The sequence below is a fragment of the Pseudorca crassidens genome, chromosome 19 (genome assembly GCF_039906515.1).
Source record: "Pseudorca crassidens isolate mPseCra1 chromosome 19, mPseCra1.hap1, whole genome shotgun sequence".
NCBI classification, from domain to species: domain Eukaryota; kingdom Metazoa; phylum Chordata; class Mammalia; order Artiodactyla; family Delphinidae; genus Pseudorca; species Pseudorca crassidens.
The window spans coordinates 37,591,652-37,662,518 of NC_090314.1; the positions used below are offsets into that span (position 1 = coordinate 37,591,652).

At 52.6% G+C, this 70,867-nt stretch overlaps 1 long non-coding RNA gene across 1 annotated transcript; it reads left to right on the forward strand.

Moving 5' to 3' along the window:
- The first annotated feature begins 2,236 nt into the window (after positions 1-2,236).
- LOC137211927 (uncharacterized) lies at positions 2,237-58,799 on the forward strand. The gene is made up of 3 exons (XR_010937280.1): positions 2,237-2,391; positions 55,751-55,932; positions 58,713-58,799. It is a non-coding gene; the product is annotated as an uncharacterized lncRNA (long non-coding RNA).
- Positions 58,800-70,867: the final 12,068 nt, after the last annotated feature.

Genomic DNA, 70,867 nt, shown 5'->3' on the forward strand with positions numbered 1-70,867 from the left:
CAGACCTTGGTCCGGTGCTGCCTTGGGCACTTGCAGCCTGGGTGGCTGTGGACAATTTCTTTAACTTCTCTGATCCTCACTTTCCTCAGCTGAGCAAGGGGCCATTGCCTCTCTTGCAGGGTTTTCTGCAGAATGACGATAAGTGCCTGGAGGCTGGCTGGTGCTCCGTAATTGCCTTTCACCACCCTCCAAAGCCAATGACCTTGAGTGGGCTGTACGACCACCACCCTCCGGTGCTGCTTCCCACTGTTCTTGGCCTTGGCCAGCCCCTCTGACCTGGGAGGACCTCGGCCCCTCATTCCTTCTGAGGCTGGGAATCCACACTCCTGGATCCAGATCCAGAACCCAGCCTGGCCATTGGAGACGCCCAAGCCGGCCCGGGGGCCCACTCAGCCTGGTTGGGTGGGGCTGGATGGCAGCCTCATCTCCCCTCTGTTGGTCCTCTGTCAATGCCTGTCCTGATGGCTACTGGCCCTGGAGCCTCCTCAGGGCTGGTTGCCTGGTCCCTCCCAGCCCTGCAAGCTGTGCCTGGGCCCATCTCCTTGTATGTTGTACCCAGAGAGCCCCCATGTAACCCCCAGCCCAGCACCCGCCATTGGGGCAAAAAATCAAATCTCATTAAAGGCCATTGATTTTCCTGCAAATTTGCTGCTAGTACACTTTGAGGATTCTTAAGCGGGTGAGAGGACTGGAGAGCTGTCCGCCAGAGCCCCCAGCCCGCTTTTGCCCTTCAGCACAGCGAGGTTCTGGATATGCCACTGATTTCTGGGGAGGGAGTCATTTCTCTGTCTGGCTGCCCCCATCTTCCTACAAGGCTGGGGCAGAGGGGTGTGTGTTTCTGTTTGTGTATGTCCGTCTTTGTGTGTCAGTGTGTGATGTTGGGTGTCTGTGTGTGTCCCTGGGTGTCGGTGGTGTGTGTCTGTGCATCTTTGTGTCCATTTGTCTCTGTATCTGTGTATATATCTGTGTGTGTGTGTGTGTGTGTGTGTGTGTGTGGCTGCAGCAGGGGATATGAGCTTGGCTGGCAGTTGAACTCCTGATGCTCTGCTGCCCATGAACCAGGCAGCCTGGGGAAGGGACTTGACTTGGGGTAAACCCAGGATATGGATCTAGGTCCTCCAAGGGGCCAAGGGCCGGGAGGGCTCTGAATCGGGCATAGGCTTCCCTGTCCTCTCCTACCCACCCCTGCTGCCCCTTTGTCATCTTGGAAATGGGACACCTTGCTGGCTTTGTTGGGGTGTTAGATTTGCGGTTTGGGGGGCTGGTAGAAAAGATTCACAGCCTGATGTTAGAGGGCGGTGCATGAATTCTTCCCTCCCCTCCCTTCCCCCTGAACTAAGAGCCCCAGGTAAATGTTTAGAGTTGAATGGACATATATGCACCTGGTGAGTCTGGAGAGAGTGGATTAGGAGAGAAGGTTGGGCAGGGAGGGTGCCAGGGAGAGGGTGGGCACAGAGGGCATTTCTGTCTGCCGGGGCCATGTTCCTAGCGCAACATCCAACGTCAAGGATGGCCTCAATGGGGGTAAAGGTCACCCAGGGGCCCTTTGGCCTTCGTGGGGTGAAGTGGCTTATGGCCTGACTGTAGGCTGGGCCATTGGCCTCTAGCCCACCTGCTAGGGGCAGAAGTCAGCCGTGGTGCTGGACTGGCCTTCTAAGCCCTGGGACAAAGCTGAGAAGCCCCAGCGAGCAGCCTCGATGGGGCCTCCTAAGCATTTGGGGGTGGAACGTGCCCTGGGTGTGTGCCCTCAATGAAGCCTCGCCCGCCACCTCTGCCCCAGCCCTGCACAGGCATGTCACGTGAATTCGCAGATGTGCATGTGTGTTCTCACCACGGCCTCTGCCGGGAGAGCTGGGAGCGGCTCTCCAGGTTCCGGGGACAGGCCAGATTTATGGTGCTGGGAGAAATATTTAGGCCCAAGACAGTTTGGTTGTGTTAATTATGGAAATCTAAAGATAATCTATATTTAATGCTGAATTTTGTCAAATTTGCTAAAGAATTAGGGGAGCATGTGCAAACAGTGACACTTCGATGAAGAACAAGGTGCAATTAAACTCTGAAATTTACAGTGGAATAATTGGAGAGCATGACAAATATAGTTATCAGTAGCAACTAATTAGGGGTGTGCTCGAGGTTTCTGGGCTTGATTAATCTCACCTAGATGCTAATAAGTTATGCTGGGCAGCTGATTCCCTTTGTCGCCTCCTACTTTCCACCCTGTCTCCAGAGCACTTGGGGGGCGGGAATGTGTTCTCCACCCCTGGAACAGCCTGGCCTGAAGGGGACAATGGGGACACTGGAGCTCCTCTGCTGAGACCTCTCTCCTCAGCTAAGGACGACCTGAACGCTCTGAGCCTCCCCTGCTCAGGCATCCTTGGGTCTCACTGGTTGGTAAGTTCTTCTTGGTGTCTCACTTGAGGCTTGTTGAGATTGAGGGAGTGGGAAGGGGTGCTGAGCCCCCCCTCCCCCCAGATAGATTCCATGTGCACCCTCCTCCTTCCCTCCCAGGTGTCTGCTAATCTTCCTTGCCGCTGACTGTGGCCAAGGCTTAGATCCACTGATTAAAATTTAGGCCCGAGCTGGCGCTCTTACCCGGCTGGAGTGTGGCCAGCGCCCTGGGCATTGCTGCCAGGCTCAGCTATGAACTAGAATTGTCTGCTTCCTCTCTGCCTCTCTCCTTGCCTCTGAGTCTGTTTCCTGCCCAGATGCCTCTCTGAGACCTGCTGTCCTTGTCCCCCTTCGGGGGCCCACCCTTTCCTCAGAAGTTCTCCTGTCTGCCAGGTCCCCCACTCGGGGTCCCCCAGGGCTGGTGGGGCATGGACCCCACCCTGGGCGGCCCCTCTGCTGTTTCCTGCCTTTATCAATGTCATCTGGCACAGGACAGGGACTCCGATCGTAGCCTCAGACGAGGTTGGCGCATCTAAACCGGGAAGTTGGGGGAACTGTGACATTCTTTGTGAATGTCTTCGATACGCCAGAACTCAGCATGAATGTGTGTGAGCGTGTGTCCATGGGAGGCTGGGATCCTGACGTGGCTGGTGGAGGGACTGGGGGGTGTGCAGGAGGGGGACAGGGGTCTTGAGAATGCCTCCCCGTGGTAGCTGGGCCAGAGTGGTCCTCCTTCCGGGAGTAGGGGGCCTTGCTTCCTTGAGGCCTTGGTTTCTCTTCCTGCTTGTGGTCTGAGGAGTTTTGAGGTCAGACCCACCTGGGCTTGTGTCCCGGCCCTGGGGGTCCTGGGCTGTTCCTAACTAGGACAGGTCTTGGTTTCCTTCTTTGGAGCAGAGATAATTACTTCAGGGCACTTGCCCCACGGTCACGAGGACCTGGGGTAAAAGGTAAGGAGCTGAGCAGACCCTCAGTAAAGGGGGCTCCCTCCCTGCCCCCCTTCATCTTTCAGGGGACTTACATAGCTCTTCAGTCAATGTTGGGGCCCTGGCTGAAGGAGGCCAGAGTGGGAAGCAGATCCTGGAGCTTCACCCTCCCCAGCACCTGCCTCCAGGCAGGAAACCCACGCAGCTTGAGGCCCGTGTGCAGTGGTTAAAAAAGGGCTTGTAAGGTCTCCAGTCAGGCCATGAGGTGTTAACTTTTGTTAATGGAAGGAGGTGGCTCCCAGAGCCTTCTTGCCTCCACTTCCTGTCCAAATGATAAGCCTAAAATGCAAATCAGATCTTTCCTGTCCTGGCTCAGAAACCTTCAATGGCGCCTCCTTGCCTCCAGGAGAAAGTGCAGACTTCCTAGCCTCAAGGTCAAAGCTATCCACAATCTGCCCCAGGCTGGTTCCCACGTCCTCTTGGGCCCCTTGAAGTCCCTTTGCTCTACCCCTTCCCCCTACCCAAACCCTCTCCCCCAAGCCCCTGTGGCACCTGACAGTCTGAAGGCTTTTACTGCGGGCGGTTTCCACTACCTGAAATGTCTTCCTTCCTGCTCCCATCCCCGGGTCCACCTTCTGGGAGACCCAGCTCGAGTCTCACTGCCCCTGGCCCCCACAAATCCTGCCCAGATGCTCCCTTTGAACCTGTCTGTCCCTTCCCCACCCCCATCTGAATTCCTTCTGGTTGCAGAGTTGTCCCTTGTAGCTGTGTCAGACTCCTCCACCAGGGGGCAATAGACGCCGTGGGCACAAGCCAAATGGACCCCCGCCCCCACCCATGCCACTCCCGCCCTGGCTGTACCCCTCCTTGGGCCTACCTCTGCTGTGCTGTCTCCTGGACTTCAGGGCTGGAGGATTTGGGGGCAGGGCGTGTTTTGTGCCCTTCTCTGCAGAGCTAACACCCTTTGAGAGTTGGATGAAAATGACAGAACTAGCTTCTTAATTTGTACACTGGGACAAGTTTACCAGGCACCACTGACGTCCTGGGTCCCCAGGGCAGGCCTTTGTTGGCCCATTTTACAGATGGGGAAACATGTCTTGGTCATTGCTTAATCTTTCAGAGTCTGACAAGTCACAGATGCAGAACGCTTTGGATAAACCGAGGCTCAGAGCAAATTTGCTGAGAGTAACGTGACCTGTGAGGGGGGAACTGGAACTCAAACCCAGACGTCTTCGATTTCTAGTTTAGCAACTTTTCCCCCACACCAGTTTTTCTGATCATTCAAGACTCTGGTCCAATCCCTCCCTGTCAATGTCACAGCCCCTGTCTCTGAGGCAACTGCAAATGGTGCCTCAGTCTTCTGACTCCAGCCCCCAAATCCTCAAGTGCTGTGTGTCTTTGGACAAGTCACTAGCCTCTCTGATCCACAGCGATCTGTGAAATGGTCAGGAGATGCTTAGTCACTTCTTTGCAAGGTTATTATGGGATGCAAAGAGATGATGGACGCAGAGGCCCCTCTCCCCTAGGATGGACCCCCCGCGAACCTGCACTGGGATGTTCTCCCAGGGACTCTTGGTTTGTCACTGGAGCTGGGAGGGGGAAGAGCAAACACCTGCAGGTCTCGTTCAGCCCTTCTCTGGGGGGAGAAGAGAGGTCTGGGGGCATCCTTCCTCAGGAACCTCCAGCCCTTGCAGCTGCTGGAAGGGATAGGGCTCCGTTGACCTCACTTAGGATGATTACCTTTCAGCAAATAAAATAATTGTGTTAATAAAGAGGCTGTTCGCCCCCTTGTCCCCCACCCTGCTTTGGCCCATTCCCCATTCCCAGCCTGGGGGAAAGAGAGGCCTCCCGGACCCAGTTACCCTTGGCCTGTGGGACACCTTATTTGTAGATAAGTTGTTGGCCCAGACCCTGACTTGGTTTTAATTTTTCCTGTTTTAAGCATCTCTCACCCTCCCTAGCTTGCCCTCAGCCTCCTTGCCCCGATGTCTCTGTTGCAGAATTGAGATGACACTGCTCTTTCTGTTTTCCTTCGACATAGCTTTGAACACCAACCGGCCCTCCCAACTATCAGCATAATAAATGCTACTTAGGGAGGGCCTGCTGGGTGTTACACACTTTACAAGTACCTCCAAATATGTCCTCTTTATTCCCTATCAAGCCAGGAGCTTCAGTACCACTTCACAGGGGAGAAGACTGAGGCTCTGGGAGAGGAAATGTTTGTTTGGACAGGGCTGGAAATCTGGGTTGGTCTTGCCCCTGGACTGGAGAATGGGCTGTCCTCACAGGTGTGGCCGTTTGGCCTGGGGACATTCAGTTCAGCTGCTGGTCGATACACACCCTTGGCTTGCCACCGGGCTGCAGAGATGGACACATCCACAGAAAACAGAGATGCAACATGCTTGTGACACGTGCTCTGAGACCAAGAAAACGGCGGGGACCCAGCTCGAGGTGCTGAGTCCCCATGGGAGATGAGGAAGACGAGACTGGCCAGTGCTGAGCCTCTGTTAAGTGGCTGACGCTGGCGAATGCCTCAGGTTTGTCATCTCACACGGTGCTCATTACAACCCCATTTCACAGGTGAGAAGAGTAAGGCTCAGAAAGTTTAAGTGAATTTTTCAAGGTCACACAGCTGGTATGGAGCAAGGCTTCAAACCCAAATTTGCCTGACCTCCCTGCCCATGCTCAGTGCTCGTTCGACTTTATCAGCGAGAGAGAGACAGAGACAGAGACAGAGACAGAGAGAGAGAGAGAGAGAGAGAGAGAGAGAGGTGGAACACGGTTTCCATACACTGTTCATTATGTGACGCTCTTGTTCAAAATAAAGAGGGGTTACCAAAATGGTAGCTAGTACTTTTCACCAATGAACACAAAATAATGCAACGTGATTAGGCTATTGGAAAGCTCACTTAAAGCTTTACGGTAATTATCAGATCAGGGTTTTGTGGGCAGTGCTCTCCTGTGATGGGGCAAACTTTGGAATTGTGAGGGGGACCGTCCTCACTAGGTTCTGGGGTCTCTCTGTGACCGGAGGAATAGTGTCACAGGACAGAATGTCAGCAGGCTGGATTTGAGGCCCTTGGGAAATGAGTCCCAGGGTAGAGACCCTTCCTGGTCTTCACCCCTGCCCCCATGAGAGCCCCTGCTCCAGACAAAGTGAATAGACAGGGCAGGGTCAGGCCGAGGCCAGGGCGCCCGCCGGGCACACTAGGTGGCGCTCTGACATCGGTCAATCCTCGGAGCTCCTGGCTGTGCTGTGGCCTGAGGGCCTGGCAGGAGTGACTTGGAGGGGGAAACAGGTCACACTGGACCTGACGCCGGTGTTAGGGCTAAGGCGAGGGGCACTGGAGAAGTCAGAAGCCAGGCTCGGGGTCAGGAGCATTGTCCCTCCCACTCGTGACTCCTGGTCATGCACGGGGCCCCAAGCGGTAGAGACTGGAACAGTGGCAGTGGGAGGGACAGAGAGACCAGAGGTGCTGTGTGGGGATGGAGGTCAGGGGGTGAGGCCGGAGGAGCCCAGCTGTGTAGGGGGGACCCTGAGCTGGGTGTCCTGTCATTGACCACTAAAGCCCAGGGTTCTAAACCCAGGGCCCACCTGGAGGTGGGGTTTGCCCACCTTACCTGCCATTGGAGCCCAGGGCAGGTAAGATGCTGGGGAGGAAGCAGTATGTTTAAGGCCTCCAGCCTCTATGAAAGGAAGACTTGAGAGGACATCCCTGGTGGTGCAGTGGTTGAGAATCCGCCGACCAATGCAGGGGACACGGGTTTGAGCCCTGGTCCCGGAAGATCCCACATGCCGCAGAGCAACTAAGCCCGTACGCCACAACTACTGAGCCCGTGCGCTGCAACTACTGAAGCCTGTGTGCCTAGAGCCCTGCTCTGCAGCAAGAGAAGCCACTGCGATGAAAAGCCCACGCATTGCAATGAAGAGTAGCCCCTGCTCTCTGCAACTAGAGAAAGCCCATGAGCAGCAACGAAGACCCAACACAGCCATAAATAAATAAATAATTTTATATATTTTTTTTTAAAAAAAGGAAGCCTTGAGAGATGTTGGCAAGGGAACAGCTTTGCTCCAGGGCAAGATGCAGGCACAAGGCCAAAGGCCTTGAATTCAAAGGTCTCTGTTTAGCTGTGTCCTAGCCATGGGACTAGGGGGACTAGAGGCCACTGAGACCTCTGCTTCATTCTTTGTGAAATGGGCATGATTCTCAGAGTTGTTAGGAAGCTTAAACGAGATTGTGCACACAGAGGCGCTCAGTGTGCCCGGGTGAGGTGTCCCTCTTGGCTGTCGGTTTGCAGGAGTGGCATCTTGCATCCTTTCCTTGTCTGAAGGCCCAGTAAATTCTCAGTGATGTTGGTTGATTAACGCCTGGGGTTGGAGGCAGCTGGAGTTGGCAGTGTTCCAAAGGGGCCTTCAAACCTTACCCCTCGGGGGACCACCCCTGAGAGACCCCTGCCCACAGATGTTAGCGTCTTGCCTGTTTAGGAATGCACACCTTAGAGCTGGGCCTGACTGCTCCACATACCTGTCCTGTGTCTCTCCCCTTGCAGGCCCCTCACTGCGTGTCTGGGGCTCTGTGGGATCTAGAGAGAAAGGGGATCCCCAGCACCCCCTTGGGGCAGAAGGAAGTAAAGGGGCCTCCTTTCGGGTAGTCTGGTTGCCTCCTTTCCTCAGCTCTGGCACAGGTGGGGAAACTGAGGCAAGGGGGAGCCATTGGATCAAACCACAAATCCCTGAAAGCTGGTAGGTGTGGAGAGGGAGGTGGCGGATCAACTTCCCAGCCGCCCTGGGGGGCCTGTGGGTTCTGTGACCCTAACCTCCTGGGGGAGATGCGTCACCGTCTGGCTGGAGCCATGCAAGGAGCCAGGAGAGAGGGCAGGAACGGTCCTGGAGGAGAAGCCAAGGGCGAGGGCAGTGGGGGGCGGACTTATTCAGCCAATGAACATGCTGCAAATGTTCAGTGGCCCTTCGTGGGCCACGCACTGTCACAGGTGCTAGGGATTCAGGGGACCCACCCCAGGGAGGGTCCGTGGAGTCAGGCGGCTTGGGGCTTGGCTCCAAGTGGCTTCCCCCAAATGCCTAACATCTCTAAGTGCCTGTTTCATCATCTGTGAAACGAGGAGATGGGGATAATAATAACATCTCCCCCATGGGACTGTGTGAACGTCAGATGCCTGGAAAGTGCTGAGCACCAGGCCGGGCACGGAATGAACACGAACGACTGTGGGATTGTCGGTATTATCATGGTCACTAGCTCTGGAGAGTGTGACCTGGATTCAATTCCTTCCCTTCCCTGAACCTTCCTCATCTAAGAAATGGGTTCAAAACATCTGCTCTGCCCACCTCCCAGGACCCTGTTGTGAGGTTTAAACCAATTAAGATAATGCATGGGAAAGGTCAGTTTGTTTATTATTTATGGGTCTTTGTTGCTTCACGTGGGCTTTCTCTAGTTGTGGTGAGCCGGGGCTACTCTTCGTTGTGGTGCGCGGGCTTCTCATTGTGGTGGCTTCTCTTGCTGAGGAGCACGGGCTCTGGGCACGCAGGCTTCAGTAGTTGTGGCATGAAGGCTCAGTAGTTGTGGCTCACGGGCTCTAGAGCGCAGGCTCAGTAGTTGTGGCGCACGGGCTTAGTTCTTCCGCGGTGTGTGGGATCTTCCTGGACCAGGGCTCGAACCTGTCTCCCCTGCATTGGCAGGCAGATTCTCAACCACTGTGCCACCAGGGAAGCCCGGAAGGGTCAGTTTAAACTGTGTGTGTGTGTATGTGGGTGGGTGTGTCAGAGACCCCAGCATTTGTGCTCTATCTATCCTGCAGGCCACCGGAGCTCAGGTAAGCCATCAGATGGCTGCGTGGTACCTGGCAGTTCATGTCAGGACATCTGTTCCTGGAGCCTTGGGGCTGGGACTGAGGTGGGGGTGGAGATGTAGAGATGAGGGCCAGGCTGAGAATTGCAGCATTTCTCCAAAGGCCTAGGGAAGTCAAGAGAGAAATCTCAGAGACTGAGTTAGGATGAACCCCTCTCCCCGCCCCAGCTCTGGGCTGGGGCCTGGCGGGCCTGTCTGCTGAGGTCTCCCCACCCTGTGAGCATCCTCTTCTGAGTGAACCTCCCCCTCCACCCACTAACTTCTCCCTCCAGGCCTAATTCTTGCTGCCCAACTATAGAATGACCGAGGGGTACATATCAATAATACCGTGGGGCTCTATCCCAGAGGTTCTTGATGTTTGCACCTCCCAGCTCCTTGTGCCGATAAGAAGGTGCCTGGTCACTTCCATTAGTGCTGTTAGTGCTGTGGGCTCCCGAACCCCCGCCCACCCTGCCTGCCCGACAGCTGGCTGAGTGCTGGAGTTGGTCAGGGTTCAGCTTGGATGGGGCCGAAGAAGCAAAGAACTGGGAGAGGAGTCTCCCATCTGAGAGAATTAGGATTGGGGGCAGCTCCCTCTCCCCCAGGAAATGAGCTGTAAGAGGCAGTGTGGTAGAGTAGGAAGAACATGGATGTTGGGGTCAGCCAGTCCGGGTTCCAGTCCTTTACCTGCTGGGCAAGGTGGGATGGCAGTAGGATCTACTCCGTAAGGGGGAGATGCAACTTTCAGGGGGTAACCTGTGTGACGTGCCTTAGACTGTGAATCCAAGCTTCGCTGATGGGGTCAGTTAACTGGGATTTGGGCAATTTTGTGGCTTCCCATCCCCCTGCCCCAATTACTTTTCTTAGCTCATTGATTGATTAATTAGGTGAAAGGCATCGTGGGGAACGAGCAAGATGCCATTCAGTTGGGGGATCGGGTGTGAGCAGCGGAAAATCCCAGAGTGTGTTTCCTTTCTGAGGTGGCAGAGAAGAAAAAGGGCTTTTCTGGTTGGGAGATTACCTGGGCTTGTGAAGGAGGAAGTGCTATGAAACTCCAGCTGGTGGAGAAGGAAGGGGTGCCTGGCGGAGGGAATTAGCGTGGGCAGAGGCCTAGAGGTTGAAAAGCTAGGGACACATCCACCAAACTGCAAATTAGGCTGCTTTCCTAGGGCAGAGGGCTAGTGAGATGAAGCTGAAAGGACGTTGTCCCCAGTTCCTGGATTATTAAAACAGAAGTGGAATGCCTTGGGAAGAGAGTAGGAGGCTGAATTATTCGGATACTTACTAAACTGTTCTGTCAAATCCCTGCATTTGAGGAATCTGCTCCGTCAAGGTGACCCACCTCTTTTTTTTTCCCCTTTCCCTCCAGAATGGAGGCTTAAAAAACAACAGTGAAGGAACATGTCTCCCGAAGAACATCCGTTTCCCTTCTTTGTCCTCATCTCCTTCAGCTTCACATTGTGTCTTTAACCCCATTCCCACTCCTTGAAGAAAGAAGGTGGTGCAGGAGGGAGATGGGGGGAGGAACAGGTGGTCCCCAAGCTGTCCTCAGATAATACGGAGGGACAGCCTAGCATTGGAGATGGCCAGGGCCACATTTCTTCCTTGGGCCACCACGGCAGATACACATCAGGGAGGACCCTGTTTCTCTACCAGAAATATGCAGGTCGAGTGATTTACCTTAAACCAGGCTTGCTACCCTCTTCGTTCTTCAAATGGATACCCAAGGAAGGAGATGGTGTTTGGGCAGCAGAGACGGAAGAAGGAGGGGGAGGCGGTGGCCAGCTGGCAGAGCTGCTTTTTTTTTTTTGCGGTACGCGGGCCTCTCACTGACATGGCCTCTCCCGTTGTGGAGCACTGGCTCCGGACGCGCAGGCTCAGCAGCCACGGCCCATGGGCCCAGCCGCTCCGCGGTATGTGGGATCCTCCCGGACCGGGGCACGAACCCGCGTCCCCTGCATTGGCAGGCAGACTCTCAACCACTGCGCTACCAGGGAAGCCCAGAGCTACTCTTTTATTTCTTGTTCTGGAGCAGGCTGGCAGAGCCTCTCCCTAACGGACAGCAGGCAGGAGGCAGAACGTGGGCTACTGGAGGATGCGCTGGGCCCTTCTCTCTCCCTGCTTCTGGCTCTAGCTCCCTCCCTCCTTCTGCCTCTCTCTCCCTTGTCTCCCAGGTGGCTCCTTAGGCTCCGTGCTGCTTCCTGAGAGCTACACGGGGTGGAGATGATTTTTTGTTCCTTCTCATTTTAGACGGAGCTTGGGATTGCTCATGCCCAGCCACTGAGTGTGGCTTTGGTCCTCTTTGGGGGCCCAGGGGGTGGGTGGGGAGCCCACACTTCTCTCTCCCTCCTTTCTTCCAGAACCCAGCCCATCCTTCATGGGCCTCCAGTCCCCCACAGGGAATCTTCAAAGCTCCAGAGCCCCTCCTCCCAAACCATGTCCTGTCTTTTTTCATTTTTTTTTTTCTGTGCTTTTTCTTAAATGGACTTACTCCAAAAAGGATCTAAAGAACTTTAATTTTTTTTTTTTTTTTTGGCCATGCTGTGAGGCTTGTGGGATCTTAGTTCCGCAGCCAGGGACCAGGGATTGAACCTGGGCCCTAGGCAGTGAGAGTGCGGAGTCCTAACCATTGGACCACCAGGGAATTCCAAGAACTTTAATTTCTAAATGGTCACATTCTGGTCAGTTCTTTCTGGATTTTTACTTCCTTCGGGGGCGTTTTTTGTTACCTGAAAGGTCTGGAGGTTTGGGACCTGATCTAACCCTCCCACGACACCACGAGCAGGGGCGCTGATCACCTTTTATGAATGCAACAACCGAGGCTTATGAACAGCATTAACCGATGAGGTCGGATTTGAACCCAGTTCTCCCCTGCGCTGGTGCAGGGCTCACTCCCTCTGGATTTCCTGCTTTCACCTAACATCCACTCATGCAGATATCTTCAGGGTGGCGGAGCCCACTGTCTTGTCATTTTAATGACCACATGGTGTCCCATCATCACCTGGTTTGGTCACTCCCTTGTTTGTTGGGTATGTGAGGGATGTCTAATTTCTTACTGTAATAAATGCAGCTGCCGTGAGTATTTTGCTCAAATTACTTGCACTGTCGCCTTCATCCCCAGTACGTTCCATGACTAGGCTCAGGTGGGGCACCCGGGCTCTGCCTCCTAGCTGGGGTCGCACTGGTTGTCAGTCCTTGGTATCTTGACTCAGAGCATGATCGATGCAGAGAAGGATCCAGGCACCTCTTGTGGTGGATTTAGATTCACCTCCACCCAGAAGAGGTTACACCACCCCTTTGGGAGCCGGTATACTGGTGCAGTGTAAATTCCGTATGTGCACACACGGCACGGTTTGGATTACTTCACCACTACGTAGCCACCACCACATCAAAAACCAAGAGCTGAAGTGACCCGGAGAATAAATCTGCCTCAAACATCGGCCGGGGAATTGAATGTTAGCCAAATAGCCAAGGTCATCAATAGCCGGATTAACACGGAACTGCTAATGCATTTCCCCAAACAGGTAGTGAGACTTACAGCCTGAGCATGGGTAAGTGGTAGAACCATAAAGTTCAGGCTTTAGCCGTAACACGTCTACACGTTTGGGGTAGAGCATACATTTTATGAACAAAGTAGGTAGTATGAGAAAGTGGAATCGGCTACAGGAAGAGACCCTTATTTCAGTTCCAGTGAAAGGGATGTCGGTGGTTCAGGTGGTGAATGGGTTTGGGAACTTAGATGGCCCTCCCAGGGTGTAAGGCTCTTTTGAGCTGGCAAAGGAGGGAAGCAGAGGGCATTGGTCACTGCAGAGGGATGAGGAAGGGGCAGATCATCCCAATTCAGGGAGAGGTGAAGGCACAGAGCAGGAAGGGACGTGCCTGGGGTCAGAATTGGACTCCTGTGGAGTTCTAGCCTCTGAGCCAAGCTGCCTCCTGGTTTTGCAAAGCATGGATATTAATAAGGGTGATTAGTAATCATGACGTGTGAATAATAAGGGATGGTTAATTGTCCTGGTTATGATGAATAGCAGTCACTGGGAGAGGGTGGGGGAGTTGGGACCCCCAAACACACACACACACACACACACACACACACACACACACACGTGATCTGTTCTTTGTTGCTGCTTATGAGACCACAGAGCCAGCAAGCTTAGGGTGTATCAATATTTTAAAAAATTGAAGCTAATAAGGCAAATTCCAAAATTCACTTCAAACGTTCTCAGCAGAAAATTTGGAAAATACTGGAATATTAAGGAAGGAAACAAAAGCACTATAAATATCTCGGTGTACGTCCTTCCAGTCTTCTATGCATGCACAAATATAGCCATAAGCTACACGTAGAACAAAACATAAATAGGATTATACTCTGCACAATATTTGATAACTTGATTTTTTTTTTAACTTACAAATACTTCTCCTGAATTTTCCATGCTGTCAAATAGGCTTTGAAAGTATGCTTTTTTTCATGAGGGAAATATATTTTGGGCAAGGGGGGGCCCATTAGACAAGAAGCCCATCCTTTCCAGCCTCCTCCAGTTGGAGAGGCTGGGGTTCTTCAGAGCTACAGGAGGGTGGTACAGGGGTGGGGCAGGGTCACTCAGTGGGCCCAGTGGTTGGGGAAGTGGGGCAAAATGGGGGCAGGGCTGCTTCAGAACCTGGGCTTGATGGAGGAAAGTATCTTCTGAAAACATAGTTTTCTTTCATACTCAGTTGAGGATAGACAACAGCCAGAATCCTCCATCGGGTATTGATGTCAGTGTTATTATGTGGTCCTGGAGACATTTGCCCCTCAGAGCCTCAGCTTCCCCATCTGTATGTAGAGGAAACAGCCCTTACCTCCCACCCGCCTCCTGGAGGGCTATCACCAAGGCCTGAGACACAAGCCCACTTGGGATGTGGAAGAATATTGACTCTGGGGCTCCCATCAAATGGAAAGAGACAGAGCAAACCTCTGGGTATAGAGAGGGGACCACCTGTGTGCCCTGAGGGAAGTACGTCCTCTCCTCCGGGATGACTTTCCTCACGTGTAAATTGCCGAGCTGCACCTGGCAGTCTCTAGCATCCTTAGAGCCTTCCGTTCTGCACTCCGATTTCCTCTGATAGGCTACACTGGGTCCTGCTGTGGACCTTCTAGACACCTGGCTGGTGCCAGGGTACAGGAGGGTCAATGAAGCTGCTGCCTTGGGGGCCCTGTTCTTGGGAAGAGCTTACAGCTGCAGCCAGACAGACCCTCTGTCTCATGGTTGGACTTCTGTGAAGAGAACATCTTCTGGTTTGATAGAGATGAGGGATTGAGTGTGATTTCACCCTTCCTAAAAATGGGAAAGAAATCACATGATAGCAAGTGTTGACCTGAGCTCAAGGGCTTTCCCACGAACCCCAAGAAGCCTCAGCTCCATTGAGCTCAGAGGCCGGCTGCCTCTGCCTCTGCCATGCTCAGCACACCCTGTTCATCGGCTGAGTGTGTGTGTGGGGCTACAGGACCACTGGCGCTTCCATACTTGTGGCTTTGTCAGGATTCTTCCGAAAGTTTCATTCACTCATTTATTCATCCACTTGATAAATGAGAATTATCCACCTCTGTTTCCTGAATAACACTCCTGCTACCAACACACTTTGTGACCATGGACAAAGGGCTTCACCTCTCTGTCCTCAATCTCCTTATCTGTAAAATGGGGCTATTGTAATGGTCCCTATCTCATAACGTTGATGGGAGGAATAAGATGAAATTGTAAATGTAAACTGTGCTTAGAACAATGCTGGAACATAGTGCTCAGTAACTCTTAGCTAACATCATCATCATCACCGTCGTCACCATCACTATACGACTCCTGTTATGTGTCAGGTACGGGGTAAAGGGATGACTGAAATCACTGAGACCCAGGACCTGCTCTCAGGGAGCACAAAATCAGCTGCAGGAAGCCCTTAGGTCTGGACAGGGTGCTCTGGGAGCACAGAGAAGGGAGCGCCTGCTGGGTAAGGTTTTGGCGAGCTTCCCCCAACCCCACCTCCTGCCTGCTTCCAGCTGTGGCTCCTACAACATGTAGCCCGTCCCCGCCAAGACCCAGCCTAGAGCGCAGCTTCCTCCCGGCCTTAAAAAGCCAGGCCAGCCCCTCTCCCAACCCTCAGCCCCCAGCCCACTTCGGCAGCATGCAGGCTGTTTGGAGAGGTGACAAAAAATTAAAATTAAAGCTGAATTAAAAAGAAGATTCCCATTTCCTCTCCCCATCACACTTTCCACCTTAATTTTATCGCATCTTCCTTCTCATTTTATTGACTTTCAGAAGCATTGCCACAAGATTTAGTGCGGAGCGGGAGGGGAGGTAATAAATGTGGTGCTGCTCTGGCCTCCAATTAATGCCGCCAGGGGGTGGGGGCCGCTGGGGGAGAAGGGGGCCGCCTCAGGGTGTGAAGCGCCGGAGGAGAGAAGCGTAGAATCCACAGAGGTGAGGACGGTTACCCCAAGGTGGAGGCGATGGTTGCTTCTGGCTTTTGTCCCCTCCCTGGGCCCGTTTCCTGGTGACCCAGAGAAAAAGAATTACGCTGAACTGGGCTAATCAGCCCAGAAAACAGAAATCAGAATTTAGTCTCGTTGGTCTGGCTTTACAAACAACTCCAGAATTCTCCCCTCCCCCAAACTCCACCCATATTTCCTGGGACGAAGATTCCCCACCCACCAAACAGATCTTTATTTAATTTTAATTTTATTTTATTTCATGCTCTGTTGGTGCAAGGCAGCTTCCCCTCCTCTCCCCACCCTCCCTCCTTCCTTCTTCTATTTATTTTTTCAACCCCCCCCCCCAGTCTCTAATATCATTTTCACCCACCCACAGCGACGCTGCGTGTTTGTAATTTTCTTCTGACCCTAATGGCTCCGGTTTCCCCTCAGTATTTAAGCGGAACAAGACAGAGGTAAGTGGCAAATAAACAGCGGTTCCTATTTACGCTGCCAATTTCGGCCGATGGTGGAGAGGCTGCCTTGAAATTAACTCTGCCTCTGTCTGCTGCGGAGGAACGTCTGCAAGGCGCGTAGAACAGCAGGCTCCCTGCCGCCCATGACAGCCCCTCCCGGTTATCCGCTGGGGTTGTGCTGGGTGGGCGGGTGGCCGTGAAGAGGTGGTCCCCAAGGTGGTGGTGTTGTTGGGTTTTTTTTAACAGGCCCCTCCCCTTCTTGGCTTTGGCCTTTCACCTCCAGGCCAGTGGTCCCCCACTGTGGTCCCCGGGACCAGCAGCATCAGCATTGCCAAGGAACTTAGTACAGACTCAGATTCTCCAACCATCCCAGAACTACTGAATCAGAAACTCTGCGGGTAGGCTTCAGCTATCTGTGTTTTTACAAAACAACTTTATTGAGGTATAATTCACATACCATGAAATCCACCCTTTGAAAGCATGCTATTCAATGATTTTTTTTTAGTAAATTTATGGAGTCGTGCAACCATCACCACAACCCAGTTATAGAACATTTCTACCACCCCAATGAGATCCATCATGTCTGTTTACAGTTAGTTCCCCTCCCCCCTCCCCCCCAAGCCCTAGGCAACTACTAATCTACTTTCTGGCTGTATAGATTTGCTTATTCTGGGTGATCTTTTGAGTCTATCTTCTTTTACTTAGCATAATGTTTTGTTTTGTTAACAGCTTTTTCGAGATATAATTCGCATACCATACAGTTTACCCATTTAAAGTGTACAGTACAATGACTTTCAATATATTCACAGTGTTGTGCCACCATCACCACAAATCAATTTTAGAATATTTTCGTTACCCCAGGAAGAAACCCTGCACCCCTTAGCTGTCACTTCCAAATTCCGTTATCCCCCCAACCCTGGGCAACTACTAATCTACTTTCATATAACATGTGATCCTTTGTGATTGGCTTCTTTCACTTAGTGTACTGTTTCAAGGTTCATCCGTGTTGTAGCAGTGTAAAGGCAGTTCAGTCCTTTTATTGCTGAATAGTATTCCATTGTATGGATATGCCATATTTTGTTTAGCCATTCACCACTTGATGGACATTTGTGTCGTCGCCACTTTTTGGCTATCATAATAATGCTATGAAACTTCTGTTCAAAAATTTCTGTGTGCATGAACATAAGAAATCCTTATTTGAATCTGAGCGTGCTAAACTTGAGGACCACTGGTCTGGGCTTCATCCCCCGTCTCTCTTCTCGATTGTTCCCTCCCTCTCCATCTTCCCACGTCAAGCCCAGTGTGTCCAGTCTGTCTCTACCTTCTTTCATTCCTTGAACAGACATTAACGCAGCACATACTGTGTGCCACGTCCAGGTTATGGTGGACTCGAGGGCTAACAAGAGGTCAGAGTACTCGTGCTTCTCACCGTCCTTCCCATCTAAGCTACTTGCCGGGAGCGTGACCGTGGACCCTTCCTTAACCTCTCACTTTCTCCGCTGGTAAAGTGGTGGTATTGCTGGCCCTCAGGGATCCCCAGAGCATCACGGGATGGTGCGGATCCGCCCGGTGAATAGGGCTCCCTACCCTCTACCCCCGCCCCTTTTCTACTGATTAAGGGCACCCAGTAGGTGACTCGGTCGACTTTAGATCCCTCTCATTTCTACATCCTGCCCTGTCACTAGCTCCTCACCAGGGCTGCCTTCCCTTCCTGGAACCCACTGCCCCCTCTTCCCCACTGTTTCCGCAGCCCGCCTCCAATACCGCCCAGTCCCGGGCCAAGGCCCAGAGCGCTCCAGGCTTTCCTTCCCACCCTTCCCAGGAGTGGGTCCCGCTTCCCAGGAGGACCAGGCCTGGGGAGCCTTAGGCCCTGGGCTATCTGCAAAAATCTTTAAAAATGCAAGGTCTTTTGATGTACACCAAGGGGGGAAAGTGGTGGTGGTGGTGGTGGTGGTGGTGGTGGTGGGATGAACTGGGAGATTGGATTGACATGTATACACTAATATGTATAAAAGCGATAACTAATAAGAACCTGCTGTATAAAAAAACAAATAAAATAAAATTAAAAAAGAAAGACTAAATGAGAAAAGAAAAAGCTAGGTCTTTTGGAACCAACGGGTCCAATGAGGCCGCGCCCAGGGCGTACCCGCCGCGTCCGCATCCCATCCTGGGGCGGGGCCTGTGTACCCCCAACTGCCCGGTGTTTCAGGAGACCCTCCTCGATGCCCAGACTCCCTCGCCGAATATGAGAGTGTCCCATTCTCTCCGCTGTGTGAAAGCAGCCAGCGTCCCGCCCGCCCGGGACGACGTCCCTTAGGGCGCCCCCTAGGGCACCCTCTCGACTTCCACCGGCGCGCTCCACTGCCCGGGTGCCTCGGCTCTCGCCCCTCGCCCTTCGGTCTCCTTTGCTCCCCATCTCCTTCCCCTGTCGCCCCCTCTCAGGGGGGTCGCTGCCCCCACCCCCAGCGGCCTCTTCCTGCTCCCCCCTCCTACTCCGGGCCACGAAGGGTGCGCTCGGGTCCTCACCACTCGCGCTGCCCACCCCGCATTAAAGCTGCTTATTAGCGTGTTTGTTTTTATTGGACGCACAATAACCATAATGGGCGCCAGGCGCGCTCTCTAATTACAGCTATGAATATTCATAGAGCGGGGGCGGCTCTCGGCTGGGGGGACGCCTCGGGGAGATGCGCCCGGGGGACTGGGCGCCGGGGGAGGCGGGGGTGGGGTGGGCCGCTGGTCCCGGGCGACCCGGGGTGCTGCTCTGGTCCTGAGGACCGCCGAACCAAGAGGATGGGTGGGATTGGGGCCCCCAGCCGGAATCAAGAGGTCCTCGGAGCCCACAAATCAAAACACCAGCTACAACCTTCCCTCCCGTGCTGTTTCTTCTTTTCTTTTCCTTTCTTTTCCTTTCCTTTTCTTTCACCTTGGCTACTTGGCGAACTATTGATCTCTAGTGGGGGATCTGGGATCTAGAGACGGCCGCACCGCACAGTGCGGACTCCGCAGGGCTTCCTACTTCCCAGGACTCCACCTAGGTCTTGCCGGCCGCCTCGGTTCTCTCCTTCCCTCCCACTCTCTGTTATTCTGTTATCCGGTCTCTTTTTCTTTGTTTTCCCACCCACCGTTATCTGCCGAGGAAAGTTCCTGTTACACAAACTCCTGGCGGGGACAATCCAGTTGGGCGCCATAAGGGGAAGCGTGTGCCTCGTGAATTAAGAGATTTAGTCACTTGTGGAATGACTTTATTTTATAGCTACTTCCTCCCCGACTGAGTGATGTTGCATGCCTTGGTTGTATTTATAACTTAATAGCTTTTCTCAATTTTATTATACTTTTTATGATACTTGTGGCTTTATGGGACTTCATAATTTTTCTCAGATTCATTAAATCCAGCTGAGGGTGGAGCTAGTGACAGGAGCAGGTACCAGATTCCAAGATGGCAGGTGAGCAGGTAGGGTGCCACCCTCCCCATCCCCTGCACCCCTCAGGCAGTCAGCATTTTGCTGACTGGTGGTCGTGGTGATGGGTCTGTGGGGTCATCTTGGCTTAATTTACTCCTCTGAGACCTGAGATTTCCAAGAGAATCTGCCAGAGACACAAAGCCCCATCCAGAGTCGTCCCACCTTTGGTCATGTACTGCGTCTGATGTGGGCTTATCCTGGGCCCTCTCTCATTCTTTCCAACACTAATTCCTAGAGCCAGAGACACTTCCAGCCCAGATGTCCAACCTCTTCATTGAACAGATGGGGAAACTGAGACTCAGAGAGGGGCCGTTACAGAACTAGGGACAGGCAGAGCCACATCTCCTTCCTCCCAATCGGGGCCTCTTTCTACTGCTCTCTGCTGATTCCTAGCAAGAGCTTTGGACACTCTTTAGCTTTGCCCCCAATGTCCCTCCTGCCCCCAGATTTTATGTCCTGTTAAGAACCTCAGAGGGAGACAATAATCATAGTAGTTAACATTTACAGAGCACATGCATTATGTCCTTTAATCTTCACAACAGCCCTGCCAGAGCCGCTGTTAGTATTTATCTCCATTTTACAGATGAGGCAACAGAGGCGCAATGAGATTAAAACATTTGCTCAGGTTTGCACAACATGTGGCTGCGCTGGGGTGGAGAGACTCAAGGCTTTTATAGTTTGCAGTGACCTCATCCATGCAGTCAAAGCTAAGTGGATTATTTGCAAATTTTCCTGATGCCTTCCGTCTCCAGGAATCCTTTCTGTTGGGAGGTGGTGGGTAGGAAGAGCAAATAGTCTGGAGGATGAACCAATCAGAGTAGGGGCTCTCAATTCCAGAACCAGGATCTTGGTTGAGGGAAGGGATGGGAAGGCAGAAGAAGAGGTGGGTCAGCTGTGGGTGGAGAGGTTGGTGGGTACCAGTGCCTTCCCCCAAGTGTCTGTGTCACCCTGGCCACCTCTGACATCCAGGAGGATAGCAGCTACTCTTTGTTAGATGGATGCCTTTGAGTGCTAGTGCCCTGCCCTGCTCAGACTCTCCCTATTGGCCTCTTCTATTTCTGAGGTTCCAATACATTGAAAAGGAAGAAATGCCAGAAAGGATCGCAGAAGTGTCATCTGATTTACATTCCACAAGTTAACACTTTTAACTCACAAAAGACAATGCGTATAATTGTGCCTCTCACAAAATCATTTCAAGACTGAGAAAACTGTGAATGTAAGATAAGCTCCACACAGCAGGCTTTTTGTCCCCAGTTTTGTTCCCTGCTGTAGCTGCAGCCTCTAGAGCGGTGCTTGGCACACGGTAGGAGCCTGAGAGCCTTTGCTGCTCCTCTGAGGAGTGAATGGTGCACTCCCGGCAGTGCAGGCAGATGAGACTCCGCTTTAAAGCTGTAAGAGAAACACATTTCAACACTGCTGGAGTGGCCCTGTGGCTGTCAACATAACCCCATTTGGAGACCATAACAAAAGTGTAAATTGCAGCCTTTGGTGGCTGTAGGGCCAGAGTGCTGTGGTCATCCTACTCTCCTCCCTCCCACCTCTTGCCCCATGTCACCTTGCTGCTGCCACGCTGCTTTCCTTCCCAGCCCTTCTTAGGATCTGCCCCCCGCAGGGAGTCTTCCTGGGCTGACCTTGCCAACCCATAACCTCCAGACCCTGTTGCTTAAAGGCCCCATCCCATTCAGAGGCTCCTGGACCCCTGAGGCTGTGGACCCTGGTTGGAAAGGAACCCTGTTGTTCTTGCAAAGAGCTCTTCTGACCACCAAGTGTGCCTCCCATTGCCACCAATAGCGACTCTGTCTTGTCTGTGTTTTAATTTTTTCCCAAGAATATGGTGATGAAAAATTAAATTCCTTTAAAGGTGTGCTTGGATTTACTGTAGCGTTGGGTCATTGGGCACTTTTCTCAATTTACAGATGTTTAGAAGTAGAAACCACTAGTGTGCTTGCAAGTGCCTGGGTTGGTGGAGTGTCGAGTAACTTTGGGATGCTAAAAAAAGATCCTTGGAATCTGGAGAGTTGGACACTTCTGCTTCAGAGGATGCTATCTTGTTCAGTTTACAACCCGTCAGGTTTACCGCTCACGTGGCACGGTGGTGGTGTGACAGGTGTCTGCTCAGAAAGTGTGTTCAATTTCTCAAATAAAACTGGCAGGAACAAGCTCCCTGAAGGAGTGGTGGGAAGGGTGTGGAGTCAGGGAGCCTGGGTTCAAATCCATGCTCTGCTTGTTAGCTAGCAAGTCACCTTGAGCCAAATCACAGCCTCTCCAAGCCTCAGTTTCCTCACCTATAAAATAGGTGGAATAAAAACCCAGTTCCCTCAAGGGGTGGCAATGACCAGGAAAAACCTTATAAAGTGCCAAATCCGTTGTCATGGCAGTCACCACCACCCTTCAGGTCCTTAACGTGCATGCAGTGGGCACTCCCCAAGTGCCAGATGAAACAGACACAGAATGACCAGCCACACAGAAAATAAAATGTTCCTCCGGCTCCCACCTTGAAGTTCCCCTGTCTTGAGTGAAGGCTGTGCCCCAGGCTCACCCTGCTAGGGGCCTCCATTACAGACCTTGGGTACAGGGCCCTCAAGATGCATTTGTAATTTTTATTGTTACATCTTTTAATTTTATTTTGCTCTCCCCGCTGTCTTGAGCAGGGGAGATAGGGAGCTGGTATTTATGGCTGCTCCCGCGACCTACCTCTTGGAATGTATGTATCAGTTAATTTAATCTCCCTTGGTTTTATTTAAACTGTTTTTCCTGATTCACTCTCTTCACTCTCCATCCACAACCCCCCCTCCCCTCTCATCCCAGCCTCTTTTTTGTGTCTGTTTCTGGGCCCTGTCGCTTTCCTCCTTCCTTTCCCCTCTTCTTCTTTCTCCTCCTCCTCCCCTCCCCCATTCCCCACCCCCATTCCCCTCCCCCATTCCCCTCCCCCAATCCTCCTGCCTTGCTTTTGGCCTGGGCCTTTCCATTCCCGGGTTCCAGGAGGGTGAAGAAGCCTCTTACACTGAGGTTACTACAGTATTTTCCTGGCCCCTTTCTCTCTCCTCTCTCTCTCTCTGTGCCCTGTTGCCTGATTGACATTTACAAATTACCCCGCTGAAAGTGTTCAATCCCTGACCCGCCTGTTTCTGTTCAGCAATGAGTGAGATTTGCAAGCATTTTGTCATATAATTACTGCAAATCCCTTGAAAATTTCCACAACAAGGCCAGATGAATGGTAATTTGGGGGCCTCCATCTCCCAGTCGCCTCGCCGGTTGACGTGTCATCTGAGGCCAGAAATGCAAACCAGCCCCCAAGTCCTGTGTATTTATTTATTTATTTATTATGGAGGGGGTGGGAAAAACTTGAACCGCGCAGACATGCACACTTCTCCACCTTCCTCTTTGTGGTGCGCGTGCTGTAAAATGTTTGGATTGGGAGATTTATTTGCTTGACACGGGTGTATTTGTGCTGATTTTATTGTATTGACTAGGCGCATTTTTCCTGCGTTCCACTACAGTTTTATTGTGTGCCAGTCTCGGGCATACATCACCTGCATTGTTTTCTGCAAAAATTACGCCCCGTTTCACTGTGTGTTGATGGGACTTCCTACATTAGTACCTAAGTGGGGAGATTTGCTGCTGCCCTAGCTGCCCTGCTGCCTGAGGCCGCCCCATCTGGGCAGCACCTGGCACTTTGGCCCGAAGACACAGGCACCTGGGTTTCTGTGCCTTGAGGACCCTGCACCTGGGGAGGGGGATGGACGATGGAGGGGGGGGTTAGGGTTGGCCGGCAGGGGCGGGGTGGGGGGGAAAGGTCAGCAGTCATGGGGTTGAGGGTGGAAGAGGCCACAGCTGGGCAGTAGGATGAAGAGGGAATGAGGTCCCCAAAGAGGGGGACCCTGTTCATTTGTCTGCTTCCTGCCAGCATTTGCTGGATTCATCCCTAGGGAGCATTCATGGGCGTTTCATCGTTTCCCCTGGGGACTAATGAGTGTGATGGAGACCCTGAGTCCCACACTTGCCGTAGGCAGAAGGTTTGGCTGACATCTTATGGCATAGTTGCTCTCCCCACTTTCCAGTGGGGGGAATGGTGCCATGGAGACACACGGTCGCTTGCCTTGGGTCACAAATTGAGCAAGTGGTGGGTGGGGATTGAAGCTGATGACTGCCTGACACCAGAGCCTGCTACTTACCACTTGGGAAAGCCCAGGAGGAAGGAGGCATGTACCAAGGATGGTGATTTAAGGCAGGGCAGTTAAAGCTGGGAAGACTCTTAGAAACCATCTAAACTGCCTCCCCAAAGGTGGGGAAACTGAAGCCTGGGCGGGGTCAGCAACTTGCCCAAAGCCAATGAGCCTGTTGACGGTCAAGAGGAGGAGCTTTACTTTCCTTCTCCTGGGACTATTTAAGGGGTGGGGGTCTGATTTGGGTGTCTGCCTGTTTCCTGCGCGGTGAGAGTTTCTGTGTGTGTGTGAGTGCGTGTGTGAGTCTGTGTGTATGTGCGTGTCAGGCAGAGGGCAGGAGGAGTGTGCCGTGGCCTGATTTGGCGGGTGAGATGGAGCGCACCTGTGTTAGGCCTGCGCTCTCGCTGTCCCCCAAGGTGGCGGTGGACTTGGCCTATGACCTCACTTCCCAGCGTTTTCTGAAGCCGGCTCAGTGTTTTACTGGGGGCTCTAGGATAGATTTGGGTCTGCCCCGTTCCCAGAACTTCCACAGTCACCTCCTCACTTACACCCGTGCGCCGTGTCCGGGTGGTCGGCGTGTACACAGGAAAGGCAAAGAATTGATTTCAACATCTCAGCCCCTCCCCCACTCCATACCACCTTAAAGAAAAACCCCAAAGATTATATAATTAAATTAAAAAATGTGTCCTCTAATAAACTGTCTTTCCTCATGGTAAAGTCCTATTTTTGAGGTAGAGGCTGTAATATCATATCTAGAAATGTTTTCCTTTGGGTATTAGCCATCTCTTTCACTTAATTGTTTCTACCATCATATCATGAGCTCGGAAGAGCAGCCCGGCCTCCAGGAGGGTCCTCTGGAAGAAAGCAGCTGAACCGCAGAGGTCGGGGCCGGCTTGAGGCTGGGTTAGTCTGCCCAGGCCCAGCCGGCTCCCGGGGACAGCCCTGGGAGAAGCTCTGCGCACAGGGACCCCTGCCGGTGGGACCGCGGAAGCCGCTGCTCTTCAACCCGCAGGCGCGGGCATGTGCCTTGCCCTCCTGCACGCACATGCGCATGTGAGCCAGCCCCACGTGCGCAGACATGCTCACACCCACAAACATCGCGAATGTGTAAGTAGACAAACCGCCATATGCAGACGCCAACTCAACTGTGTGAACCATGCATGCAGGCTTTTGCACGTGGTGGGCACTGCTGGCGCTCGTGGGTGTGCACACTGTATATATAAAACTCTTGCCATCAAACTGAAGTCAGCCTGTGGTTTCAGAGTCAAGAGATCAGGTTCCAGCCTTCTCCCAGCTGTGACTCTGTGTAACTTAAAGCAACTCCTTCCTTCCCCTCTCTGGGCCCTGCTCTCTCTCAGTAGAAGATCTTCCGGCCCCAGCTCTCTGTAAGTCCTCCTCTCCTCGTGGTGGTTTGCTTATCTCTCACTCAGGTTTTTTTCTCAGAAGGAGGCAGGAGGGGTCTCTCCCCATCCCCGACCTCCAACCCCTGCTCTGTCTCGTGCACTCAAGGTACCCACAATTCCTCTGACCACTCTTGGTCCCAGAGGCCTTCCCTCCCCACATCAAGAGCCCCATGGTGTCCAGAGGAGAGCCCAGTGTGGGCCACGAGCACGGGAAAGTAGGCAGTGGGTGGACTGACCATGGCTCTCCCCTCAATAGCTGACTGTCAAGGGCATGACCAGATAAACCTGAAATCTGGGTCTGGCTGCGAAGCTGTAAGGGGTCTCCTGGGTGCCCCCACCCCAATCCTGAACCTTTCTTCCCTGCGCATCTCCATGCAGTGTCATGGCAAGGACAGCTCATCCCAGCCAACCTGGAGCAGCAACAGAGCAAAGGCTGAGGGGATGGGGTGGCAGACGGGGAGAAGCAGGAAGGTGGAAGAGAGAGGCTGCGGAGGAGGTGACGCTGGTAGAGAATATTGGAGATTTTCTACCCCGAGGACACCTGTGCCTCCCCTAGGGCGAGGCTCTTGACTCAGTTTCCCCTGACAAAGCCAGAAATGGAAGTAAAAAAGTTTGCAGTCAGGTATATGTGTTCTAGATGGATTTACATAGCGTCTCCTTATCTCCCCCTAAATTAATACCCTCAGTGGTTAGTGGGGAGGAAGAGGGGCGAGCAGGGTGGTAGCCAGGGGCAACCCTCCTCTCCCTCCCTCATCCTGAGTTAATGCCGCTGAAGAGCTCTCCATGGCCAGCGAATCACCCACATAATTATCCCTGGAGGTAATGGGCTTGGAGAGGCGGGGCTGGGGGGTAGAGCTCAGGATGAGGGGTTTGTTGAAGCTGGGGGAGCAGAGGGATCTCCCCCTCCGTGGGAGGTGGACAGGGACAGGATGTGGGCGCTGGGCAGATGTGGGTCCCAGCTGCCAACTCCCCATCCCCCACCCCATGTCTGCATTTCCCAGAAGAATTGGATTTGAGGGTTGGGTTTGTCTTCTATTGTCTAGCTGGAAACCTGGTGTGTGTGTGTGTGTGTGTGTGTGTGTGTGTGTGTGTGTGTGTGTGTGTGTGTGTGTGTGTGTGTGTGTGTGTGTGTGTGTGTGTGTGTGTGTGTCAGAGAGAGAGAGAGAGATTCAAGGCTTTCTAGTTTGGGGAGCCGTAGGAGAAATAGAGGAGTGGGCCAAAACTAGGTACAAGAGTATTGTGGGGCTTCCCTCGTGGTGCAGTGGTTGAGAGTCCGCCTGCCGATGCAGGGGATACGTGCATCGGGTTCGTGCCCCGGTCCGGGAAGATCCCGTATGCCGCAGAGCGGCTAGGCCCGTGAGTCAGAGGCCCACGTACCACAAAAAAAACAAAAAACGAAAAACAGTATTGTGTTAGGTTCTCCTCCTTCTCTTCACACTGAAGTTCTTTCCTTGGAGGAAGGTGTGTGGAGGAGGGGTGGAGGGGTGTAAGACCCCTACCCCGTTCCTGGATTTAGGAGGAAAACTGTAATCTAGGCTGACAGCTTGCCACCCTCACCCCCATGACACGTCTTTCTTTCTTTTTTTTTTTTTTTAATTGAAGTTGAGATACAATATTGTGTTAGTTTCAGGAGTACAGCATGGTGATTCAGTTTTTTTGTAGATTATATTCCATTTTAGGTTATTATAAGATATTGGGTGTAATTCCCTGTGCGCGACACATTTCTATTTAGAGCTTAGAGGGAGTGTGTGTGTGTGTGTGTGTGTGTCAGACAGACAGACACAGAGACAGCGAGGCGGTGAGGGGTTAAGCTGAACCAGGCTTCCCTGGGAGGTGGGGAGGGTGTGATCTTTGGGGATGGAGCTAACTTCTGGGCACAGGGCCCCAGATTGCAAGGCGAGCTTGGGGAGCAGGTCCAATGGCTGGTCTGTATCTGCGTCTGGATGCTTCTCTGCCTCCCGCCAATCCATTCCAGCTCCAGCACAAATTTGCATTTAAATAGAGATTTTTTTTTTTTTTAATGAGAAGGACCCAAGGGAGCCCCCAGACTATTAAGTTTTCTTCTGGGGGCTGTGTGGCTCCTTCTTCATTTGCCCCTCCACCCGAGGCTCCCACCCCTCCTCCCCCAACCGTCATATTATTCTGTGGCCGTATATTCTGAGGGCCAGATGAGGCTCTGGCTCTGACAATCTGAGGGCACTTGTGGGGACAATGGGGCCGGCGCTCCAGGGAAGATAGAGGACGCGTAGTGCTCGACCCTGATACCTCCTTCCTCTTTGTCTGCCGAGGTCCGAGCACCCCACCCTCGACTCTTTAATCTCTCCCTGCTGGCCCTGGGGAGTGGAGGGACCTGTATTGGGAGTCCCGGCTGCTGGCCCCGGGCTGCAGGCAGTAGTGGCAGAATTCATGTTATCATCATATTTGGCAAAGCGTATTCATTAGGTGGCAGGAGACCCAGTTTGAGTCCTGGTTCTGCCATTCCCATGCTGTGTAACCTTGGGCAAGTCGCTCAACCTCTCTGAGCCTCGATTTCCTCATCTGTGGAATGGGGATACTAATAGCTCCTCCTTATGGGTGAGTGTGAGGTTGAATGAGGTAACTTGTTTAGCACAGTGCCTGGCACAGGTTAGGCCCTCAATGATCAAACTGAGAAGACTGGGTAGAGAGAGATTTCAAGGAAAGTGTCTTGATGCTGTAGTGGAAAGAGCAGGATTTAAGTCGAGGGACCAGGGTTGCTTGTCCTGCTTCCTGGGGAAGCTGTGAGGCTTTCCCATCTATAAATTGGAGATTCTGAGTTAAAACTCAAAGAGCTCTTGTGAGCATCAAATGATACAGCCGGGGCTCAGGGTCCCTGGCACCCAGTGGGTACTCAGTAAGGGTGGACTATCCTCCACTTTCCTTTCCACAGGGGGGGCAAGCCGGAAAGGTGTTTCAGAGACTTGGAGAATGTTTGGGAAGACTGGTGGGGGGAGGGTATTGGGGTGTCGGGGGGTGTCGAGGGGGGATCAAAGATCTGAAGCTCTGGGGGGTCTGTGGGTGGCCCCAGAGCACCCATCTGGGGAAGCTTGGGGGTTGAAAGCCCCAGATAAAGGATGCCAGCTCTGCCCTGCCCTACCTTCTCCCAGACAGCCCCTGTTGGGGGCTGACACGGCTTTGTGTGTGTTGGGGGGTCATGGATATGAGGGTGTCAGCGCGCCCGTAGCCGACAGCTGAGGAGCTTGGGAGGGAAATTGAAGGTGAAAAGGTCAGCTCCAGGGGGCTCCTCCTACCTCTCCCCAGCTCTCATCACTAGTTCTGGGAGAAGGAAATGAGACATGACAGGTCCCTGGCCACCTGGGATGGGCTGAGAACGGAGACAGGGTGGGCAGGGGATGGGTGTGTGTGTATGTGTGTGTGTGACCTGTTAATCCTGATTCACTCCTCGCCCCCAACCCTGAAGGCTGGCGGGCCCAGATCCGTCCTGGCATCTCAACTAGCAGAGTGACAGTGACAAGTTCTTTGATTAGAAAAGCCTCCATGGTTTGATCCCCCACTTCTTCCTCTTCTTTCTTTTTTCCTTCCCTTCTCTCCCTCTTTCTCTTTCCCTTCCCTTTTCTCCTCTGTCTCAATTTCTATTTCCCTTCCTCTTTTTCCTTTCTTTTTTCATTTTTAAGGAAATAATGTCTCCTACACACAGTTGAAGAGCCCCTCCCTCAGGTCCTGGCTAGCCCATGAGGTGCCTCTGTAAGAATTAGGAAAAGGTGACCCCTCGGGAGGGCCCCGCCCTGTGGGTACAGGGTGAGACTGGTGGAAGGCGCGTTCTGTGAACAATCAAAGGCCTCCTTCCTCCTGGTGGACACGGCCTCATACCAGGTGTGTCTTGGCAAGTAGAACGAAGGCTGGACTTTAGCCATCGCTGGTCCCCTTGGGCAGTGAACAACCTGTACTCCCATATGGGGCGGTCCTCCACCCCTAGCCCCACCCCTCCCTCCCACCTAGGGGCTCCATCTATCCTGGCGCCGTTGCTCATCCTTCACATCCATGTTTTTGTATTTTTAAATATTTCTTTCCTTTTCTGGGCTCCTTCAATCCCTTTCTCTTCCTCCTTCTCTTCCCAGAATTCATCTCTTCCCAGAACAAGTCTTATATGCAAGTGTTTTTGCACTTCTGCTTGTGTCTTTATGTAGCAAGTATAGTGCGTGTACATTGTTCTCTCTTCACAGGATGTGTGTCTTTGTGTCTTTGTCTTAGGGCTTGGCACATAGTAGGTGTTGAAAATTGTGTGACTGCGTCGTGTGTCCACGTGTGTCAGTTCTCTGGAGCCACCCCAACTGTCCGTCTCCTCACCCGAGCTTAGAAGGGAGAGGGAATTAGAAGGGGAACCCCACAAGGTGGAGGCTCTGTAGCCTCCAATCCCCTCTCAGTCTGACACCCAGTCTTCCACAGCGCACCCAAGAAGGGCAAACTGAGGGCCACCTTGCCTTGCCTGCAGTGGCCTGTGGGGTGGACCCCCCTCTACCCCACTTTCTAGGCTTCCCAAACCCTCCAAGACCAGAGCTGCTGGGACAGAGGCGAGGGAGGGAGTAGATAGGAGGGAGCCTGAGGAAGCTGGGCAGGGGCTGGCGGCCCCTGGGACCCCTTTCCACGAGGACAGAGGCGGCACCAGCTGCTCCACAGAAGAAATATTCCCCAAAGTCAGAGTGATTGTCTCGTATTTTAAGTGGCCCTTATTTATCACCGTCCTCCTGGGCTCCGTTTCGTGGCAAATGATGATAAAAGACAGCAAGGAGGGGAGGCACGGGGGCTGTTCCCGGCTGGCCCTGCAGCTGTCGGGGGTGGCAGCACCAGGGGAGGTGCAGACAGCAACACATGGGCACAGCGACACGCACACACAGACACACCAACACACATGCACAGTGGTGTGCACACACAGATGCAGACGCAGACACACAGTGCCAGACATGCCAACAACCTCACACACACACACACACACACACACACACACACAGATTCAGCTACAACAATGACACGCCCACAAATGCTGACCACACACACATATGCGGAGTGACACCCACAGCTGTGAGCATACACAGTCTGATCTATGCCCAGGGACACACATATACCAACACACGTACAGTGATGGACACAGACACATGCCAGCACATACTCACGTGACACGCACACATATGCTCCCCCAAACAAGCCTGCGTCACATGCCCGTCCGGGGTACTTGCTGGCTTCTCCTGCCCATTGTGCCCACGTACCCTTGACCTTCAGTGTGTCTCCACGTGTGTCTGCCTTAGACGGCCCCTACATGTGTGCTCCCAGATTAAGTGGCTTTCTCTGTGTGGCAGCCAGCACATGGGTGTGTACTCCTCTCCAGACACACGTATCCACACACGTGGATGTGCAAATGCACCCATAGTTCAACTAAAAAAATTACCATCAACCCTTACCTCATACCACACACACAGGTTAACTCAAAACGGATCACTGACCTAAATGTAATATGTGGAAACAATAAAATTTCTGGGAAAAAGACGTAAGAGAAGACCTTCACGACCTTGGGGCAGGCAGAGATTTCTCAGGAAGAACACTCATAACCTGGAGTTGCGTGGCTTGTAGCACAGGCTTTGAAATAAAACCTCTCTTTGGGTCCTGTTTTGTTACATAACTGGCTGCATTTACTTTGGTAAGTTACTCGCTTTCTCTGACTCACATGTCTTCGTACACTGAAGGTATCCTACTACCTGCCTCTCTGGGTACCTGTAAAGTCCAGAGAACTCATGCATGGGAAATACCCTTTAAAAGTTGTGATGCATCATACAAAGATCAGCTAAACAGAAAAAAAATCAGTTTTGTGTGTTGTAATTATTCGCACACATATACCTGGGCACACCTTCTAAGCAGCAGTCCATAACCTCTACACCTCCCTGTCTTCTCAATCAGGGGAGCCAGGGCTGGGGGCCGTGTTGATCGTCCCCCTGCCCAGGGAAGCCTCCCCTCGCCACACTCATCCCTCACCCTTTTCCGCATTAGCTACCCGGTTGCCAATCAACCTCCTTCCCCAGCCTCAGCCCATTAGTACAGCTCCCTGGGGGAATCTATTTTTTAAAGGTTATTAGCAGATTATTGGTTCTTTATCAACCTCAGGCCCCAATCTCCAATCTCCCAATGAAGCCACTGTTGCCTAATCAGATGCACTTGATAATCTTGGCATGAAGTTGGTAGAGGGCCTGTTGGGGGTAGGGGCAGCTGGAAGGAGGGAGGGGTTAATAGCGCTGCCCCACCGCCACCCCTTTTGTCCTCAAATAGCTGAACTTCTGTATGTTGTAGTTTTCAACTGCAAATCATCTTTAATAGCAGACATCACGGGATGGCTCATTACATTAAGCTATTTTTCATGCTATCTCCTGTAATATCCTTTAATCCAATGCGTTTCAAATCACCTCGGGCTAAAATAAGAGACATAGCGATGTAATAGCCTAGTGTATTAGTGGGTTAATTGCCCTGTTGTACTCTTTCTAGTAGCTATCTCTGGAATGACTTCTATATTAATTGTAAATTGCTTAATACATTTAACTCCTTGCCACCGCCCCAGCCCCTAACGAAGGAGGCCACTACCCAGTTGCTTGATGGGATTGTGCGTGTGTGTGTGTGTGTGTGTGTGTGTGTGTGTGTGTGTGTGTGTTTTGTGGGCGCTCTTTTCCAACTGTGGTTCCCCTCTGTCCTCTCAGCCGGAGCTGGCAGAGCAGGCTTGGAACATACTTCTCAGCCTAATGAGGGAATGAGACAGCATTTATTGAACACCTGCTATATGCCAGGCCCTGGCCTTGGCCCTTTCACCAAATGCTGTCTCCTTGAAGCCTTATAAGACCCTGAGTAGTGGCAGTAGTCTCTCCAGAGGTCATGTGACTTGTTCAAGGTCACAGAGCAAAACCACGATAAAGCTGGATTTGCATCCAGACCTGAACACTCCTAGAGCCATAGTGCCCGAGAACAGGGCAGGACCCCGGGTGTTGAATACTAGCTCAGCTGTGGTCAGCAGGATAGGGGGTGCGGAGGACACACTCCTGGTCTGGAGGGGAGAGACACAGCCTGATGGGGGAGACAGAAACCTCTACTCTGGGGCGCTGCCACTCTGATGGGGGGACAGATCCGCTGCCAAGGGGAAGCTCTCAGGCAAATGGGGGGTGCAGCCCCTGTTCTGGGGCGCACCCAATCAAATGGGGCTGTCTTGGCGGTGGCGGGTGTCTCCGGTCTGTTGAAGAAAGCACCGTTTCTGTCCTGGAGGAACCCTCAGTCACATGGGGGAGACACCAATCTCACCGATCTACACAGAGGAAGCAGAAATAGGGTGCAAGTGAATGAAATTCGAGGCACAGCGAACGGACACTGCAAACAGTGTGCTCGGAGCAAAAGGGCAGCACTTCGACCCCTGCTGTGCCCAGCGCCTCACTTCCGGATCGGGGCGGGGCCTAAGCGCGGGCCGGGTGAAGGGCGGGGTCAGCACCTCCTCTCCCTTCCTCTGTGTTCATTTACCCCTGGACTGACCCCTCCCGTGACTGGCAGGTAGGGGCACCTCAGGCAGGGCAGGGCCGGAGACCTCCTCCTCACCACCGTCCTGGTTCTCTGCGCCGACAGCTCCTCCTTTTCCAAACAGGGCCCCCGTGACCTGCGTGACCAGGACTTGGGGTCTCTCCTGTCTCCCCCTCCCTTGTCTTCGCACGGATGGACAAATGGAGATCCCCGGGGTAGAGGAAAGGAAGATCCGGGAGGGAAAGATCAAGGAGGGGAAAGGAGAGAGCAGGGCTAATGAAGCCACGTCACAACAGAGTCACAGAGATGGGTTAAATGTTTACTGCCGCTGGTGAGCACCTTCTCCCTGCATTGTCAGTGGCACCCACAAGGCAGTTCCTGCATCAGAAACTAGTCCGTCTGGTCGGACTAGTCCGTCCCCTCGCAGAGCGGAGCAGGGCTGTAGCTACACAATGGGCGCCTCGCCGGTTCTCCTTATTCCCTCCGTCTGCCATAGAAAGCGAACTTGAGGTTCTTGGCGAGTTTGGGCCGGGACCCTGTGGCTGCCTGGTCCCGGAGATAAGTCCTTGGGATAAAAATTGAGAGAGACAGAGACAGCAGGAAAGAGGAAGGCAGAGGGGGCGCAGCAGACGAGGCCGGGAGCCGTCCCTTCCTGGTCTTCTTGGCTGTGCGGGGCTCTGAGCCTGGGTCCTAGGCGGCGGCGGCGGCTCTGTTGGCGGCCGTCTCCGGGAGCAACCTTGAGCGCGGGCGCTGAGACAGTGATTTAGGGGCTGGCATTGAAGCGTGAAGGTAAATGGCCACACTTCACCGTCAGAAGGTGCGCGGGAGGCGCCCGCCCCTTCCCTTCCCCCAAGGCCCCGGGGGTGGGTGTGGGGAGCTGTCGCCGGCACCTCCTTAGATTCCCGGCCGAAATCCCTGAGCCCCTGCGGCGCCGGAGGAGGGATGCCAGACGCCCAGCGCCTCCTTTCCCGACCCGTTGCTATTTGGGGAAGCTAAGTGCTCTGGGACCACGGAGGAGGGCTCCACTGTCTCCGGTCCCAAAGCTGCTTCAGGAGAGAAGTTGAGAGGCCAAGGCCCAAAGCCCGAGGACCTGCGGGACTGTCTGCTTGCCAGGAGCGGGTGTGGGAGGCACCATCTCCTTAACTCCTTACAGGGGTCCTGAGGCAGGATCTGCCTTACGCCCACAGTGCAGATGTGGAAACTGAGGCTCAGGAGGTTAAGTGACCTGCTGAAGACCACCCGGCTGGGGAGGGATGAGGAGGCAGGGCCGCAGGTCTGTGGGGACCACCCCCCCGACCCTGTGTTCAGCCGCCTACGGCCCCAATACATTGCTTCCGGGAGCTCTGGGGTCTGGGTAGGGGTGGGGAGCTTGTGGGTGCATGAAATGTTGGCGTCCAGCAACCTCCTGTTGCTTTGAAGATAATACATGAAAATAATACATGCTCTTCATAGTCAAAAAATATAGAAATGTGGGTGTGATTAGATAACGCTTCATCTTGACCACTCTACCCCTTCCTCTGGGCAAATCTTCCTTCCCGGAGACCCCTGCATCGCTCCCACAGTACTGAGCCCCTTGAACCCTCCCAGTTCTGAGTCAAGCACATGTAAGTGGAATGTTGAGATGAGTAATTTGATTCATTTTGTTATTTTGCTGAGAAAAAGAGGGAAAAAGAAAGAGGGCCAGGCTGGGGCACGTGTGCCTTGCTTGAGTGGGGACATAACACTGCCGATCGCCCCCAGCCCATCACTGCCCAGGCTTGAGCCACAGAGAGAGGCAGAGTGGGGAGGAGGTGGGGGAAGAGTAAGCCCAGGGCGCAAGGTCAGGGAGGCCTCCAGAGGGTGGGAAGCAAACAGCTCCCTGGCTCCACTTGGGGCAGCTTTGGTCATTTTTATTCATCATAGCTGCTTTTTACTGGATACCTACTAAGTGTTCAGTATACTTTTCATCATGCCAGCAACCCCGTGAAGTATGTATTGTTACCCCCATTTTATAGCTAAGAGCACTGAGGCTAAGCCCCTGACCTAAAACTCCATTGCTGAGCGGTAGAGGCAGTGGAGCTGGGATTGGACCTGAGTCCCGTTGACCCTAGAGGGATTCTTGTCCCTGCTGTCCACTGCCTCTCTACTTCACTGGGGAGGGGATTGTAGAGGCCTAGGGGGGCCCACCCAGAGCTCAATGGGAAAGGAGGCTGGCATTTACCTCCCCAGTGTGTTTTTCCTAGCTCCAGTTCTCCTAAGGAGTCTGGGTCAGACCCCAGGTCAGGGCAGAGGGTAGTCAGGTGCGGTAAGTGGAGGTCTGAGTTCTCAGCTGACAGTTTCCCTCAACCCTGGGCAGACAGGAGGCAAAGGCAGACGGAAGAGGGTCACTCTGTGTGTATGTGTGAGGCTGTGGGTCCTGAGGTGCCAGAGGAAGGTACCCCGGTTGGGGCCTGGGGTGGGAGAGAGATCACCTTTCATGGTCTGAATTACTCCTGGAGGGGCCAAAGAAACCAAGTAGAGAAATTCCATGGGGCCAGGGGGCAGGTGTAGACATTCCAGGGAGTCCATCCTCCCTAGGACGGGGCCTGTGTGGGAACAAAACCAGCCACGGGACCCAGGTTCACACAGGTTTAGGTGGTGGGCAAGAGAGGCCCATTATCAGAAAGCCCTAGTTCCTCAGACCCCAGTTAACTACAACTTCTAATAGCTGTCATTTATTAAACACTGACTAGGTGCCCTGAACTGTGCTAAGCCTTCTCCTAATCCTGACAGCCACCGTATTCTGTAGGAACTCTATTAACCCCATCTGACAGATGAGCAAACAGAGGCACAGTCTCCCCTGGGCTGACACTGTCTCCCAGGCCTGCTTCCTACCCCTATAGGGGTGGGGCAGGGGGGCACGGCATATGGAGAGGGGGCTCCAAACCCTTGTAATCTCAGCACAGGCCCTGGCTCCTGGAAGCCCTCATTAGAAGCAGCTCTTATTATTACTCTTGGCTTTCGGTGGGTGCGGGGCGTTGGGTGGGGCCACCTTGCCTTTCAGCCCATTAACTCCGTGCTCGGCTCTGAGAGCCAGAGTCCTGTCTTCTTACCCGGGGTCTCAGGGTACACTTCTCCTTCCCAACTTCTGAGTCTGCCCTTGTACCTCCACGTGACGCTTGATCTAGGGAAGATGCATGTGGGAGCATGTGTGTGTGTGAACGCGATGAAAGGGAGTGGGTGGCTTCAGAGATGTCTCTTGTCCTGTGAAGAAGGCCAGGTGGAGAGGCGGGAAGGGTGTCCCAGAAAGGTCCTTTCCAGAACAGGGTCTGATCCTAGATCTGGAATTTCCCAGCCTCCGTCAGCGTGGGGAGCTTCAGGATCCCCATTTCTGAGTCAGTCACCTGGATGGAAGTGGGCTGCATCAGGCTAACCTCTGTTTTTCTTTAAATTTATTTATTTCTTTATTTACTTACTTATTTATTGGCTGTGTTGGGTCTTCGTTGCTGCACACGGGCTTTCTGTAGTTGTGGCGAGCAGGGGCTACTCTTCAGTGCGGTGCGCTGGCCTCTCATTGCAGTGGCTTCTCTTGTGGAGCACGGGCTCTAGGGCACACGGGCTTCAGTAGTTGTGGCATGTGGGCTCAGCAGTTGTGGCTCGCGGGCTCTAGAGCGCAGGCTCAGTAGTTGCGGCGTATGGGCTTAGTTGTTCCGCGGCATGTGGGGTCTTCCCAGACCAGGGATGGAACCCATGTCCCTGCATTGGCAGGTGGATTCTTAAGCACTTCACCACCAGGGATGTCCCTAGGCTAACCTCTCTTCCTGTCGTCTACCTTCATAGTGGTGACCAGACCAGGGGTCTGTCCTCTTTCTGGGTCCTTGGCCCTCTACTGCCCCCACCCTGGTCCTGGGCAGGGATCCCAGATTCCAGCTTGTCCAACCCCACCTTTTGACAGATAAGGAAAGGGAAGCACAGAGAAAGGGAGTGACCTGCACAAGGTCACACAGCAAGTGTGTGGCAGGTCTGCCTTCTCTGGATGTTGCTGGGGAAGGGAGCCAGAGGAGACTCTCCTAGGGCCCCCAGTTTGGAGGGGCCCCGGGAAGTCAGGGGTGCCCCCTCCCTCCTCTTTCCTGGGGTGTTGTCAGCTTGAGCACTGGCCACCCGCCCCCATCCCCATCCACGCACCAGGTGGAATTGTCTTAATGCAGCAAATTGTTCGTACACATGTAAGCAAATATCTCCTCAAATTATCTCGTATCACCAAACAGGCTGTGATGCTCACTGGTTGGAGGGCCGAGGTTGTCTTTCAATCCGCTGATGATGGGGAGGGGGCAGGGGAGGGGGGCTGGCTGACACCAAAAATAAACCAGCTGAGCGGGGATGGTTGTCGCAAGGGGCAGAGCGAAGTTGTCAGGCGGCGAGAGCGTGTGAGGCGGCAGGACGATAATGTGGCATGACACTTCTGAAATGAGCGGCCCGTTGCCATGGTGAGCAGCCAGGAGGGACCGGCTCTCCCGAGGCTGAAATAAAACATGCTTTAAATGATGTTTGATTAGAATTTAGATCATGTAACCGAATACCTCAGTCCTCCTCTTCCCTGTGCTTTTCTGCTTTTCTTCTTTTCTTCTCAATTCTCCCTTTCTCCCCTCCATCCCCTCCCCTCCCTACCAGGGGCAGACAGATGTATGCGCACACTTGCACACACATGCCCTTCTTCCCTCTCTCCTCTCCCCAGTTGTTCTATGCCTTGGCTGGACCTTGTTTCAGAAAATCCAGCTCAGAGAAGATGCCGGGGACTCCTTGGTGGGGTCACAGCGCTGGCCTCGGGGTCCTGGTTTGAGTCTCTGCTGTTCTGCTCTAATAACAGTAGCACTAAAACAATTCACAAAACTCTTCCAAATGAAAGCTCATATTTATTCTCACCACAGCCCTTCGCCTATTTGCCATCATACCCATTTTATAGATGAGGAAGCCAAGGCTCAAAGAGGCCAAATGTCTTGTCCAAGATCACGCAGCTGGCGAGACGTGAATCCAGCACTGCCATGGGCTGCCCTTGGGGCTCTTGGGAGGAGCCTCTTTAGGAGGAAGGGAGCAGAGCCAGTTCTCCAGCCTCTGGACTCTCAGACCTTGACTTGTCTAACTTGTTTTGAAGTCCTACTTTGCTCTTGGTCTGCCTGTGTGAACCCCCCAAAGGATGGGCAGAGAGGCCCCAACTTGCTTCCAGAGGGCTTTGGGACACACTTGGTGATTTTCTGGCTACGTGCTCCTGCTCTTTTGTTTGGTAATGGACATATATCTGTGGTGGTTTTTCCAGGGCATGCTGCCCAGGTGGGGAAGACAGCCAGTCCTGGGAACAGAGGGCACTGCTGCTGATTATCTAGAGTGGGTCACGGAGTGTAGGTTGGCAGGAATGGACAGGGCAGGCAGGGGTGCTCCCGGAATCTCCATGGCTCTTGGTGCCCTGGATTTTCTTGGAGGCCCTGGGGAGGTTATCATCATCCTTCTTCTGTGTCAAAGAGACATGGCTTGACCCAGTGTCCGTCTTCCCCAGCAGACCAGTGTCTCTAGATTGTCTCTCTCTCCACCAGCCAGTCCATCCATGCATTCACTTAGCCATCACGTACTCGTTCAGCATCAGCTGTGTGCCAGGGTGCTAACTGCAGAGGCAGCCCTGGTCTCTCCAGCTTCACAGGTGTGGGGCTTTGTGGGCCAAGGGCAGGTGACCTGGAGTCAAACACACATACACACGCACACACACACACACACACACACACGCACACGCACACACACACACACACACACAGTCTCCTTCAGCGCAGAGTGTGAAGTGATCTAATGGAGGAGGAAGCAAAGTGCTCTGGGAACATCAAGGATGGGAGCCTCCCTGTGTAGGGTGGGGGCCAAGGAAGGCTTCTCAGAGGAGGTGATATGTGAAGAAAGACAAGGACTTCTCCGAGTGCTCAGACAGAAAGGACAGCCTGGGAGGAAAGCCCTCGATGTGCAAAGGCCCACCGTTCCCAGCAGATTGGAAGCTCCCTGGGTAGATGGTGGGGGTCTGGGTCTCTCACATCAGACTCTAAGCTTTTGAAAGGCAGAGACTGAGCCCCTGGGTATCTCCCCCAAGATGGGGTTACCCTAAGGGTGTGGGAGTGTCTTCTATGTCTTTTACCTTTTCTCCAAATCAAAAGGAATTCATTTCTTTGAATATCCTGTTAGCTCTGAAAGTAGGGGCCTCTCCTTATATGTATAAGTGTCTGGCCTCCCTGGTGTCTGGCACAAGACCCATTATACAAAAATGAGTCAACATTTATTGAGTACTTACTGTGTACCTGGCATTGTGCTAAATGCTTTACACATGATTCACTCCTTGACCAGCACTTGGCCAGCAACAATTCCCTGGTGTTTCAAGGGCAGGAAAGAGCAAGCAGGGGGTTCGGCGAGGAGAGAAGCCATGGATCAGTGTCTGGGGTCCCCAAAGGGAAGAATGGAGGGTGAGAGGAGCACACAGGTCTGGAATATTTATCCAGTCAAGGTTGGGAAAGCCCAGAGGAAGTGGGGCCACTGAGACTGACTGGCATGGGGCAGGGGCTGGCAGGGGCAGCAAGAAATGCAGGCTGGGGGGCAGCTATCACCTAGAACCAGGCGTCTCTCTTCCCTCCCCCTCCCCTTGCCCATCCGGTCACTACCAGCATTTGAATCCAGCCCTTCACTTGCAGCCCCACAGCCCCTGCCCTTGGCCACCAGTATCCCTTGCTTGGACCTCTGCAGCCTTTCTCACTGGCTCCTCACCCCAGGCTCTCCTTCCCCTACCTTCCTCCACTGGCTACCTGTTACCTGCCTATAACTTAAATTTGATTGCTTCATTCCTGTGATTCCTGTGTGCCAAAACCATCATGGCTCCCCACGACCTGGGGTCTACAGCCCGGACTCCCCAGCCTGCTCTCAAGCCCCACCATGATGTGATCCCAGCCTGCCTTTCTGGCCTTGTCTCTCTCAACTTCTCCTGTTCCAGATTGGTCAGTTCTTGGTGCCCTTTCTTATCTGCACCTGTGAAGACTCAGAGTGCCCTCCGCGAATGCCCTCTCTCATCCCCAAGTCAAGGCCGACTCATCTCTTTCTTTGTAAGCTTGGCTCAAGTCTTTCCCACTCTTGGACCCCTTCCCTGACCACTCCTTCCAGAAGGCATGTATCTTAGTCAGCTTGAGTTGCCATAACAAAATACCATAGACTGGGTGGGTTAAACAACAGAAATGTATTTTGCACAGTTCTGGGAAGTCCAAGGTCAAGGCACTGGCTCTTTTGGTTCCCTGGCCTGCAGATGGCTGCTTTCTCTCTGGTGTCCTCGCGTGGTGGACAGGGAGAGAGGGAGAGAGAGCTCTGGTCTCTCTTTCTCTTCTTGCAAGGGCACTAATCCCATCATGGGGGCCCCTCCCTCATGGTTTCATTAAACCTAATTACCTCCCAAAGGCCTCAGCTCCAAATACCATCACATTGGGGGGGTTAGAGCTTCAACATATGAATCTGGTGCGGAACAACGTTCAGCCTATAATAGCATGTCTGTTATATGCAGGTCAGATTTTCATGTTGTCTAATTGTTTCAGGTTATTTCCTCAATTTGACTGTAAGCTCCCTGAGGAGCAAATTTTGGATGGCAATAATTGTGTGTTGATACACCTGGTAATAATACCTACATATTCTATTACAGGATCTGAAAAAAGTTTATACCCAAGGATTTCCATCCCCAGTCTTTACCCTTCCTCTGCCCCCAAGTTTCTGTATTTGGCCCTTTGGGGCCTCAGTAGGCATAGTGGGTTGGAAAGAAAGTTGAAAGAAGCCCAGAAATCTTAGAATAATTTCCTTCAGAAACGGCAGAGCGTCCCTCCTGGCTGAAAAGTATAGAAGAGGATAAAAGGCAGAGGGGAGAGCAAGGAGAGCCAGGCACCTGCAGGTGCTGGGTTTGGTGAGGGCTGTGGAGCCCGAGGCACCATGGCCGAGCTATGGGAGGGAGTGGGAGATGGGAAAAGAAGACTCAAGTAGGTGTCACTTTGTCTTATGAATGTACATGTCCTTTGAGATGCTTGGTAGGAACTGAAGCTGCATTTCCATGTGTTTTGCTGATGGACTGATGTTTTCTCTGGATGTAGCACCAATGGAGACTGGCCACAGGTGACCTGGTTAGGTGATTATGCTGTCATTTGGGCACTGCCTGCCCTGGGGTTAGGAGCTACCTTTACCTGTACTGTTTCTGGTTCGCAAAGTAACACAGCAAGGTCGGTGCTAGGAATGCCATTTTACTGATGAGAAAACTAAGCTTCAGAGAATTTAGGGACATTGAGGGGAGAGAGAGAGGAGGAGAAGGGGTGAATCTGGTCCTGACTCAGACCAGTAACCCTTGACCTCTAACCTCAGAGCTGTATCTTAGGATGGAGCCACCGTGCCCATTAAGCTCCATGTTGGGGGAGATGTAGGAGGCTCATTAGGCTGGAAAATGATTCTATCAGCTCCGCTCTATCTACGGGGTCAAAGGTGACCCAGGTCCAGGCCTCTGTAGCCTTCAGAGCCCGGATGACAGTGTGATTCGCTAACCTGGGAAAGCGGTCCTATGAAGCCTGAAATGGGAGAGAATGGCAGGGACGGGGGTCCTGGGGGATCTGCAGAGAAAGGGCCTGGGGCAGCTGGAGTACTGACCAGGAGGCCTTGTGGCCAAGGACAATCTCGACTGCACAGCTCACTGTCTCCCTGGGCTTCACCTGTTAGCACGTGGGGCCTCTTTGGTAAGGGGACAACCTTACAACTCAGAATAACTTTATTTGGGGGTAAAAGGTAGGGCTTGGTTCACCACAATACAGGAGGAACACCCAGGGCTTGGAGGTCAGGAAAGCTAGGTTCGAGGCCCCCAGATTTGGTGCTAGGGGGTGCCTTAATTTTGCTGTGTGCCTGAGTTTCTCCACTGATAAGTGGTGGATGCAAGAGCCATGTTGCTTGTGTCACATGTGCCACAGAAGTGACGGTGATTGGAGAGGTCGAGTCCACTGTTCACATGTGAGCTGGGTGAGGGTGGGATCACAGTAACTCTTTAGTGAGATGAAGCCTGTGAGGACCAGCCCATCACAGGTTCACCCTTGGCGCTGACAGCCCCATGAGGCGGGGCGTCCATGGTGAGATCTCTGCAGGGACAGGAAGGGGCCCAGGCATGGCTGGAATCTGTGGAAGGACAGAGCTGGAAGAGGGGTCCTGGCAGACAGGGCCTGCCACCCGTGTTTTTCAGGACCCTGTGGGAGAAAGAATTCTCCCCTCCTTTATTTTCTTTTTCACATCTTTATTGGAGTATAAATGCTTTGCAATGTTGTGTTAGTTTCTGCTGTACAACAAAGTGAATCAGCTACATGTATACATACATCCCCATATCCCCTCCCTCTTGAGTCTCCCTCCAACCCTCCCTATCCCACCCCTCTAGGTCGCCACAAATATCAAGTTGATCTTCTTGTGCTGTACAGCTGCTTCCCACTAGCTATCTAGTTTACATTTGGTAGTGTATATATGTCAATGCTACTTTCTCACTTCATCCCAGCTTCCTCTTCCCCCATTGTGCCCTCAAGTCCGTTCTCTATGTCTGCGTCTTTATTCCTGCCCTGCCACTAGGTTCATCAGTACTGCTTTTTAAAATTCCATGTATATGCGTTAGCATATGGTATTTGTTTTTCTCTTTCTGACTTACTTCACTCTGTATGACAGAAATGGACCTGGGCCCTATGGTCCTTGCCTGCCATGTCCTCAGCCTGCCTTTTGTCTGTGGAAAAACTTTAGCCAAAGAATAAGTTTAATCAGAGAAGTGAGAAACAGAGGAAAACGTCAAAGGAGACGAAATAATAATAGTTTACTCATTAAGCATAGACAGGGACCTTTAGTTCCCCTCAAGGGCTACGGATAATATTCTGAGCCGTAACCTGTGAGCTGTCTTATAGATACTGAAGCCCCCCCACCAGGTGGGAGAAGTTAACTACATGATGACCAGGCTGTAGCCGTGACATAAGCTACCACAATTCCGAGAACTGGCCTCAAAGAAATGGGAGCAAACCGTACCTGGAACTGAAGATTAACTGTACCTAAAACAATCAAGATGACACTGGTCAGACCACTGATGACCAATTTCAAGATGACTGTCAGAGCTGACTGTACTGTTTCTACGTGTAGCCCCCTCCCTCTGTCTATAAAAGCTCTTGCCCCCTGATTGTCAGGGCGGGGAGTTGGCCTTTGGACAGGCGTCTGCCCTTGTCCCTGCTTGCCAGCATCCAAAACAAAGCTAACTTTCCTTCCACCAACCTGGCCTCTTTACTGGCTTTCGAGCGGCGAGCAGCTGGACCCCACTTTCGGTTACACTTCCGTCAACCAACCTGGAGCCTAGCAATGAACACTTCTGCCTCAGAACAACCCTATGTAGAGGGTACTGTTTCATTTAATTTATTTATTTATCTTTGGCTGCGCTGGGTCTTAGGTGCGGCCCATGGGATCTAGTTCCCTGAGCAGGGATCGATCCCAGGCTCCCTGCATTGGGAATGCGGAATCTTAACCACTGGACCACCAGGGAAGTCCCTAGGGTACGGTTTTAATCCCCACTTTACAGATGCAGAAACCAGAGCAGTTAAGTGACCTTCCCACCGTCACAGAGCATATAAACGGTGGAGTAATGACTCAGTCTCGGATGGTCCAGGGCTTGTACTGTGCTATCCTGTCAGGAACTAATCCTGAATCCTTTATGCTTCAGAGCACGACTCCTCAGCAAAAGGGACCTCATTTGCCCCACATGCCAAGGTCCCCTCCCCATTCCCCAAACAGGAGACCTAGATTTGAGTCCCCCCTGGCAGCTGCTCCCTGCTTATGTTCTTGGGCAAGTTAGCTCATCTGTAGAATGGGTGGACACACATTTGTTGAGAATCTCTTATGTGCCACATTATTTTTTTTTTCGCCACACCACATGGCTTGCAGGATCTCAGTCCCCCGACTAGGGATCAAACCCGGACCCCGGCAGTGAAAGCACTGAGTCCTAACCACTGGACAGCCAGGGAATTCCCTCATGTGCCACATTTAATTTAAACCTCACTGCAACCTGAGATTGGCATTATTTCCTCCAATTAACAGCTGGGGAAGTTGAGGCACAGAGGGGTGAAGCAAAGTCCCCAAGGAGCCGATATGAAGCTTAGTCTATCTTATGCTCTTTCCACTTCCCCTCATTTCTCAAGTTGTAATCCATAAAGCCTCAATTCCTGGGGGGGTTCATAAGTGTTAATGTGAAAAAAAAATTCCGTGATCAACTCTGTTTAGGGAAGGCTCTTTTCAAAAAGTTAAAGAGGTTATTTGCTGCAGGACTTTTCAGAGCCTTTATTATGCTGGTGTGCCTTGAGGAGTTCCAAGAGAAGAGCAGAGTTAGTATTAACTTCTTTGCTGTGAAAAAGTTAGTTGGGGAGAATCTTGTGGGAGAAGCATTCCTTGGAGCTCACTTTGGGAAAAGCTGTACCTCACCCCACTGCTTCCCTGATAACAATAGTGGTGACAGTAGCAATAACAGTAACACGGTGAAAGAGATCATCATGATCATGTTAGTTTTGCAACAATTGCAATGATATTTTTCTGTGCATGATTTTTTTGTTTTTGGCTTAGCCTTGCAGCACGTGGGTCTTAGTTCCCTGACCAGGGATCGAACCCGGGCCCCCTGCAGTACAGGCGCGGAGTCTGAACCACTGGACCATCAGGGAAGTCCCTGTGCACGATTTTTTGGAGACCTTTTCTGCATTCCCCCACCCCCAACCCACTGCTGATTTAAGCGCCCTGATCCCTTCCTTGAGCTCAGGGCACTTCCAGCCCACAGGGGCTCACTGTTCCTGTGCCTGGGTCTCTTTTCTCCTTACCTCCAAGCCTTTGCCTGGTGGTGCCCCTCAGGTTGCCCTCCCCTTCCTCCCGCTCCTTGCCTTGCTCAGGAGGAAAGTGAAGGAGGCTCGGAAAGGGGAAGCGATGTGTCCGGGGCATGTGGTGAGATGGGCACCCCGCATCTCCTGCCCCTCTTCCACAGCCCACCTGCACGGGACACCCCTCTTCTGAGAAGTATCCCTGATGGACTCATCCCAGGGCCAACCACGAGCTATTCTGGTTCTCTCTCAGTCCTTTCATACTTGGTCTATATTATGCACTGCAAAATGAAGTCAGGGCTGTCTTTGGTGTACCATATTTATTTTAAAAAACAGGTTTGTTTAAAGTACAATTTATAAGCCATAAAATTTACCCATTATCATATTCATTTTAAAATTATTTATTATAATTTTATTTTTTTTACATAGAGAAAAGAGCACAAATCAGTACAGGGAGTGATGAATTTTTACAAAGTAAAAACCCCTGTGTAATCAGCACTCATCTCCGAAGCAGAACATATCCCGCCCCGCAGAACCTCCCTGGTACATCCTCCCCGTCACCCCAAGGTTAACACTCCTGACTTCCAATCCCACAGAGAGTTGTTTAAAAAATAAACTAACCAATCTATCCCTTTCCTTTTTCCTTTTTCTTCTTCCCTCCTCCCTCCCTCCCTCCCTCCCTCCCTTCCTTTCCTCCTTCTCTCCCTCCCTCTCCCCTTCCTTCATCCCCTCACTCCCTCCTTCCTTTCTTACTGGTTCCACTCCCATATCGTTTATTTGAGGTTTATAGTAAGAGGTGCAACAAGAGAGAAGGTAAATGTCTTAACACAGTGCCTTGGGGGACAGTGTGAGGTGAGGGTCAAGTTGCTGAAAGACCTGACTCCAGACTGGCCACTGCCAGCTGTGAAGCCTGGGGCTTGTGACAGAACCTCACTGTGCCTCAGTTTCCTTATCTGTGGAGTGATAATTCGACTGACTCCAAAGGGTGTTGGGAAGACTAAATAAGGTATTTTCACCTTATACCTGCAAAGTGTTTAAGTGCACCTGTACCAGGAAGCCTGGGTAAAGGTCTGCCACATAACTACGTTTCTTCAAGACGGGACTTGTGGACAGGAGATGAGAATCACTGCCATTTGTTGAGGACCTACTGTGTGTCAGGGCTTTGCCTCTCATCTGCATGGCTGCCCTGCTAGGAGAGATTATTATCTCCATTTTATAGACGAGGAAATGAGGCCTGGAGAGGTAAATCCTGAAGACATAAGTTGGTAAGTGTTGCACCTGGAGCTGAAACCCAAGGAGAGTGTGGCTTGAATGTCCACGTTCCCAGCCAGGGGGCCAGCCTTGTCCTAATGTCTCCCAGCTGTGAGCTGAGCACCGTCCTCTGTGGGGGATGTCCTTTGCTATAGTCCTGTCCTCCCAGGGACTCAGTGCTGCCCCCCTTGATGAGCTGGGGAAATCCTCCTGGGGCAGGGGTGGGGCTCTGGGGAGGGGATGAGTTGCCCAGGGCAGAGCATGGAGGGGACCACCTGGCGGTAGAGGGTTCAGACCGCCCTGAGTGTGCGCAGTGCCTGGGCTTCCTGGAAGCACGACCTTCAGCCCGGGGAAGCTCTGGGGCCCTAGGCAGGGGTGGCCACTGGGGCGTTGGAGAAGAACAGCCTGCACCCTGCAGAGTCTCCTTGTAGGGCCCTCATGGGGTGGGGTCGGAGGGCACAGAGCAGGGCCAGGCAGGTCAAGCATGGGGGTGTTGGTGACTCCTTCAGCTGGGGCAGGACTGGGGTGGTGCGATTTGTCCCCCGTCCCTGCTGAGCGCTCAGTAAACAGCAGGTCATAGATGGGGCAGATTCCTGCTGTGTCCCCTCCAACAGAGGGAGGGCTCAGCAAGCAGAGACTGTGTCCTCTCCATCAGACTAGCTCCCCAGGCCAGTTCTGGGGCCCTGAGGCCTCCTTCCTGCCCATCTCCTAGAACCAATGCCTCGTGGTGTGGCCTCGGGGTGGAGGGCAATAAGGGTACCCACCCCGCCCCCCGCTGGTGCCTCGGGCAGCCCCTCACATCTCCGTGAGCCTGGGGGGAGCGCTGACATCACCTGCCCTCTGGCTGGCCTCAACTGTCCCTACCCTGACCTCTGGGCTCCTTGGGGCCAGCCCGGACATCTGTATCCATCTTGACCCAAACTCCGGAGATTCTGACAAATTTCCTTTCATTGCTTGCAGCCATGTTATTTAAAGTAATTAACCTTAATTTATAAATTTTTATATCAAACTGCCTTTTAACTTTTAGAACTGCGGCAGCAGCTTATCCCTGGGCTGCTAATAGTTCTACATTTAATCAAAATTCATCCATCAGGTTCCAGTGTTAAATCATCTTTTAATTGGGAGTTACATTCTGGTTAATAGTTTTATAATTCGCCTCCTCTAATAGTTTTTACCACAGGGATCTCTACTCCATTTTTCCTCACTCTATTATTGAGGGCGTGCGGTTCTGCGGGGACGGCTTCGCTGGGCCCCGCCTCTCTGGCCTCTGCTGGTCGTCGCCTCTTTTGTTCTTGGTGGTCTCATTAATTCCCGAGAAGAGTTCTCTCTCCTGCTCATTACTAGGGCAGAACTACTCTGCTCGTTTCCACAACCTTCAGAGCTGTGTCCAGTACCTGCTTCTCTCCAAGAAGAAGCCAGAGCAATAGGAAGGGAGAGAGAGAGAGAGATGGAGATGGAGAGATGGAGGGAAACACAGAGAGTGTGGAGAGGAAGGAAGGTTCTGGAGGCCTGCAGGTCCGGCCCACAGCGGACGGGCAGCGGACTGGGCGAGAGAAGCAGAGGAGTTTGGAGATGGATGCAGCCCCAGAACTGGCTCTTCCCTGACTCCTGGCCACCACCAACCAGCCATGCCCCTTCCACTCGGGAGTTAAAGATGCAGGAAGGAGAGTGGCCCCGTCCGAGACCCAGAGTGGCCAGGCCTGGAGCATTCCTGGAGGTGGGCAGGGAAGTCCAGGCCACGTCGCATTCACTCAGGACGGCTCCATCAAAATCGTCCCAGAGGGCTTCCCTGGTGGCGCAGTGGTTGAGAGTCCGCCTGCCGATGCAGGGGACACGGGTTCATGCCCCGGTCCGGGAAGATCCCACATGCCGCGGAGCGGCTGGGCCTGTGAGCCATGGCCGCTGAGCCTGCGCGTCCGGAGCCTGTGCTCCGCAATGGGAGAGGCCACAACAGTGAGTGGCCCGCGTACCGCAAAAAAAAAAAAAAAAAAAATCGTCCCAGAGGAGCCAGCGGGCCTCCTGATGGGCAGGAGGGGGAGGGCGTAGAGACCGCAGGATCAGAAAGGGGAGAGAGGCCAGAGAGAGACAGGGCAGTGGCGGAGAGTTAAGAGCAAGAAAAGAAAGGAGAGTGAAGAGAAAGGGGAGAAAAAGGGCAAGAAAGGAAGGCAGACGGACAGCGGAGGGGTAGAGAGGACGGGTCCCTCCTGTCGGGAGCCCTGGTCGGTGAGCAGACAAGCCTGTGTGGGCACACACACACACATGTGTGCACACACATGCTCACACGAACCCACACGCTCGCACAGGCCTGAAACCAGGCCTAGAGGCGCCTCGTGCAGGGCTGATGCTGGGCTGGGGGCCAGGCTCAGAGCCTGTGGGTGGGCATCTCCGAGAAGGCAGCCAGGGGAGGTGGGCTGGCAAGGGTGAGGGAGGGGCTGGGGACCCAGGGCATGGGCTGAGACTGCAGATGTGGGCTTCCATGGGGAAGCAGCACTTGGGGGCTGTCTCAACCCTGAAGTCATGTCCTGCTGAGCCTCCCTCCTCAACCCCCTCCAGTTGGTGACTTTTCATCTCAGTGGGTCTCAGCCCTGACTGCACGTTAGAGTCACCTGGGGAATGTTTAAAATCCCAAGGCTCTGGCCCACCTCACACACTGTGGTGGTTTTAAAATATATCTACAAATTCTTTGATGGTTCTGCTTCCAAAGATGGAGTCAAATGCCCTTCCCCTAGAACGGGGGTCCCTTCTAACCTACAAACAAAACAAGCAGAGTGACAATGTGTGATTTATGATGTTAGGGCATAAAAGGCACTGCGGTTTCCTTTTTGCACTCCCGTGGATCACATGGCCAGCTGCCATGTCACAAGGACACTTAAGCAGCCCTACAGAGAGGCCCATGTGACGAGAAGCTGAGGCCTCCTGCCAATAGCCATGCGAAGGAGGCGTCTCAGCAGTGGAGACTCCAGCCCCAGTCAAGCCTTCTGATGACGCAGCCCTGAGAGCCACCTGAACTACAGCCTCATAAGAGATCCTGAGTCAGGACCACCTGGCTAAGTTGCTCCTAGATTCCTGACTCTCAGAAACCTGGTGAGAAAAGAAATGTTGTTTTAAGGTGCTACATGTTGGGGGGTAATTTGTGATGCAGCAACAGATAACTAATACACATTCATTCCGTCGGCATCCCTGGGGGTGGGGCTGGACACAGGCATGTTTCAAAGCTCCCCAGGTGACACCAGTGTGCATCCAGGGTCGAGGACCCCTGCCCTAAGGCCTTTGTGTGCTTGTGAGAGGATGTGTGCCTGTGACCTGGGTATGTGCACACGCCATGTGCATGTATATGGCGGGGGTGGGGGCACCATGACACATGCATTTGCCAGGATGTGTAAGTACAAGCGTCCCCTTGTGTGCATCCCTCTCGGAGTGGGTCAGTACATTTGGCCCAGGTACCTGTGTCAGGGCCCGGCTCAGGAAGGTCTGGAGCATGGAAGGAGCCTTGGAGGTTTTGTGGCCAGACCCACATGGGTCATCCACCACTTCCTTTCTGTGAGCCCTCTCTGAGCCTCAGTTTCCTCATTTGTGAAATGGGGACACGCAGATCACCATTCTGCCCAGTCCTTCGAGGAGGTGCTATTTGAGCTGGCTGCGTACCTCCTGACCTGGTTTTGGCAATAGTTTGGTAGCACCGGGTCTTTTGCTGTAATGGCTCTTGGTGTAATGAGATCTGACGTGTAGCAGTGTAGACATGAAAACAATCAAGCGTGTGGCCCCCTCTGCAGGACGTGACCTGAAGGAGGGTCTGCGCTGGGGGACATCCCTGGGGATGGGGGTGGGGAGGGGGACAATATTAGTCATGGCTGGGTTAGGCTTTGGGGTTTGAGGCCCATAATAGTCTTCCTCTCTCAATGCCAAGCGGTTCAGATGGGCAGGATGAGAAGCGAGGTAGGCTGGTGGTTCCGGCTGAGTCGACACCCCTCTCGTCTGCGAGTCCCTGCTGAGCCTCTTATCCTTGCTTGGCCTCGGTTTCCTCATCTATGAAGCGGAACAGCAAACCATCTCCCATCTGTGCATGTGATATACTGCGTCTCCCCACCAGAGCCCCTGGCTGGGAGGTTGGGAGAGGGGGGATTCTGGGTGGGGGAAGCTCCCCTGGGCCTCTAGTCACCTGCAGACAGAACTGATTCCCAACCCTGGCTCTTCCTTACTGTTTGACCTTAGGGAAGCCACCGCCCCTCTCTGGGCCTTGGCCATCATCGGTAGGTAACAACGCCTGCCTGGTGCGGGTATGGAGACAATGGACAAAGACGCTGCGTGGGGTGTGCCCTGCATGGTATGCAGCATCCAATAGAGGGCAAACTCGCTTGTCACAAGCTCCAGCCAAACTTTTTCAGGTGTAAGGAGAAAACAACCGGATGTCTTCTATGGAAAGTGGCTTCTCATTTCCATGAGGAGGAGGGAGAAATGGGGGAGGGGGAGAGGAAAGCAGCATTTGTTGTGAGCCCACCAGGTGCCCCAGGGGCTCGGTGCTCAGACTGCCGGCCCGTTGTGGCATCTTAACCTGGCGACGTTAAGGACAACTGATCCCACTTTACAGACAAGAAACTGAGGCTCAGGAAGTTCAAGGAATGTCCTTGCTCAGTGTCATATGGCTAAGGGGTGCAGAACCGGGCTGGAGCCCAGGTCCAGTGGCTGCAAAACCTGGGCTTTTCTGTGGGCACCTGAGGGCTGGGAGATGTCCAGGCCGTGGGCCCCACCTGCTTCCAGTGGGAGCCGTTGACCTCATTCCTTGTTCCCTCCAGAGGCTGTCACCAGGTTAGGGGTGGGTGGGTGGAAATGATGGTGGGAAGGTCAGTGAGAGGTGCTCAGGACCGCCCTGAAGCTTGAAGGATTTAGGTTAGACTTGTGGGAAGAGTGCAGATCCTGAGTGCCCAGGGTGGCAGATGCAGGGAGCCTGTGGGGACCTCCTCCCTGGGGTGCCTAGGCTCCCCTCACATGCAGCCAGTCTGAGCTTGGGAAGGGGGGCAAAGAGGAAGGGGCAGGGGGATTGTCAGGTTGACCTCTGCAAGGACGCACCAGCCTGTGTTTCCGTGGATGGGCCACTGCTGAGTCTGCTGGTGCAACTAGTTGGTCAAGTTCACAGGCTCCAGATATGAGCTTATATTCCAGCCCTCAGCACTTGTGAGCAGAGTGATCCTGGACAAACCACCTAACTCCCTGTGCCTCAGTTTCCTTATCTATAAAATGGGGAGAACAACCTGTGTCACGTGTGACCATTAAATGAGATAAACTCTGCACAGCGTGTAGCCAGCTGCTGGGCGCATAGAAATCACGTGGTATGTGGTAATGACTGTTATCCGTTGACTGAGAAGGCGTGGGGGAAGCAGCACACTCCCTGAGTCTGCAGTCCTGCCTGGGTCGTGCTGAGTGGTCTGAATCCTACTTCTCCCTTTCTGTAAGACCTTGAAAAAAGTCCACCAAATCTCTCTGGGCCTCAGTTTCTTTAACTGCCAGTTGGGAACCAAGTTCCTGACCTTCTCTGGGGACAGAGAGACATCAGTGGCTAGAAGTGTGCTGTAGATGCTCTGGGTGTGAGCAGACAGAGCCCGTCCCTCATCTGATTCACGTGGGCCCCTTACAATAATTTTTGTCCTCACTCCCCCGTAACAAATTGAAAAAATATTTACTGAAACCCTCTCTGTGCCAGGCACTCTGCCTCTGCCACCAGAGTTACCACGAGCACTTGCTGGGTGCCAGCTCCATGTTCTAAACACCACACAGCCATCTGTAACCTGTGGGCGTGGGAGACGGTCGCTCCCACTGTGCAGATGGGGACGATGCAGTTTGAGCTCTTAGGGAAACTGCTGAGGGTCACAGGAAGACAGTCACCCAGCCGTGATTCGAACCCACCTTTTTCTGCCTCCAAAGGCCCATCTCCCACTCCCTCCATCCTATCACTTCCTGTGGAACCCACAGGTACTCCTGGGAGCTCAGGATTCTTGTGGTTTCTGTAAATGAGCCGTGGAGATTCCCAGAGGCTAATACCTGTCCAATGCCCTTCCACGGGCAGGTGGCCAAGTTTACCCCCAAACTCAGGTTCCTCTGACCCTGGAGCCCTGTTCCCTCTTGCCCCAATGACTCCTCCCCACTGTGGGACACAGATTCCTTTTAGTCCTAGTCTCTGTTTTCCTGTTTTCTTTGTGACTTTGGGTCCCCGAAACAAGCCTCTGATCTCCAGCGACTCTGCTCGTTGGGGAACTTTGTAACTTACAGGGTCACCTGGGGAAGAGCTCCGTGCGTTGACACCCGAGGATTGTTCAAGAAGGCGTCGCAGTCCCCACAGCACATTAGCCAACCCTGGCCCTTAGTGTTGATAGGAAAACTCTCACTGAGCCCATTTCACAGATGAAACAGCTGATGCTCAGAGAGCCTGAGTGGGACCTGGCCATCAAGGCGTTGGAGCAGCTGAGACTCTGGTCTCTGGCAGAATGAGAGGTGAGTGCAGGGGCAGAGAAACAGGGAGAGGGAGTGGGCGGAGGCAGCAAAGCTCCAAGCAGAGCTGGCCCCTTGGGCTGAGGAGCCCGTGTGTGTTTGTGGGGGTCTGAAGAACGGGACGGAGGGATTAGTGCCTCTAGTGCCCTCAGCAGCTGGAGCCAGGCTGGCGTTCACGCCGCAGTGCAGGTGGGCGGGTGGATGTCCAGCTCTGGGCCTGGGTTGGCCACTGATCAGCCTCCTGGCCCTCTTTGCTACCTTCCCAGGAGGATTGTCACTGAGCCCAGGGGTGATGGACCAGTTGAGGGGGCAAAGAGGGGGGACCTGGCAGCAGAAAGGGGAGCAGGGCGGAGAGGTTATTCCTTGCAGTCTCAGGGCTTTTAGCACTGCCAGTTGGGGTGGGGGAGGTGTTAGAACCCCTCCGGCCTTACAGAATGAAGTGTTTATTTTCCCCAGGGGCCGAAGTCAGTGATGGAGGGAAGGAGTAGAGGAGAAGAGGCAGAAGGATTGAAAACTCACCGAGAAACAGAGACCGGGAGACAGAAGCAGGGAGAGAACGAGAAAGACCAGGGAGAGACAACAGCAGCCTGACCCGAAGCTGTAGGTCCCAATCAAACAGGGAGGCAAAGCTTGCATCCCTGGAGCAGTGGCCAGGCCCCAGGTTCTCCGTTTCCATGGGGAAGAATTTGGACTCAGCTGCACAGGGAGAAACCCAGCTTCCCCTTTTGGTGATGGAGGGGGGTCAGGCAGGGCTTCTCCAGGCCAGGGTCCCCCCACTTCTCCCACCCAGATCCAGCCTCTCTCTCCCCACCCAGGCTCTCCCACCCTCTGGCTCCCGACCGGGGAGAAGCTGCTGGTTCCTAAGACACGATTCCCAAGGCCGTGCGCTGCCAGGCTACAGCCTTAGGAGGAATCACCTTTCTGTCTCACAGGTGGGGAACCGGGGCCCTGGCAGGAGCTCTGCTCAGATTTGCGTAGATGAAGCTGGACCGCAGCGTAGAGTAATGACGCAGCCCCGGGCCCACTGATGCCGAGTTCCGGCTGGGCTTTCGTTTTTCGATTATCCTGGGAAAAGGGGGCACGGATTCAGGCCCCCTTTCATCCCCAACACCACACAAGTGACTTTCTGGTGGGGAAGTGAGTGAGGCTGAGAGGCACAGGGGTGTAGGGGAAGGGCAGGAAGCCTTTATCAGAGGTCTCCTGGGAGCGGGCGTTTTATATCCCTGCCCTTTTGACCATCACCATCTGTGGGGCAGAAATTATTACTCTCATTTTACACGTGAGGAATGCTGGACTCAGAAAGGTTAATTAAATTGCCCAAGGTCATTCAGCCAGTGATGACGGCAATCGGGATTCGAATCCAAGTCTGGTCCCAAAGTCTGGCTTTTTCCATGCTGCTGTGTGCATGGGGATAGGACTGGGCCTGGAGAGAGGGACACAGGCCAGGCATTGGTGGGGGGAGGGGGCTGGGTGCGGCGGTGCAGGGCGTGTCCTCAGACCTGGAAAACCTCGGCTAGAACCCTGGATTTGTCACTCTTCACCCAGGCGAGGTTGGGCAAGTCCCTTCTCCTCTCTGAGCCATACGTGGATGGAGTGGCTGTGAGGTGCCTTCTCCCGGGTGTTTGGTGAGTGAGTGAATGAAAGGCAAGTGAAGGCGTGAGGAGGAAGGCCACTTATTTTAACTTGGGTCTAAGGCTGGAGCGCCATCTTTGACTGGGGACAGAGTCCCTGCAGGCGCCCAGCCCCCGAATCTCCGCCCCTCTCAGTCCTAAATGAGGACCTAAATGAGGTCCCCCAGCCTTCCCCTTGCACTACCCAGAGTCAGGAGATCCAGCTGATATGTGGTGAATGGCAGTGCACGTCCTGGTGGCCCTGATTCTGGTGGCTCCCTGTCACGCTGTGGTATCCCCTCCCCTGTGAAGTCACCCTGAGGTCTCTCTTTCTGGGCTAGGTTAGTTGCTCTTAATTAAACCAGTTGTTGGACTGAATGCCCTCCCTATTAACATGTCTCCTAGACCTATTAATCCCCCACCAGTGGAGGAAGAGGATGGGAGGTGTGGGGGAGGGGAGGGCAGAGGGTCCTAAAAACCAAGCCAAGGGCTTCCCTGGTGGCGCAGTGGTTGAGAATCCGCCTGCCAATGCAGGGGACACGGGTTCAAGCCCTGGTCTGGGAAGATCCCACCCGCCACAGAGCAAGTAAGCCCGTGCATCACAACTACTGAGCCTGCGCTCTAGAGCCCGCGAGCCACAACGACTGAGCCCGTGTGCCACAACTACTGAAGCCTCCATGCCTAGAGCCTATGCTCCGCAACAAGAGAAGCCCGTGCACCGCAACAAAGAGTAGCCCCCACTCGCCACAACTAGAGAAAAGTCCGTGTGCAGCAACAAAGACCCAATGTAGCCAAAATAAATAAATTAATTAATTTAAAAAGACAAAAAAAAACAAGCCAAGCTGCCTTCTGGAAGAAAGAAGGCTCCTGAGAGACTCAAGCCCACCCCTTTTTCCCTCTTGGGAGGCTTGGAAACGTTCATTCCAGCCTCAGAATTCCTGGAAGCCGTCTGCATCTGCATCCCAAGAGGTTCAGCTGAGGACTTTTAGCCGCCATGACCCTTGGGACCACTTTCCCACTCAGCTTCCTTTGAGCCTCTGGGGCTGGGCTAGCGAGAGTGGAAGTGACTGCATGCGTTCGAGGTGGGGGTCAAGGGCTTACCTGTGAGGCCAGAAGGGAAGGCTGCGTGGGAGCAAGGCTTCCAGTTGCAGAGCCAGGGTTATCCCGGCCTTACCCATGCATGCCCGTCCCAGTTCTGTTCCCTCTGCAGATCCCTGGGGCCAGGTGGGGCTCCCCAAACACCTCATGTCTCTGCTCAGGCCTTCCTGGGGGTGGGTGGACCTAGAGGCATATATTGGGCCCATGCATGGATGCTCAGACTTCTGGTCGACCTCCCCCTCATGGCTTCTTCCTTTCTCCTTCCCTCCCAGCTGGCCCTGCCCTGCTCTGCCCCAGTGTCAGGGGCCAGCTGGGGCAGGGAGGGAGCCAGGGTGGGGCCAGCAGAAGGTGCATAAATCATTATTGGCGAAGACCTCAGCCCTGAGCCGCCGGGTGGAGGCTGCCGTTCAGAGTCAGGCCAGGGCATAAATCATAACTCCCCTACAATAGATCCTTCTGCAGCCGCCATCAGGAAAACTGTGTTGGTTTTATCGATTTTTTGACACGGGGGCCTAGGCAGCGGGCGGCTCCTGAATCATTATGAAATGAAACTGATTAGGAATTCATGGAATACTAAATAAACTTTACGAGCCCATTGTAAGTTTTTTGATGCATGGGGAGCGGAAAATGAAAACTAATGATATAAAAATTACACAGCGTGCTGAGTATTATTATACCGCTATTGATTTGTTTCAAACTGTACATCAGAATCGAAGAGGGCTGGGGCGGCTCCTGCAGCAATGCTGGGGACGTTTGGGCTCACCAGGGCTGGAAGGCTTTTTTTTTCCCTTCTGTTTTTATTTATTTATTTTTCTACCTCTTTCCTCCAGCCTCCCTGCTCTGTAATCTGACTCCTTTCTCCCCACCCCTGCTCCTCGAGGGAAGGCCCCAGGGGGCCACCTAGCCACCCATCCACAGGGCAGCCTCCTCTTCTGCTTGCAACCTGGACCCTGGCTCAACTTGAATTCCTGGCCTCCACTGGTCTTTCTCTCTGGAGTTGCATTTTCAGTCTGTGAGTTTCTCTTTTCCCTTCTGCCTTTCCCCTGATTTCTCTGGGAAAGGATAGTGTGCTTCAGGGAAAAGAGTTGAAGATCTGTTTCCTGTTAGCACCTTGCTGTGTGATCTTGGGTAGGTCACTGTGCCTCTCTGGGTATCAAAAAGATTGGACTCATTAGATCAGGGTTTCTCTAAGTATAGCCTGTTGACAGCCTGTATGTCATCTTGAGAGCTTGTCAAAATACTAATTTCCCAGGTCCTTCCTTAGATGAACTGGCTCTCTAAGAGTTCAGGAGAGGGACCAGGGAACCTGCATTTTACCCTTGTGACTCCCAGGCATGTTTGATGGCAACCACTGTGCTCCCTGATCCAAAGTGATGTGTCTGAGCCACTTATCCCATTTGGTTGTTAGAAGGGGCCTTAAAGCTGTGATGCTAACCTCTGTATTAGTCAGCTTTCGCTAGTTTGGGATGCAGTAACAAACAGTCCCCAAATCTCAGTGGCTTACAGCAACAATAGGTAATTTTTTGCTTATGGTACATGTCTGCTGTGGGTTGCTTGTGGCTCAGCTCTGTATATCTTCATTCTGGGTATCAGACTGAAAAAGCAGCCCTAACCAAAGACATGTTATTTCAGTGGCAGAGGGAAAAGAGCAAGAAAGATGGTGGAAACATTTGACACTCCTATATGTCACTTCTGCTCCCATTCCATTCACCAAAAAGAGTCATATCATCAAGTCTAGTGTCAATGGAGTGGAAAGTACACTTATTTCTCCCACAGGAGGATGGGCGTCAGGGGGGCGGCCCTGTAGCGATGGGTTGGGAGAGAAGGCAGCGGATACTGTGACGCCCTGAACCATACCCTCCTGGGCTTGATCTTTGGTCCAGGCTGCCCCAGGATTTGGGGTCCAGGATCTTGGCCCTGTGCTGTTAGGAATGGTGCTGCTTTACACAGGTGTGCCCCTTTTACACAATCATGCATCTCCATGACAGTGGTCCACTGACTTTTTCCTCCGCCTGCTCTGAGATCCTCACCTTCCCCTCAGGGGTCCTCACTGGGCAGGGCTTCGGCCCTTTGTCTTTAACGTCTTTGTTTCCTTCACTTCTGCCTTCCTGCCAGCAGGCCTATAAACACCCACTCTGGATCCTTAGTGGAACTGCTATAACAATTAGAATCCTTTTATAAAATTGTCCTTTATCCTCTAAATTCAGAGGATAAATTTAAATTCTGGGTCTTGGATTTTCTTAAGGTGGACACACTCAGTACTTTTCTTTTTAGCAAGTGTCTCACTTTTTCACAAGAGATAACTCCTGAAAGATACCTCTTTTGCTGGTATTATTCTTATTATGTTCAACTTTATATTAGCCTGAGTCTCAGAAAGGTTGACCTCTTCCCCTGGACACATAGTGTGTCATTCCCAGAACCACATGACTGCCCAGCTCTGGGCATGACAGAGTACATCCTCAGGAAGTCCATTGATACTTGATGTCCAGGGATAACCTCGGGGGACCCACTGCATTAACTTGGGTCTGGGAGATGTCAGGCATGTCCATGGCATAAGGTTGGCCCTTGGGGACCTCAGTACTTCTTTGAGGACACAGAAACACACACACACACTCTCTCCCTCTCTCTCTCTCTCTATATATATACACACACACACACACACACACACTCTGCATATAGATGTTTTCAGAACTAGACAAATGTATCACACATTGCTCCAGAAAGCACAGAGGAATAAGAGTCTTAAGGTTTGAGTTTGAACCTCAATTCTGTCCCTAACTGGTTCTGTGGCTTTGAATAAGTAACTTAAAAAAACCCTCTGGGATTCAGTCTCCTCCACTACCAAAGATGGATTTGACTCCACTGTCCGAGACTCCTTCCAGAGGATGAGAGTGGGCAGAGGTTCACACGCAGGCACAATTCCCATGGGATGTTGTTGCCTACATCTGTCCCAATTCTTTTCAGCTTGGGGAAAGAGGCTGATAGAAACCTAAACTCAAATTGGCTTAAGGAAAAAGGAGGTTATTGACTATTAAAGAAGCCAAAGGAGTCTTCAGGCACTGTGTGACCTGGAACTTCAGACATTATCAAATATCTGTCTTCTTCTCTCAGTTCTTTTTGTCTTCTACATGTCTTTCTCAGGCAATGCTTTCTACTTATGGTGACAAAATGGCTGCCAGTAGCACTAGGCCCACCTTCTAATGGCTCAACAAAGCAAGCATCTTCTTTCCAATAGTAACAGTAAAATTCTCGAGACTGAATTTCATTGGCCCAGCTTAGGTCACATGCCCACTCATGAACCAGTCACTGTAGCTGGGGGCAGAGGGAGGATTTAGGCCTATAGGCATCCCTGGCTCCGCCCCTACAGAACTTTATGGACTCATAGTGGGAGAGGGATGCAGGCTCCCGAGAAAATTTGAGGTACAGTTTCAAAAGATATCAATTCTGGATAGACAAAAGCCACAGATGTCCCCTGAAGTCCCTGAGGTCAGGGACAGGAGCAGTGGGGAGGGTGAGGGCAGAATAGGTGAGGTTCTTCTGGCCCTAAGTCATGTCTAGAACTTTGGAGACAGCTGGGATAAAGCCCAAGGTGGGGGGTGAGGGGTCCTTCACATGTCAGGGGAGGTTGAAGATAGCAGTGTAGCACCGAGGCTGCCCCGGGGAAAGGGAAAGAGCATCCCATCTTCACCACCAGCATCCTCCTCTCTATGTAAGCCTGGTTGGTACGTCACGAGCAGTGCTGGGCTTTAAAATTACATACCTGGGTTCACATGCAGCTTTACCTCTTTTCAGCTGCGTGACTCAGAGCCAATCCCCTACTCTGAGAAGTGAGTTTCTGAGGATGGAGTGAGAAAATGTAAGTGCTGGCCCCAACCTGGCTCCCAGAAGCTGCTCAGGTAAGACTCGTTTGCTCTCTGGCCCTAGAAGCTGGCCTTGCACGCAGAGATCCTCCCAGGATCTGAACTGATATGTCTGCTGTGTCCTCCCCTCTGGTCTTCGACGGAGGGCAGGACATAGCACATGCGTGATTGTTCCCAGGTACCAGCTGTACCTGGCGTGCGGTCTACATCCACGAATGGCTGTGGGATGAATAACAGGGGCAGCTGATCGGTGACCCTCCACATGTGAGACCTGGATGCAGCTGGGCCCCTCAGCCTCTGCTCTGCCCCTGCGCTCACTCTGTAGCAGGCATCACATGTATATCCAATTCCCAAAGTGTAGGCGAGCAGAGTGGATTTTCCTGAAGTTTTCATGGGAAGACAGGAAGCAGATAACATCACACACCATACTCCAAACTCCATCACACATCCCACCACGCCCTGGGCTTCTCTCTTCTCTCCTTCCAGACATTGCTCCTTCCTTCCTCTCCAATCTCAGTTTCTTAAAAAAACAAAAACAAAAAACAAGAAAACCCCACAAATGCCCAAATTCAAACTCTCATTTTGCATCCACACAGCAAAATAAAAGCCTGATAGGACACAGACCACCTGGCCCCATTCGACCTGCTTCTTCCCTGTCTTTGCACTGTGGCCAACCACCAGGCCTCTGTGCCCTGCATCTCACCAGCCCCTCAAGCGGCCCCCATGTTGATTCCCTGAGGCTCAGAGAGGCCACTGACTTGCCCTGTGGCACCCATCCCCCATGCAGGGCTCCCCCAACTGCAGCTGCATTGTTGTTGGTGCTGGGGTCTGGGCTTGGCTCCCTCGCTGTGCCCATTAGCCCCTGTGGGTGACAGATGTGGGGTGGGGCAGGATGGCTCCTGGCTGGCTGGCTCCCTGCTTGGAATTTGGGGCGCTACCCACATTGAATTTAGATGTGGCTCTGAGCAGGCCGTTCATTCATTCCGGACCATATCGACTGCAGAACTGAGTGCTGCAAGTAAGAAGGAGTTTAGCTATTATTCCCCTACTGATGAGATTTAATGTTTGGTTTATTCCTGGCCCGCTCCCCCCGCCTCTCCTCATCTGTGTGACATTTGCATAGTGTTTCCCTGCAGTTTTGTCAAACACACGTTTTTTCTGGCAACTCCCTTCTTTGGCTTCTTTGGGGGAGTTTGGAACTCGCTGAGGCATCTTCCTTCCCTTCCCTGAACTTTTTCCTTCCCGCTGCTGGTGGGAAGGGCACACAACCAGATCTCCCTGGTTCTTGCCCCTTTGTGAGCCTGTAAGATTTCCTGTTGCCTGGTGGCCTTCAAGTGTTTCTGAGTGTCCTAGGTGGGTAGGGGTCTCAGCTCACTCATGAATAAGTCTGCATTGCCCCCACCCCCACCCCCGGTAACGTCTGCCCTTCTCCAGGCACCTCTGCCAATGCCTCGAAATCCTCAGGGCGCTCGAGCTGCCCAGCGGTAAGGAGGCATGTTCTCTCCCCTCTGTCTCGTGGTGCTGCCTTCTGTTAGAGAGGCTCCCACAGCAGGGCTGCCAGGGCCTCAGGGTTTGCAGAATACCTGGTTTTCTCAATTTGATGTCACCCAGAAGCAGGCTCCGAGACAAGGAGTGAATGAAAGTGGTTCACCTGGGAGGTGAAAGAGATCTCCGGGAACTGTGGGATGCGGGACGCGGAAGGATACCCTCGTGGGTAGTTGAGGTTAATCCCTCCCCAGTTCTTCAGGTTACTTAACAAGCCTGCGCCCCTGCGGTGAGCGCCCCAGGGAGGGGAGAGGATCAGGCTGGGAAGCCTCCTCCCCACGAGAAGGCTGCCGAGCCAGCTGGGAAAGGGCTCAGACAGAACGGAGAGCTCTTTGGCAGAAATCTGCACATTCCTGGGCCCCCGCTCCTGCACTTGGACCCGTCTCTCCAGCAGGCCCTAGAGCAGAGCCAGAACCGGGGGGATGAGCTGCAGGAAGGCAGCTAGAAGCCCAAGAGGAGGCTGACGCGCAGGCAGATGCATCAGCGACGCAATGATGAAAAGTGACCAGGCAGAGGTTGAGTGATCACCTGCCCAGGGATGCCGTCAGCAGAAGGTGAGGAGCTAGCACGTATTAAACACCTACTGTGTACAAGCCCTAGATATATGGGACTAGAACTCAAGCTTCTTCAAGGCTGGGCCCATGTGTTATTTCTCTTTGTATTCTCAGTGCCTACCATTGTGTTGGGCTCCTGGTCATAAAACCTAGAATAACAGGAAAAGTAGCAACCATTTACAGTCACTGAGCAGACACTAAGTGCCTTATATTTATTGTAATGAATCCTCTGACAATCATTCATGGTAGGTACTATTATCCCCACTTTACAGGTGAGGAAACTGAGGCTCAGTGGCATTTAAAGAATTTGCCCAGGACCACACATCAAAGTGGCAAAGCCAGGATTTGAACTCAGGTGCATCTGCCTTTCAAGTCCTTGACTTCCCCCCTCCTTTGTGGCATGTCCCCGCACAGGGGGGTGGGGGCAGTTAGACTACAGATGTCCTTGGAAGGCCCCCCAACTTGTGAGGTTCTGTCTTGTTAGCCGCCATCCCCCTCTACCCCCTGCCAACCACAAAGAAAGGAAAAGTCCCTCGCTCCTCCTCAGGTGGCTCGTGGCGGATTACTTAGTGCTTGACATGGCGTGTCTCTGTGTCACTGTTCCCGGGTGGAATTAAATCAGGACAGGAAAATATTAATTTGGAGATGGGGATGGAGGCCGCTCCTTTCCAATTACTCTCCACCCCGTCAGGCTTATCCTGGCGCAAACAAGGAAGGAGGCTGGATTAATTGCTTTGGACTCTGCCCCACTCCAGTCCCAATTACTGGGCCGGCTTGGCTCCCAGCATTATGAAGTGCACTGCTGTGCAGGAAATTGTGTGAAATTTTAACGGATTTTTCAGACGCAATAATGGATCACGGGATTCGGGGCCAGTATTTGGCAGGTGGCTGGGCCCTCTGTGCCTTGGCTGAGGTTAAGCTATTTGGGGTTTCTTTGTGTATTAAAGGATCATCTGGTTAACCCCTAAGCGCAGGGCTACCAGAACAGTTCAGGCCCTGACCCTGCAGAGGAAGGGCGGGCTCCTGGAGGATGAGGAAGCCCACTGCCTTCATAATGATAATAACGGTGACACCATTTTCTGAGCCTCCACACATGCCAGGTGCTTACTCACAACATCTGCAAGCCTCATCCTTTGAAGTTCTTACTTTTCCCCCACCTTATAAAGGAGGAAAAGGGGGCACAAAGAGATTCAGTAATTTGCACAATGTTAGCTAGTTCCTTAGTGGCAAAGCCAAGATATGAACTCAGGTCTGTCTCCACAGCTATTCTATTTTGGGGCACCACTCTGCTTCTTCCCTTCTTCTTAAGGATGCATTATAAGTGCGTCTCTCCTACCACACTTGACCTTCTAGGGTATGGGGTCCTTTTTCTTTCCTTTTCTGCATTTTCAGCCACTGTCAGGGCACCTGGCACGCAACAGGTACCCACGAGAGGTGTGTTGAACTGCATTGAACTTGACCTGGTACCTGGACTCCAGGATTTATTAACGGGATGAAGGGGGTGAGCTGCTGCGACCCAGACACATCTCTGGGTCAATGAGAATGAGCCCCATTTGGGACCATCTGGAACCCATGGGAAGAGGTGGGGGGATAAGTATGTCCCCAGCCATAATGTGTAACTGGTGTTGCCTGGGTGCTTCCCATGTAGAGTTTCTGTTCGTCCTTACCAAGACCTAATGAGATAGGTGGCATCACCCACATCTGAGAGCTGTGGAAATGAGACTCAGAGAGGTGAGTGGAGTCGTCCGGGGTCACACAGCAAGTACAGGAGGGCCTGATATGTCCCAAGACTTTGGTTTGCCTTAGTTCATCGGGGCTGGAAAGGCCCGGGGTGTGGATTTCCAGCTTCAAGGTTTTTACATCTCTTTAACATCGTGGTACCACCCGTGGTCTAAATAGTAAACAAAATTCTGCCCACAAGGGCTTCCCTGGTGGCGCAGTGGTTGAGAATCTGCCTGCTAATGCAGGGGACACGGGTTCGAGCCCTGGTCTGGGAGGATCCCGCATGCCGCGGAGCAACTAGGCCCGTGAGCCACAACTACTGAGCCTGTGCGTCTGGAGCCTGTGCTCCGCAACAAGAGGCCGCGATAGTGAGAGGCCCGCGCACCGCGAAGAAGAGTGGCCCCCGCTTCCCACAACTAGAGAAAGCCCTCGCACAGAAACGAAGACCCAACACAGCAAAAATAAATAAATTAAACTCCGACCCCCAACATCAAAAAAAAAAAAAAAAAAAAATTCTGCCCACAAGTTTACTGTGTCAAGCTAGTAAAAGTGGAAATGCTCTGGTGAAAGAGGGACATGGGGACCCCGTGTGGCTGCAGAGGATTTGGGGGATGAGGACAGAGTTGGCAAGAGGGGTGACCGACTTGGAGAAGGGGACAGTGGTGTGGAGCTTGGGGAAGTGAGTGCCACGTAGCTTACAAAGCTCAGAGTCCAATGGGGCCACTGCACAGAAGGAGAATCAGACTTGAGTGGTGGGGTCCACAGAGGAGGACCCTGGAGACGGTGAGGGTGGCAGAGGAATGAGGGTGAGGCATGCCATGATCATCAGTAGCTGTCCAGTTCTCACCTGCCCCTTTTAGCTAAAGGAGAATTCATTGTGTGCAGGGGATGCCCCTTAATGGCCATCATTTAGTTTAATTTAAGAAACAGGCCTCTCCACAGTCCCGCTCCCCACTCCCATCCCACCCCGCCGCCAGCAGCACCACCGTTAGCAGCCGCACTGATTAATGGTCTCCTGCTGTTTACCTGAGAGTAGAGGTTCTCAAACTGGAGTGAGCCCCAGAATCTCCCGGAGGGCTCATCAAAACAGTTTGCTAGGCCCCATCCCTGGGTGGTGTCCGATCATTTGCATTTCCAACAAGTTCCCAAGTGATGCTGATGTAACTGGTCTGGGGAACACCCTTTGGCAACTGCTGGAGTGGAGACAGGGTTTCATGTAGGCACCATCCAGCACTTGAGAACTCGGGCCCTCACCCCAGCAGGGGTCCGCTCATCTAATGGGGGAGGGGCATAGCCATCTCTGTCATTTTACTACCCCCAAGTGCACCCATCCCTCCAATGATGTGTAAGACAAGTGCATCTTCTCAGCATCTCAGTAGCCCCTGCCCTGGGCTCAGGAATGGAGGGAGGGAAATGTCAAGGGCCTGATTCCTTGACCACGCCACCTAGATGCAGCCCCTCCTAAGCTGGATTCTGGGGACACCCAGTTGCTTCATCCTCAGCCCCAAGCCCAGAGGGGCCCAAGGGGAGCTGGGCCGTATTTTGCAGGCCCTCTGCTCCTGCCCACCAGGTGAGAGAGGTCAGGCAGCGAGCATCTCCAGAGGCCTGGCAGCGGCAGGAGGAGGCCTACGGTTACAAGCCTAATTGTGGGCCACGGGCTGCCTCCCCCCGCCACTGCCCCCCATCGATCTGGCTCTGTAGGCTTCGCCAGGACTACCTTCCAGAGAGCCTGTTTGCACCTGCATCAAGGCGAGCTCAGGAAACTAACTAATTAGCTAGTTCGGTGTTTTATAATGAGGTCCTTTAAAAGAATTCATAGGTGGCGATAATAAGTCCATTTAGAAATCTATTAAGCTTTGGGGGAAGTTGAAGGGAAACCTTGTAACCATGTGCACACCTGCTTTCTCTGTCCATGTCTCTTCCCTCCATCTCTCTCCGGTTCTGCTCCTTACTTTTTTCCTCCTGCCCACTTTCCCCGTCTGCATTCTCAGTTACTCTGACTCCTGCACATGCTAGATGCTAAGACCTTTTGATTGCCACTCGACGTCAGGCAGCGGCGCACACGGACTCACTTAATCCTCCCGACAGCCCTCGGAGTGGGGGCCGATCATCATCTCCGCTTTACAGATGAGGAGACTGGAGCGCAAAGAGCTCGAACATCCCCTCTGAAGCTACACGCCCTTAAGTAGCTGAGCCAGCGGCTCTGGCTCTTCATTCCTCCCCAAGCCCCACTTGGTCAGCCTGCATCATCCTCTCCCCTCCAGAACCCCAGACCTCCTTGTTCTAGTGCTCTCACCAAGCTGGCTGAGCTGGAATTTTACAAATCACATGCCTGTTTTCTTAGAGAATTGCTGCCAGGGCTTCAGAGCTAACTTCAGAGGGGTCTGTAGTGGACAGTGGCTTCAAATACACTTTGCTTCTATAGCGACTCTTTCCATTTGGATTTCTGCCCATTTGGAGGCTGAATGCCTCCCTCCCTCTCTCCTTTTTCCTTCTTTCCCTCCTTCCCTCTCTACTTCCCTCCCTCCCTTCTCTGTACCGGGGCAGAGGAGCCAGAGATGAAGCTTCTAGCTGAGAGCCCAAGGGGGTCCCCTAATGCCTCCATATCTGCATGAGACGCCCTGGCTCTCTCTCATCACCCTGTATGTTTCCTTCATGGAACTTACCACAACGTGACATTTTCTTGAAGATTTGTTCACGTACTCATTTTCTTGTTTATTACCTATCTCTCCGCATTAGAGTACAAGTGCCCTGTGTGTGGGTGAGTGGCAAAGATGTGCCTGTATATATCTGCTTTCCTGGGGCCTGCACAGAGCCGGAATGAGCAAACGTTAATGACTAAATGTGTCAAACCTGATCTTCAGTTTCCTTTCATTTTTTTGGCTGTACCGTGCAGCTTGCGGATCTTAGTTCCCCGACCAGGGATCAAACCCGTACCCTCGGCAGTGAAAGCACGGAGTCCTAACCAGTGGACCGCCAGGGAATTCCCATGATCTTCAGGTTCCTGATCTCTAAAACGGGGGTACAAGTATCTCCTCTACAGAGTGCTAAAGTGCCTGGTACACAGCAGGAGATCCACGAATGTCGTGCCCTCACTCCACCCTCCATCCCCTTCGGGTAAGCACTGCAGTGCCCAGGGCAGTTCTGCTACTTAAAAAAACCCTTTGATAACGCCTCTTTTTTATAGTGCAAAGAATTTTTCTGTAAAGCAAAGGAGCCCTCCTAGATTTACCTAGTTTGGAAACTGGGTGTTTTTGTTTGCACTGGGCTTTCTTAAAGTGGGCTGAGTGTGTGGAACTGTAGAGAGGTATACATTAGTGCCTTGTTACAAGAGTTCATGATTATGCAGCTTTTGAGAATGTAGGTTCAAATTATGCCTTCTTGAAGCATAACCACGACTGCAGAGATATAAAAGCCAGAGGCAGGGCTGCTGCTCTTAGCAGGGCTGGCAGAGAGCTTGCCCCGGTGACCGAGCTGGGTTTGCATTGAGGACCCTCCATTTGCTAGTTGCATGACCAGTGGGCAAGTTATTGAATCTCTCCAAGACTGAGTTTTCTCTTCTATAAAATGGGTGGGTGGGTAATATTTATATCTATCTTATAGCATAACAACCCTGTTAACTGAGACTATGAGCTCAATCATTCATTCAATGAAAGCTTTTAGAACACCTGTGTGCCATGTGATGTTCTGAGCTCTAGGGATTTAGCAGTGAGTGAGACATTCCATGCCCCATGGGGCTTACATTCTAGTGGGAGATAGTGCACGTGAAGCACTAAGAACAGTGCTCAGTGAGCGCTGGCCCAGAGGGCGACCATGCACAGAGTGGCTCTACAGCGACATGGCTTATGGACCTAGGTTTGCACCTCCGTAGCTGCTTCTCTGGAAGAAGATGCACACATGGCTGGACACGACTCCATGACATCAATCTCCGGCAGGAGTTGGACCTGCTCCTCTCTTTCATGATGCTGGGATGCTCTGTGTGTGTGCTTTGGGAATCCATGGGCGTGGGGGAGCATGTGGCGTTCAGTGGATGGGTCTTAATCTCATCGTTCCTTGCCCCTCTTCATGCACAACTTATTGCCTCTCTCATATGCACACTTCACCTTCACGCTCTGCTTTGGTTCACCCCGTTCCCTGCTCCTGGACTGCTTTCTTCCTGTCCTTGCAAACTCCACCCACCCTCCAAGATCTTCCTTCATAAAGCTGTCCCTGCACGTTCAGCTGGGAGTAACCCCTCCCTTGACTCTCCATCCTCCTCTCTCAAAGCCTGTGTCCCTCCCCTCCCCAGGGAGGAGACTGTTTCAGTTCCCCTGTTGGACCGTGAGCTCCTTCAGGACTAGACCCTGTGCTGCTCACCTCTGTGTCCTCTGTACCACATTGCTGTACCTGAAATATTCTCAACAAACATTTCGTAGGCAATTAAACAAATGTGTGGCTCAGCAGACTTATTTGGAATCATTAGATGTTACTTTTTCTGGGGTGGGAGATCTGAGGCAGGGGCCTTGTGTGGAGCGATAATGGCCTTTTCGGCATGGGTTGCTCTGTTTGTGTGCAGAAGCTCCCGCGTGTATGCTGCAACCCCCTCTCTATGCACTTTCACATGCATCCACGGGCCCGGGCAGTTGTCTTGGGTGTGTACGTGGTGGTGGGGTATGGTGGCAGCCCAGTGCCCAGTGATGGATGAGGGGGGTGGAGGTGACTTTCCCAGGGGAAGATTAGCGCCTGGCAGCTATGATTTGTCTCGTGCCCTCCTGTCCTTTTGCTGGGCCCCACTGCAGAGTCATTCATTACAAAGGCTGCTGTCACAGGCCTGGGGGCAGGGGCTGAGCAATGTCTGTGTGTGTGTGTGTGTGTGTGTGTGTGTCAGGCTGGACCCCTCCCCCAGAGAGACTCTCATGCCAGAGACCAGAGCCCTCTGGAGTTGTGAAGAAGAGGACCAAGTTGTAATTCACCTTCTGAGACATAACCCTGCACCCAGGGGTAACACTGTGTGATGGGGGGGATTCATTCATTCATTCAGCAAACAATTTCACTGCATGCCCACCAGACCTGTTCTATCGTTTCATGGAACTCACCATTGCTGGAGGTGAGTAAACATGTAAACAGACAGTGCAAGGAGGGTAACAGGCTGGTGAGACAGGTGCCCTCTAGCCTGGGGGACCTGAGGGCAAGTGAGAAGACACAGGAGTTGGTGGAAAGAGCAATGAACTTGGAGGCTGAAAATTTAGGCTTGAGTCTTGGCTTTATTACTTTCTAGTGTTATGGCCTTGGACAAGGCACTTCAAACCTGCTTAAGCCTTAGTGTCCACATCTATAAAATGGGGCCAATGATATGTCCTCCATCCGTAAGGCTGTTTTAAAAGTGAAAAAGCTGGGCTTCCCTGGTGGTACAGTGGTTGAGAGTCCGCCTGCCGATGCAGGGGATACGGTTTCGTGCCCTGGTCCGGGAAGATCCCACATGCCGCGGAGCGGCTAGGCCCGTGAGCCATGACTGCTGAGCCTGTGCGTCTGGAGCCTGTGCTCGGCAACGGGAGAGGCCACAACAGTGAGAGGCCCGCGTACCGCCAAAAAAAAAAAAGTGAAAAAGCTGTCAAAGTGCTTTTAAAATTGGAAGGTGCTATACAGGTGTGTGGGATCATTGCTTCCTCCACCCAGCTGCAGAGGTGGAAACAGCGTAGCTAGATGATACTCCAAGAAAAAAACCCACAACCCCCGCTTGTATTTATACAGCCCTCTACAGTTTACAACACAGTTTTATACTCTTTATATTTCTTGATCCTTACAACAACCTTGGAAGCCAGGTCAAGGCAGACGTTATTTACTCCTGTTTTGCAGGGTAGGAAGAAGCTCAAAGAGGATAAATGGCTTGCCCAAGGTCACTCAGTAGGTGGATGAACTAGGACTGGAATTTGTTTTTTTCTGATATTCAAGCCTTTGTGCTTTTTTCCTGTTTCTACACACCAGAGTTCCTCCCCTGATAAGACTCTCCCTTCATCTCTTCTCTAGTCTGGGTGACCTTACCCCCACCCCCTGAGACCCTCCCCCCAAATCTCATGAATGGACACAGCACCTTCCCCATTCCCCACACCTTCATTGCCAACTCATGACCACTATTGGACATAATGATGTCTGGGATGAGTGGCGGGTGAGCAGAGAGGGATCTGTAGGTTTGAGATTGTTAGATGGAGAGAAGAGGGCAAGCTGAGATTTTCCAAGAGTCCTTACCCAGATCTGGCATTGCCACTGCTGAATTAGTATGGTAAGGGGAGAAAGAAAAAAACAAGGAGGGAGGAAGGAAGGAAGGAGAAGAAAAGGCAAAAAAGAAAGAGACAATGGAAGTTGGGGTGGAGAGCTTGAAAAGGAAATACAGGGAGGGGGAAAATATAAGAAAATGGGAATGAGACAGGAAGGAATCTGGGAGAGGTGAGGAAGAAAGGTGAGAAAGGGGGAAGGAGGGAGGCCTAAGCAGCTGGGGAGGGCGTTGGGGGAGGGCCAGCTATGCTCCGGCAAAGGGCTGGGAGATTGAAGACTGAATCACAGCAGGCTGTGGAGAAGAGGAATAAGTCATAAACGCTGCAGGAGCAAAGGTCAAATATAGACTGATGGCTCCATTGTTTCCCAGCCTGTGAGGAGGACCCTGTTGGGGGTTGCTGAGATGCTTAACCCTTCCCTGCCCAGCTTTTTGATGGTGAGATGCAGAGTGAGAAAAGCACCTGTGTGTCAGGGATGAGGATTGGAGAGTTGGAATTAGGGTTGGGCAGGGGCCCCAAAGGGTTGGGACTGGGTCTCGGGAGAAGGGACTCAAGGGTCCTCTCCACTTCAACTCATAGGAGGGGAGTAAATAAAAACATAACCACCTCTCTTTTCCACTGGTGGGAGTCCTCTTTTGCATCCCTGTGGGGAGAGATTTCCTAGGGCAGAAGGAAGTTCCTGGGAAATGGTTCTTGCGTAACACCTATCCACAAGGACAATAATAAATAGTAGTAACAGTATAAAATAAATATTTACTAGATAATAAAAACAAAATTAATATCAATATCATGAACACATTAATATATACGATTATATATGCGATGTTCGTGGTTTGCAAATAACTATAACAAATACAAATCGTCTAAATCTAACAGTCCTGTGTGATCAGCACTATCACTGTTTGCCGCTGAAGAAACTCACGCTCAGACTTGTCTAAATGTGCAGGTTAGCCTGTTTTCGACTCCTAATCCACAGATCTTTCCGTCGCTCCACAGCTTTCCCTGGGCAGTATCATACCCACTACAGAGGACAAAAATGGGATTTGGGGCATATATTTGGCTGTAAGATGACTTGCCAGTTGAGAAAGCCAAATGTAGTTGGTTGGAGAAGGGGAGAGAGGATAACGTCTGTCAGTAGAACAGGACAGGACTTCAGCACCACGGACAGTCCCCAGACTCCTGTGCTCTTGCACCTTTTGCCAGTCAGACCTGCATTACCTGCCTTCTCTCAAGGAGGGGGTCCATCACCAGACCCCTTGGGCCCTCCCAAGGGGAGATCTGGGGGCCAGATCGACTCCTCAAGCGCTGTGACCACCTCCCACCCACCCCCCACCCCCCGCACCAATGATGTATAGACTGACAAAGGACTTAATGCTGTGAATACATAAAGCGCGAGGCCTGGGCGGTGGAGGGTGACAGCTGCCCTTTAATGCTTGGCTTTTTAAAGATCATGGTAGAGTTCAGAAAGTATAGTCATGAGGTTTAATGATTTAATGGGGACGACTGGGGAGCAAAAATAGTTACTGCCCCCTGGGGAAAAGTGACTCCTCATACATATTACTTTAGCTTAATGGCCTATAACGCCCTCCCCCCGCGCCCACGGGGGGAGTCACGCTACATAGCCACTGTAATACTGAATGGCCTGATTAAATGCATATTAAACAATACTAAATTGGGGGGAAAAAAAGGCAGAGGCCGTGTTAAATGTATTTATTCAGTATGGTGGGGGGAAGATGTGGCTTCTCCTCTGGGGTTGGGTGGAGGAGGTCCTCCTCCCTCCTGCTTCCCCAAAAGATGTGGTGCCCCAGTGGGATCTGGAGGGAGGTGGGCACTCCAGTTATCTGGAAGGAACTTAAGGAGGGAGACAACTCAAAAGGGTGGGGGGAGATGTTAGCCATTAAGGGTCTGGAATGCCAGGAGAAAGAAGGATGGACCAGACCCAGTGTCCTGAGGTCTTATGTGGTTCCCAGTTTGGAGACTTGCCCACAGAAACGTGGTGTGTTTCTAATCAGTCA